This window comes from Phycodurus eques, chromosome 4 (assembly GCF_024500275.1).
Source record: "Phycodurus eques isolate BA_2022a chromosome 4, UOR_Pequ_1.1, whole genome shotgun sequence".
Classification (NCBI taxonomy): domain Eukaryota; kingdom Metazoa; phylum Chordata; class Actinopteri; order Syngnathiformes; family Syngnathidae; genus Phycodurus; species Phycodurus eques.
Genome location: NC_084528.1, coordinates 14,441,153 through 14,513,241, shown reverse-complemented (window position 1 = coordinate 14,513,241; position 72,089 = coordinate 14,441,153). Strand labels below are relative to the sequence as shown.

Below are 72,089 nucleotides of genomic sequence, written 5' to 3'. Positions count from 1 at the left end.
AGCCACTCCTTCGGCATTTCAGCTGTGTGCTTAGAGTCATTGTCGTTGGAAGGTGAACCATCGGCCCAGTCGGAGGTCCTGCACTCTGGAGAAGGTTTTCGTTCAGGATATCCCTGTACGTGGCCGCATTCATCTTTCCTTCAATTGCAACCAGTCGTCCTGCCCCTGCAGCTGAAAAACACCCCCACAGCATGATGCTGCCACCACCATGCTTCACTGATGGGACTGTATTGGACGGGTGATGAGCCGTGCCTGGTTTTCTCCACACATACCGCTTAGAATTAAGGCCAAAAAGTTCTATCTTGGAGGCCAAAAAGTTCTATCTTGGTCACATCAGACCAGAGAAGAGGCTTCCGTCTGTCTAATCTGCCATAAAGCCCAGACTGGTGGAGGGCTGCAGTGATGGTTGACTTTCGAGAACCTTCTCCCATCTCCCGACTGCATCTCGAGCTCTGCCACAGTGATCTTTGGGTTCTTCTTTACCCCTCACACCAAGGCTCTTCTCCCCCGATTGCTCAGTTTGGCCAGCTCTAGGAAGGGGTCTGGTCCTCCCAAACGTCTTCCATTTAAGGATTATGGAGGCCACTGTGCTCTTAGGAACCTTAAGTGCAACAGATTTTTTTTTCTAACTCTGGCCAGATCTGTGCCTTGCCACAATTCTGTCTCTGAGCTCTTCAGGCAGTTCCTTTGACCTCATGATTGACATTTGCTCTGACATGCACTGAGCTGTTAGGTCTTATATAGACAGGTGTGTGGCTTTCCTAATCAAGTCCAATCAGTCTAATCAAACACAGCTGGACTCCAATGAATGAAGAACCATTTTAAGGATGATCAGAAGAAATGTGGCTGTGTGATATTTCTTTCATCCATCCATCCATCCATCCATCCTGAGCCGCTTCTCCTCACAAGGGTCGCGGGCGTGCTGGAGCCTATCCCAGCTATCATTGGGCAGGAGGCGGGCTACACCCTACACCCTGCCAATCGCAGGGCACACATAAACATCCATTCGCACTCACATTCACACCTACGGGCAATTTAGTGTCTTCAATAAACCTACCACACGTTTTTGGGATGTGGGAGAAACCAGAGTGCCCGGAGAAAACCCACGCAGGCACGGGGAGAACATGCAAACTCCACACAGGTGGGGCCGGGGATTGAACCGTGAGGCAGACGCTCTCACCTGTCGGCCCGAATTAACTCGTCAAGTAGAATCAATATATTCCCTACCGTTGACGAGTTTTCAAATACGTTTTTTTCACGGGATTGGCAGCAGGAGAGTGCGATGTAATTCTTCACTTCCTACTGAAAACCACCAGCAGAGGGCAGCGTTGCACCATTTTACATTTGACAACCAACCCTCTCAGCCTTGATCGTGTGCACACAGCAGTGTTTGCGGGCCAAAAATGGCGGCACGTACAGGCTGAAGATGGACAAGCTGAAGCATTTTTTACACTCGAAAACAAAACTATGTATAGTATTCGCAGTGTCTGTATTGTAACAATTGTGTGTTTGTATCAGATATATCAGAATCATCTTTATATATATGTACAATTGAGGTCTTGTATGACAAGGACCAAGTCAACAGCCACGAAACAACATGAAGCGTCATGACTGACGTGCATTCCGGTGAGTTCTCGTCACTCACAGCACATTATATAGCTAAGTACATGATTATCTTGCTATCGAGGTTTCTGTTGCATAAATGCTGCTTTTCACAAAAAGCTAATTAGCTCCATTTTCTCTGAGACATGACCAGTGATGCCGGTAAAGCGTTACTCCAGAAATCCGCCATTTTGAGAAACAAGCGAAGAAACACGTTACTTTCCCCGGGAAAGTCGTCAGACTACAGTTACTTCAAACCATCAGTAGTTACTTTCGCATCGTCAATGTCTCACTAAATATTCATTTGTAGTTTGTTATTTGAACAAAGCTTTCAACTGGGCAGCAGCATTTAACCGACACCGTTCTTTTCTACAAATGGAAGAAAGCGATTGGGAAGCGATTGTTTATTACACAATGCACAGTGCGTGTAGTACCATAAAAGGAAATGAACGATTTCACTGTCGCCACACTATTTTTGTTATTTTGACTAGTATAAACTATTTCATTGTTACTTTATTTACACACTAAGAAATTTTATCTGGTGTTAAATGTGAATACATTGAGGGTTAATTATTCATACCAAGTGTGCGAACATCCATCGGTCATGGAGGGTAAGGACTGACTCACTGAAGAACTTCCAATACTTAGCTTGAATAATATTGACAGTGAAAAGTGAGAAATCTCAACTTCGTCTGTGAGCTGGTTGAACGCGCTGCACGGCTGACGTCACGTAGTAAGAACAAATGTTTTCTCGGTCTTCGCATCAAAATGGGAGCAATGGTCTTCCTCTCACGTTTACGTACACGCACGCACATAGTTGGCTTTAGACCACAATCCGCAGTGTACCGAGAATGGTGTTGTTTTTACGTTTAGTTACTTAACTGTATTCTGTTTTCATGTCTCAAGTCTGCACTAAGTTGCTGATTTATTGTGACTTCAACACTAATATTTAAGTTATTGTATCCTCCTGTAACTTGTCCCATACATTACCAAGTCAGGGTTACGGTTAACGCAATGCTTTTTTTGTACTGTGGATAAGTGATATTCCTGCCACTTGACAGCTGCTGAAAGTCACTAAAAAGTTCTTTTTTCTAACTTAGTTACTTTAGAAATCAAGTAATAAGTAAAGTAACGAAGTTACTTTTAAGCTCAATCAAGCTCAATCAGTAAAGTAACTAAGTGCCTTTTTCAAGGTAGCTGTGGCAACACTGGACATGACCAAAAAATTTTTCACTGGACATGAACTAAAAAATGGAAAAAGGTAGGATCACGCTTGTTTTCCTGGTGAAGAGTCCATTCTTTAATTTGGTATAATTTGGATGTACATAACCATAGATATCCTGTATGCCTGGAAAGATCGGTCAAAAAACCTCAAAAATGGCTGGTACTATGGGGTCGTATTTTCTGAAAATGGCTGTCACTGAAGAGTTAAAATTAGTGACAGCAGTTAAATTTCCTTTTATGTGTGAAAAAGTGGAAGCAGGAACTGAACAATTTTGCTTTTATTTGACTTCTATATCCAAACGTCTGGATGGTAAATGACTCACCTTTCCAGCAGAGAGCAGCTCGACATTACAAATGGGTTTCTTACCCCTGTGGAAGAAAAAGACAAAACACCACTTGGCAGGCAATGTCTGATACCAAACAAAGACCTCTGGTGGACGGATGACGGCATCTCACATGTTACTGGCCCTCGACTCGCTGGTCCGGACCGTGTCAATAATGTTCAAGACCTGCGTGTCCTGACATCTTGCCCTCATGCATTTCCTTTTCCTGTCATGCACAGTCCTTATAGTATCACTATAAGGCGAGGCCTTAAGAGTTTTCCTCATTACATCAAAACAGACTTTCCATTGAACTTCATATTGATTGTATGAAGTAGATGTTATTGTTAGAAATCTATATTGGTCAAGCTCCCACACTTTTTAAAAATAAATTAAGTACAGGCAGACAGGTGCACTTGCTGACAGGGTGGAAATTTGTGGGTAATTTAATGAGCACATGGTGGACCTTCACTTAGCAACATGATTCAGTTAGTAAGCCAACTGCACTGTTTAATATCCATCCATCCATTTTCTGTACCGCTTCTCCTCACGTGGGTCACGGGCGTGCTGGAGCCTATCCCAGCTGACTTGGCGAGAGGCGGTGTACACCCTGAACTGGTCGCCAGCCATTCGCAGGGCTCATAGAAACAAACAACAATTCACTCACATTCACACCGACGGGGAATTTAGAGTCTTCAATTAACTTACCATGCAAATGTTCATTGTAATGTCGCTACCTTTAAGAGGCGGTTACCCCATAGTGTCAGGGTGGACAGCAATTTCAGGGACAGATGTAAAATGTTCAATATAATTGAAAATAGAATATACATGAGCAAATAGACCCATTTTATATATATTTAAAACAAAAAACAGACAATAAATCATGTTATAAAATGTTTGGTTTAGTCTCATTTAGAGGTTCAACAATTAATTAACTATTTTGATAATGGATGAATTGTTTAGCGACATTATACTCAACATAGTCCAAATACTTGGAATTTAAGCCTCACAACAGTAAATATTCTTAGATTTCGGTAGTCCTCAATGAAAGCACACTGCTTATATTTGTGTTTAATTAAAATAAGACATTTGAAAACATCTAACTTTGAGTTTGTTACTGCATTTTCTGCCTGCTCAATTGAAATAATGTCCTGTTTTTTAATAAAGGGATGGAAATTGAAAAAAATATTTTTGTAATCCGATTTATTGAAAAAAATGACGGCTTAATCAGATTATTAAAATACTCATTTGTTGCATCTCCAGTCTCACACTTATTTTACTTATTTTACTGGTATGTGTGCTAGTAGACATTCCAACAGCTTCTTCCCTCTTGCGATCAACTTCTTAAAACACCTAACCTATAATTCCATTACAATTCCATTACAACAAGCTGGCAATTTTTTGACTTGAGTTCGTTGTCACATTTCTGTGGAGCCAATTATGTATTACTCGTGCACTCACTGTAGTTGTCTCGCCATGCTGCACTATTTGCATATACTGGCCACTCATGCCAGAGTAGCATCTGCTCCATTTGCACATTGATTGAGGAGTATCTGTAACATTTGCACAACCAACATTGTCCCAGATGATCGCACTACTCGTCACTTTAAACCGCATACACTCCTTGAAGTCTCACCGCCCTTTCACAATGGTCATTGCACCGGACTATTGCAATATTAGTCGTTCGAACTGCTCTAAGTGCTAGAGGACTCTGCATCTTTTTGCACAATTGTTTTTTGTCAATGTCTTGATGTCCCCAAAGTGTTCTGTAAATTGACTGTCTGTTGTACTAGAGCGGCTCCAACTACCGGAGACAAATTCCTTGTGTGTTTTGGACATACTTGGCAAATAAAGATGATTCTGATTCTGAAATGTTTGAGCATGTTTGTCTGTCTAATAAGACCTCAGTGTTTCATTATTCCGCTGCATTTTATGACTGCTGATGATGATGATGAAGACACTTCATATAGTGATATTGTCCCATTTATGGGTGGGTTAGTTGTCAAGGTTTGAGGAAAGGGCTGGGTTAGGGGTTCAGGTCGCTTGCCTTCTTTCACAGCCGAGGCGAATCCACAGGCCGGTCCACCGGCTGACGGAGGCAAGACAAGCCTTGATGATGGGACGAATTAGTTGAGAAGAAAGCACAGGGCTCCCACTAATTACAACAACTGCATTCATCATCATCATTCAGGGACATCATCATCTTTGTGAAGAGACTGATCATGTTAGTGATTTCTCACCATAATTGTCAAACATGATTTAACAACGAAGTAAACAGGAAACATCAATCTGGAGCACTTTAGGTTCAGGCACGACTCCAGGATTTTTTCTCTCCTGGGGCAAAGGGGGGGCTTGACCGATACGAGGGGGTGCTGTGAAAATAATCTATATTCATGACTTGTTACTTTCGTCTTTTTTTTTTTTTTTTTTAAATAAAATCATCTACGATGCACAGCACGAGCATGTTCAATACATTTTATTTTATAATATATAAAATATTTTTTTACTTAAATAAATGAATAAATATTTGAAAATATAAAATAATCCTGGAGGGGCTTAACTGGGGCTGCACAGCTTTCTGATGGGGCTCTAGCACCCACTAGCCTCGGTTTAGCACCGTCCCAGTTTAGCGTCTATCAAATCTCTGCGTCTTTCCTACACCCCTCAGTGTGGTGGCCTTGGCTGTCAAGTCTTTATTTTCGTCGATAGACTTTTCGGGGCAGTCGATGCAAGTATTAGTATTTACAAATGATCACTTCCTTCATAGGAAATCACAATGTCCCATCACTGGTGAGCTTTTTAGAACAGGCTTTTGAGCTCATGTGCTTCTTGGGGGCTACCTGTTGGTGACTCCTGATTTAGAGGTTAGGATTGTTAGGATTGGTTCAGTTTTGGTTCAGTTTATCGTTGGATCAAGACCAGGTGTTTGGGTTGGGGATAAAAGTTTAGCAAGTAGGATTTGGGTTCGGGAGCCGGCACGGTGACCGACTGGTTAGCACAACTGCCTCACAATTCTGGGGACCGGGGTTCAAATCCCAGCCCCGCCTGTGTGGAGTTTGCATGTTCTCCCCGTGCCTGGGTGGGTTTTCTCCGGGTGTTCCGGTTTCCTCCCACATCCCAAAAACATGCGTGGTAGGTTGATTGAAGACTAAGTTTCCAGCAGGAAATGGATGGATGGATGGATTTGGATGGCGCAATGACAGTCTCGCATGGAGACATCTCTAGGCAGAAAAGGATGATGCGTAATAGCAGTGATCCGTGCATGACTGGATCATTGTCACTGTTCTTAGCCGACCGGACACTCTGTTTGGTAACAGATAATGTACGTGAGTATCCTTATCAAATACAGAAGGAGCTGGTGATAACCGCTGGTGACTTAAATATGTCTGCGGACCTCATTATGTGTGTGCCTGTGCCCTGATCAAATTCACCAAAATCGTGTTAGACCAACGGTCTAAATTTTGCCAAGATTTAGCCGTGTTCTGAGCAGGCGTGTTTAGCCTGACTTTCTGCCACCAAATTGTCACTCCACCAGGCACATCTCAAAGGACACACCCGCGCTCCACCGGAACACCAAGGTCGGCGCAGATTGGTTCGCCAAATTTACAAAGATGTGCAGCTTGTCATGGGCTTGCACAAAAATCTGAATCCACCGGCATTTGCACTGTGCTGCAGATGTGCTGTCTATGACAATAGAGTCTTTAGTGTTGTCACTTTCAAAAACTGTTACACTTACCTGTAGATGAACACAACAAGTGCCACGAACAAGAGCACACAAACAGGAGGGATGATGTAGTTCAGCAACCGTTCTGTGGGGTCAACAGACAGAACATTAGGTATTGTAGTATCTTAGGAGTTAGTGGAGTCAGACGCTGTCCCTTGGTCAGTTTTTTGCTTTGCGTCGCAAACCAGAATTTGAGTTACAATTGCGCTTCAGAAACACTTGAGTGAAAGAAAGGAGAGCAACAATCACTTATGCACTTTCAGCCGTTTATTGAAGGGTGCTAACAGTCACACACAAATGCAAAATGAGAACGTTTGCAAGGAGTAACTCCAGCTACTCACGTTACTCACTTGGGCCCACCCCCTTAAGTTACCTGTCAAACACATGAATACTATACACAATCTGTTTATTTCTTTACATCTATATTATGTTTTATTATGCTTTTATGTAATAGAGTGAACTCTCGCATATTCACTGTTCGGCATGTGCAAATTTGGCAAATCGCAGATTTTCTTTGGGTGGGTGTGCCTGTGCCCCGATCAAATGCTCCGTTATTTGTCGAAAAACGACCATATTCGCTGGTTTTGTGCTTTTCCCAAGGAACTACATGTGCATCTCAGTAAAATAGCATATAGGAGGATTGTTCATTGTAATTCCAAAGGTGAAACTTATGAATTATACAGATACATTCAACACAAGAAAATAATTTTCAGAAAGCCAAATTCAACCTCCTTTCCACATTAAAATCTTTTTGAATGTTTCTTTTGTAACATTCTAACTAGCTCTGAGCTAAAATCAATAATCATCATCATAATAAAAATCATAAAATTGTACCGGCTCTATATATGAGTTTTGGAATGAACTAAAGAAATACATTTTTACAGTTTTCTAATTCTAATTTACGGAGTAGTTTTAAAGCAACACATTTTTACATTTAGGTGACTATTTTTGTGAAGAAAAACTACTTTTACCGTAACATTGCACTACATTGTCCTCGCTGCTTTTATTTGAATCTATTATTGATTACACGATTTATTTGGTTGTTTTACCAATCCAACGTAACCACTAGCGACAACTGAATCTGTTTTTCACCAATCAAGTGGAGTCGGCAGTTACATGACCACACAAAAGTCTTCCCAGCCGCACACAGATGCAGTTTTCAAAATGATTAATTTATGTGAAGCATGGGAGAAACAACGGCGTGTATTCTTATTTTATACTTTTGTCTATTTGACCTTCATTCGCTAATAATAATAATTATTCGGAAATTACCAGTTATTCAAGACTATTCGTTTTTGTTCACTGAAGTAATTATTTGGAGGACTACTTTTTGCTTTTACTCGTCATATTAATACAAAGTAACATTAGTCTCGAGTACTTCAAGAATTCTGGCTACTCTACCCACCTTTGGTGTCCTGGTTACCTCTGACTATGGGAGCATCTAAAGAAGTCAATAAATGAATAATACATTTTTAATCATAATCATCCAACCATCCATCCATTTTCTCAGCCGCTTCTCCTCACAAGGGTTGTGGGCGTGCTAGAGCCTATCCCAGCTATCATCGGGCAGGAGGCGAGAACATGCAAACTCCACACAGGAGGGGCCGGGGATTGAACCCCGGTCCTCAGAACTGTGAGACAGACGCTCTAACCAGTAGCTCACTGTGGCACCTAATGATAATCAAATAATAATAATAAATGTTACTTAATTTAAAGCAAACCAATTACGAATTATTAATTTATATTATCTGATAATTGTATATACTTTTAGTATACTAGTAAAATGTTGACTGAGCGGAAGAGATTTTTAAATAAAATTTTTATAATTTAACTCAATTTTAAACAAGTAAAATGAAAAAGAGTAAATGTATTAATTGGGAAGGTAATTTAATATACATTTATATGTATATCCATGAGTCACTGATGGTGTAGTGGTACACTCGCCTGACTTTGGTACAGGCAGCGTGGGTTCAGTTCCCACTCAGTGACGGTGTGAATGTGAGTGTGAATGGTTGTCTGTGTCTATATGTGCCCTGTGACTGACTGGCGACCAGTTCAGGGTGTAGTCCGCCTTTCGCCCGAAGTCAGCTGGGATAGGCTCCAGCGTCCCACAACCCTAACCAGGATAAGCGGTGTTGAAAATGGATGTATATCCATCCATCCATCCATTTTCTGTGCCGCTTCTCCTCACTAGGGTCGTGGACATGCGGGAGCCTATCCCAGCTATCATCGGGCAGGAGGCGGGGTACACCCCGAACTGGTTGCCTGCCAATCGCAGGGCACATACAAACAAACAACCATTTGCACTCACAGTCACACCTACGGGCAATTTAGAGTCTCCAATTAATGCATGTTTTTGGGATGTGGGAGGAAACCGGAGTGCCCGGAGAAAACCCACACAGGCACGGGGAGAACATGCAAACTCCACACAGGTGGAGCCGGGGATTTAACCCGGGTCCTCAGAACTGTGAGGCTGACTGCTCTAACCAGTCGGCACCGTGCCGCCTTATATTATATTATATAAATAGCCCTCGACCCTAGTGAGAATAAAGCGGTGCAGAAAATGGATGGATATAATATAAATAAATAATAAAAACATATAATTATGATACATACTGTATTATAAAAATTCTGAAAATAGATTTGTTTAAATGTAATAATACAAAGGCAACTATTGAATATGTCGAACACCATTTCATTTTCAGACATTTTCAATATATTTGTATTAATAAATTGTATTTAATTTTCAAATATCTTTTCAAATTGAATATAAATGCATCTATAAGCACATGTTTACCAATCCATGTAATTAGAATAATTCATTATTTTTTGCATTTTCTTCCTAAAAATCTCAACATTGTACTCACTCTGAACCTTGACCTCCACTTTGGCTGACCTCGCCGAGCCCACTTCATTGGTGACCGTGCAGCCATAGAAGCCGGCGTCAGCGACCGTGAGGGACGTGATGGTTAAGGTTCGGCTCTCTGCCAAGTTGTCGCTCGTGGAGTCAGTCGCTTTCCACCACATCACCGACTTGATGGACGGGTTCGAGTCGGCGACGCACTCCAGCTTCAACGGCGTGTTTTCGGTCACCTCCAGAGACGGGTGAGCTTTTACCACCACATCTTTGGGAGCATCTGACGAAGAAGTAGCCATAAATATGTCATGGAAAAAAATGGCTGGTAGCGCCTTAAATAATTGCCTCCCCTCAAATCGATTCCATGCCTCCATTAATCATAATGAACGGAAGAACAAATGTTTTCTTCGCAACGTTTCTCAGACAGAAAAGTCAATTTCTTAAAACTATATTTCCTCAAATACTGAGCTCCTCCCAAATTTATGCCGTAATTCAATTAATCACAACTGCCTCCTTTTTAAAGGATGACAAAATCACATTTTCAGAGCACTAAGTGATCACACTGCCACTCATAAAAGAATAAACATTTTGTCACCACTACCTCAAATACAGGCCTCCACTCTAATTGACGCCGTGCCTTAATGTTAATTGTTAAATGGTTTAATTATGTATTTATACTGTACATCGCTAATTAAAGACTCCCCGATTGCTCAGTTTGGCCGGGTGCCAGCTCTAGGAAGGGTTCTGGTCATCCCAAACGTCTTCCATTACTTATGGAGGACACTGTGCTCTTAGGAACCTTAAGTGCAGCAGAATTTTGTTGTTGTTGTAAGCTTGGCCAGATCTGTGCCTTGTCACAATTCTGTCTCTGAGCTCTTCAGGCAGTTCCTTTGACCATGATTCTCATTTGCTCTGACATCCACTGTGAGCTTAGATCAAGGATGATCAGAAGAAATGGACAGCACCCGGGTTATTATATGAGTGTCACAGAAAAGGGTCTGAATACTATATGGCTGTGTGATATTTCAGTTTCTTTTGTCATATAAATGCAAAAATGGGGTGCTGTGTGTACATTAGTGGGGAAAAAAATAACTTAATTCATTTTTGCAAATGGCTGAAATATAACGAAGAGTGAAAAATTTAAGGGGGTCTGAATACTTTCCGTACCCAATGTGTGTGTGTGTTATATATATTAAAGATATACATTATATATATTATATATAAAATGTATATCTTTATGAGGCTAAGCGGAAGGGAAGATGAATGAATGAATGTATATATTTTAATATATTTTAAAATACCATATTCATTTCTGAAAACAAATTTGATAAGTGCATGGGACCTTTATAAGAAATCTAGGGGGCTGATCAATTAGTTTTTGCCCTTTCAATACTGATAGTACATTTTCAGTTATTCTCTGAAAATGCTATGCTATTATAGTTTTTCTCTCTTTATGAAGTTACATTAAACAGACCGGTCACAAATGAGACCCAGTAGTGCTACAATTATTAATCGAGTATCCTACTGACAATTATATTGAATAATCAAGTAATATATAAAATATATTTTTGTTTGGTTAAAGAGCTATTATGAATACGCAAAATAAAATGATAAAAGCTCACTTAATAATGACTGATCAATTGGGTTCCTCAGATAATCAACAGCATTTTTCTTGAATTCACATTGTGCATAGAGCAGCAAACTGACTGCATTTTCTTTTCCACAAACATTGGTAGTGAGGCAATTTCAAACACAAATACAAATAAACAAAACACAAATATAAATAAGATTTCAGTTGAAATGTATCATTTCTTTTGAGTATCAAAAACAGGCATTAAGGAATAAAAAAAAAAGAGTAACACATGTTTGTATCTTGTGATAAAGGCACAATTTTATCTAACTGTGGTATCTCAGTTGGAACACTAAGGGGCACTATGTAAAAATATTACATCACAAAGAGGCAAAGAACAAAGCTTCATGTGTAGAAGCTTCGAACAGATGCTAGCTGTATGCTGATTGGTAAATATAACTATTTGCGTGATCGCTCACAAAGCTAGCTGCTAAAGCAAGCGAAAACGTGCATATGTGACGTCAAGCCGCGCGATTCCCACAATGCAATGTGGATTTAATTTTGGCAATAATTAAGTCCTCATTGTTACATTGTCGTCGTTTTTGTGGATGTTAACAGTACTTCATGGAATGTGTACTTGATGTAATTGCCACATTCGTTGTTGATTTATGTTGCACTGTATTTTAGTTTCCATTTTCAAATAAAATAGGTACTGTCTGAAAGAGTGACTTCCTGGTCAATTCCACTACTTAAATATGCCCAACATGGCATTAACTGGGGAAGATTTTTTATTTTATTTTAAGCTGTACTTTAGCTTTAGTATGGCGAGATATTTCCACTTGGGTGATATCCATAGAGTTCATCAACTAAATTGTTACATTATTCTGAAAATCCTGCAATAAATTGAAAATTGGGATGTTGAGCTATTGAGAGCTGCAGTGTTTCAAATCAATGGGCTCGAGTCCGAGTAAAGTCTCGAGTAAAGTCTAAGTCACTGCTGTTCAAGTCCAAGTCGAGTTGAAAGTCTTGTGACATTGATCAAGTCTAGACTAAACTCATCAAATTCATGACACTACATCTCTGCTGTACACACTAAACTGCTCAGAAAAGACAAACTTAATCATCACCGTCTCAAATCGCCTTCACTCAAACTGATGCCGTCGCTCAATTAACTCCATTTCCATGCACTGGGATGTTTTACGAGTAAACAATTATTTTTTGACACTTACATCTGACATCCAAAGTCTTTTGCGTGCTCTGTCTTCCTTGGCTGTTGATGGCCTCGCAGGTGTAAACGCCCCCGTTTGCGCAGGTGGCTTTGAAGCTGTGGAACAGCGTGTTGTTGTCATTGGACCTAGTGACCACCCGCATGGACTGGTCGCTGGAAGTCCAGGTCAAGTTGAGGGCGGAGGGTGGGACGCTTTCCACCGAGCAGAGCATGGAGACCAGCTCACCTTCAGTGACCTCGGTGGTCATTGAAAGTACCAGGTTTGTCGGACCATCTTGGATGAAATAAAGACAAAGCTATGATTATACAAACCCCAATTCCAATGTAGTTGTAGTTGGCACGTTGTGTAAAAGGAGAATAACTACAATGATTTGCAAATCCTATGTTCATACTGATTAACCTTTATTTTAAATGCAAATATTTGCTCATTTTGAGCACGTTCCATAAAAGCTGTGACAGGGTCATGTTCACCACTGTTACATCATCTTTCCTTTTAACAACACTCAATATGCGTTTTGGAACTGAGGACAATAATTGTTGAAGCTTTATAGGTGGAATTCTTTCCCATTCTTTCTTATACAACTCAGTCTGGGGTCTCCATTGTCGTATTTTGCGCTTCATAATGCACCTGCACATTTTCAATGGAAGACAGGTCTGGACTGCTGGAAGTCCAGTCTAGTAGCTCACACTCTGGTAGAAGAACATGACCTGGCATTGTGTTGCTGATATAAGCAGGGAGGTCGCTGAAAAAGACATTGCTTGGATGGCAGCATATGTTGCTCCAAAACCTGTATGTACCTTTCAGCCTCAATGCCGCCTTCGCAGATGTGCAAGTTACCCAAACCATGGGCACGAAAACACTCCATACCATCACAGATGTTGGCTTTTGAACTTTGCAGTTATAACAATCCAGATGGTTCTTTTTCCTCTTTGTCCCAGCTGGACACGACGTCCCTGATTTCCAAAAACAATTTAAAATATGGACTTGCAACACCACACTTTTTCCATCCTTGTGTCAGTCCATCTCTGATGTCCTTGGCCAAAGAGAATCCTTGGGCAAAGAGAACCCCGTGGCGTTTTCTGGGGGCTGTTGATCTTTCACTTTGCATGGTAAGAGTTTTTTAACTTGCATTTGTAGCTGTAGCAACGAACTGTTTTAACTGACAATTGTTTTCTGAAGTGTTCCTGAGTTCCTTTCGGGGATGCTCCTTTTATACACAATTATAACATCTGTTTCCAATTCATTATTTCCAATTCATTCCTCAACTTTCCCTGTACTAGATTTTTTTTAACATGTTGCAGGCATAAAATTAAAAAATGACTGAACATTCGCAAAAAAAACAAACTATAAGAGTCATCATTTTAAACATTATATCTTGTCTTAGTAGTGTATTCAGTTAATTTCAAATCACTGTATTCTATGTTTTACACGTCCCAACTTTGTACCTCCCGTGTTCGTCACTTTCACATTAATTCATCCGTATGAATTGTCTGCCTGCGTTCCTAATGTTATGTCCCATGTAGTGACTTACCCAGGACTTGGATGCACAGCGGTTCACTGTTTTCGCCAGCATCCACTTTGTTGGTGGCGTTGCACGTGTAGCAGACATGGTTGCCTGGCTGAACGTCATTCACCAACAGGCGGTCACCAATGTTCTCAGACAGACACGCCGACGATTGGTTGCACTCGTCTGCCAACCAGGCATACTTGTCGGGCACGGGGTTGGCGTCTGTGATGCACTGCAACGTAATGGACGCGCCCGCTTCGACCAAGGGGCTACCGGAACCCACGATAGAAACGGTGGTATTCCTCGGCCGGTCTGGAAAGTGTTTCACACGTGAGGTGTAACGAACAGACTAGCAAACGGCCTCAAAGACGCCTGGACTCACATTCCACTTCAATCAGAAGGTCCGACGCTCCATTGCCCGCATCGTTGTAGGCCACGCACTTGTACCAACCCATGTGCTCGGGCTGCACCGACAAGACCGTGAACACTTGATTGGATGCCACATGTTTGTCGTCTTTGTACCAAATGAAGTCACTGGGCTCGGGGTTGCTACTCATCACATTGCACGTCAGCGTCATGACCTCTCCCTGCCTGAATGTGGACCGGGAATGCTCGACTTCAACCGTCGGAGGGTCTGAAAAGACCCAATGGGTATAGACAGATGAACAGACACGTTTGAATTGTGTGACGTGCGCCTTGTGTACTATCAGTGAACTTACATTTGACGTCAATGTCGAGTGTGGACTCTGAAGTACCGTAGTAGTTTGTCGCAACACATTTGTACTTCCCGTTCTGCTCGGTGGTGACGGAAGGGATTGTCCACTCGGGTCCCACTACTGGTAGCACTTTGTCATTTTTGAACCATGTGAACGTGGGGGTGGGATTTCCTTGGGTGGCGCAGATTAGAGTCATGTTTTTTCCTTCTATGACGGAAGTGGTGTTTGATAACATTAAACTTGTATTTCTGGTACTGTCTGAAATGGAGAAAAAAATATTTTGGTTTCAACAAACCCCATCGAGTCATAACTCAAATTGAAGCCCCCGGTGAGGGCTTTCCAGATCTTCCATTATTTTGTATTTTTCACAATACAGTGCACCCCCTCTATATGGCGGTTCACCTACTGGCACGACTATATGGCAGATTTTTGTGGAATGTATATACTTGTCTGTCGCGGAAATCCCTGTTTTATCATAGAAATCTTCAGGTTTTTAGCAACCGTTTTTAGCAACCGTTTTTAGCAACCGTTTTTATGGGTTTTTACAGCTTTCTACATTAATGTAAATAGTGTACAGTATTTTAAATATTACTTATTTAATATTGATTGAAATTCTGTGAACGTATATATATATATATATATATATATATATATATATATATACTTATATATTTTTTTTTAAATGTGTACTTTATCACTGATGTTAAGCTGATTCACAATTGCCAATAAATGAACCCAAACCCATGGTTTAGACAACAATAAGCGCAGTGGCGTGCTGCTGCTACACAACGCTAGGGGATAAATCATCAGCGGGTGGGTGAAGGGCGGTGGGCTGACGATAAGTTTTCCCTCTCGTTAACGGGGGTGGCGCAGTGGGGTGGGGGGGTTGTTGCTGATGGAAGTCTTTCCCGATAATTAATGCATTTGTCAACGGGGGAGGGGATGGTTCTAATGCCCACCCAAACCTGTTTGGGTGCCTCAATTGGATAAAATGTTGCCGTTAAAAGGCCATATAAACATGCTTTCACACAAAACCATGCAATTTATTATTATTTTTTTGACAAAAGGGTGCTTTGGGCATCAAAGGGAAAAGGGGCAGGTGCCAGACCATACATTTGCACTTTTTGTTAGCGTAGTACCATAATTGCTATTATGCTATTTATTAGCGTAGTACCATAATTGCTATTATGCTATTTATTGCTATTTATAGTTTCTTAACAATAGAAGCAGCTTTATGCAAAAAAAAATTCTATTTTTGCTTTCTCGATTCTTGGTAGTCCAGGTCAAGGTAATCCGCAAAGGTTGAATTGCGCCAACTGGACCATTATATAAGTCATAACGCTATTAGGCTAACGTTTTACTTCAGTAAAGGAGTTGAATGAGTACTAGAATCTTTTTTTATGAAACTATACTATTACTAAGTAAAGAGTACTTTTGCCACCTCTGGGGGAGTAGGGAATGACTGAATGATTTCGAACGCAGCCATGGTTTCTCTACACATGCAGATTTTTAGCGTTTTTGAACGTATCTCGACGGTGTTCTTACATTTTATATCGAAAGTGTAGCCTTTCCTCAGATACTTGTCAGTGTTGTTGAGCACTTGGCAAAAGATCTGCTTGCCGTCATACTGCCACTTGGCCATAAAATTGACGAAGAGAGCCTTCCTGTACACCTGAATCGCCCCCATTGGGAACGGAAGATCATCCAAAAATTGTGGGTATGTGGGACATGTTGTATAAGTCGTGCAGGACAGGAGCACGTGCCTATCGTCCATCAAGTTTTCTGGAACCGTTGATATATAAATGGGGCAGGGATTGTCTGCAAAATGAAGGGAGAGGTATTTAAAAATATTTGTAATGGATATAAAATCAATATTTAGAAATTATTGCATTAAAACACATTCCAAGCAACATTAACATTAAAAATGTATACATTATGTTATGTTTGTATTTTTATATCTCCTAGAATTAGACTATTAATTGTTTAAATCAATTATTCAATCTAATCTTTTATGCATTCACATCCAACACTTCAATTAAGTTAAAAACTGCTGTAAAATTTGGTTTTATTATATAGACATTGCTTAAATTGACATTTATTCAGATTTTAAGCACTAATCACATAGAACACACAAGCTTTGTATTAATTTCAAATATACTGTATGTGTGTGTGTGTGTATATATATATATATATATATATATATGTATAAACATTTGTTTTATATTTGCATTAATTTCAAATATATGTATATAATTATATGTAAAAATAATTTTTATATTTATTAATTCCCCTTTTTCTCCGGGTACTCCGGTTTCCTCCCACATCCCAAAAACATGCATGAATTGGAGACTCTAAATTGCCCGTAGGCGTGACTGTGAGTGCGAATGGTTGTTTGTTCCTATGTGCCCTGCGATTGGCTGGCAACCAGTTCAGGGTGTATCCCGCCTTCTGCCCGATGACAGCTGGGATAGGCTCCAGCACGCCCACGACCCTAGTGAGGAGAAGCGGCTCAGAAAATGGATGAATGGATGGATTTATTAATTTCAAATATATGTACAGTATATAAATATATGCATAAATAATTATGCTTTGTAAAATTATGTAATTTGTTAAATTGTCTCTAAATTATGTGTAGATTATTTCCAGTGACTATTAATTCAAAATACACAGTATAAAAATATATGATATATATTTGTTTTTACTGGATAAATGTGCATATTTTAAATGTTCTCTTTGTACCTTTAAATTTAATTGATGGCATTTAATCACATTTTCAGGTGCATTTACTACTGTAGAACACGAGATTTATATTTAAAAACAATGGTATTTTAAAAAATAAATATTTGATACATAAATTGTTTTTCAAATACTCACTGACATTTAATCACGTTTTTAGAGAAAACTAAACTAGTTTAATAATGTGATTTTAAAAAATGTGTATTTTAAATCCTTGCAAATAATTTAATTCAAACGTTTTGATGACTTCATAATGTTCCCATTTTTGTTCTCAAAATAACAAAATTGTTAAGTGAATACATACAACGGTGTTTTGTCATGGAAAACATGAAATTGTCTGGGTACCCTCAACTTTTGAACGGCAGTGTAGATGTTATATTTTTGTGTGCCATTTGACCACTTGCCTTCCACTGTGACATTAGTAGAAACCTCTGCCAATTCTAAGTCCTCTCCCACAGTGAACCCAAATGCAAACTTGTATTTGCCACTGTCACTTTTCTTGACGTCGCACATCAAGATGGTCATTGACGTTCCGGCAGTGCGCCACTGTAAAGGCGGCGGGCCCGCAGATTTCACACGGCCCTCAAAGTCCGGGTGGACGGGCCGGAGTTGCGTGGCGGAACTAAGAATGATATCGGCGTCTTTCATCCAAAACCAGTAGAAAGGCTGCACAGGGAGCTCACGTGTAGACCTGACGGTCAGTTCCACGCAGGATCCCTCTTGAATGGACGGGCGGAGGATTCGTCAGCTCAAAGGCTCCGTTTAAACACTGAAAAGCTGCGGCAGAAAACTCACATTTGAGTACCAGCATAAGCCATAAAAAGACAAAAACAAAACATTTTAGGTCTGCTGACAGACACAGATAATACCGATACTATCACTTCGACTGATATTGATAGTTACTGATTCATATTAATATTGCTGAACTGATACTGATAATCATACACTAATATTGATATTAAATATCAATGACAGGCCCACGAATCATGAAACCGTGACCAAACCCGGAAGTTAGCCGACTGTGTATGCCAGGATAGTTACCATAACTACAGCTTGATGACATGATGGTTTGAACCCAAGTGTTCTAAAATGATTTCTTTATTGATGGTGTCGTCAGACAAAAGTGAAATATGTGTATATTATTTATTTATACACATATATGTAAACACAAACTAATTCTAAACACCAGATGTTGTCATCTTTGAAGACGTGTAAAATAAAAGATATTGTAGACATTTCAAGTTCCTATGGGAGCTACTGCTATCGGGCTTTGCCATTTCTCCGAGCCAGAGGGAAGTGCTTCAACCTGTTTTGCCAAATGCACAAGTTGGTTGCCCAATACTGACACTAATTCTGATAGAGCAATCTCGTTTTAACAGCGGGTGTCGGAAGCAAGACTGGCGCCGAGAGCGAGATGCGCCAGAATGCCTGCAAATCGCCGCTGCCTTGCTGCGCTCTTGAAAACGACACGCCTGGATTGAAATCCCGGCTGGAGGAGGTAAATTGGGATTCATTTAAAAACCTTTCAAGCATTTTCAACCTTTTTCATATTTATAGTAATTTTGTACCATATTGTCTGTTTTAGGCCATGAAAAATTTTAAAATAATTTTTTTACTGAATGCCATGAAAAAAAGTGCTTCAGTTTCACAAAATTTGTCTGTAACCCCCCCCCATGAAAAAAAATTAATACCCAATCAGAATTTTTGCTTTCGAACGAAAAAGTACCTAAGTACATATTTCATTCTGACAATCACTGCAATACTTTTGTTTACTTCCGCCGCCATTTTAAAGGCAATTACGCATTGTAGCTTCACCGAGAGTTCCATCAAGTTTGTTTTAACGAGCTCTCAACTGAAGGAAGCTTGCATTGAGCTTTCCAAATTATTATCATTGGTAATAATGGATCCGAGTTAGTATCAGCGATAATGGTATCAGAATTATGACTGATATTAATTCCAATACTGGTCCTAATTCTGATACTAATACTAATACTCCCGTGTGATACTTCTACTAACATTGACGAATAGCGATTGTCAAGTTCTTTGCTGATTTTAGCCTGCCTGAACTGAACATTGATACTGATAGTTACGAATATTGAAACCATCATCACCGATACTGATTCTGCGAATACAATGACTATCACTGATACTGATGAAACATGCTCACAAACCTGTCAGCAAAAGTCAAATATACATTAAAAATGTCAACACAGTCTACCTGTCATTAGACACACAAACAGCAAGAAGATCAAAGTGTGATGCTTCATTCTTCCACTTTTATCTGAAACACACATGCAAAGATTTACTGTTTTATGTAAATGTTATCATTCTTTCATGGAAAGCCTTTAACCCTTTTTTTTTTTTTTTTAAATGTTACTTCAATGGGCTTTCAGTTAAAGATAATTTGCCTCAACGGCACTGTCGCCTAAAAATTATCAAGCAAACAGAACATTTTCTTACCGCGGAATTTGTCCTGTGACCTCTGGCTGGTGCTACTGAGTTTCTATAGGGCCCAATGCGTGTGTTGTTGGTTTTTGGGCACTTAAAAATTGAAACGGTGGCAGGCGTGTATGAACTCCCAATATTATTCATTTTCATTTCATTTGACGTTTGTGCTGATTTAAAAAAAATTCAATGAAATGATCCGAAGTTAGCAGTTCCTCTTCAGTTGAATTTTTTTTTTCCCACTGAGTACATTCTTGCTTTTAGTCAAGTAAATATTTGGATGACTACTTTTTACTTGAGTCATATTATTCTAGATTAACAGTAATATTTGGCTACTTTACCCACCTCAGGTTGTTGGGCAACGCTGATCACCAGCTGCCTGACTCATTTTCTATCGATTGCCTTCCAGACATGTGTTCGCACATAAGCACAGTATTTGGATTAAATTCCTTTTTTTTAAAAAAACAACAACTATTTGCTTAATAGAGAAAACAAAACCATATGCTCCTTCAAAGTAGCCTGTTAGATGAGCGGTGCTCACATCTCACTGGCGACGTAACTTCCCTCTACGGGGGTTAATTTCACATTGTAAGGTGTGACATACTTTCCAAACAGATTTTTATGGAAAGGGAAATACGACTTTCCAGGAGTTGGAGCCTCTCACAGACTGAGTCACGCCTCATTGGTGTTTGCACACATATTCGACAAACAGGAGAAGATGTAATATATGTCCTCTGTATGTAATACATACCATTATCACTGATACTACTATTATCACCAATACCAATAGTGATGCGTATACATTTTGTTCTTTAAAATAAAAAATGTTAAATACACAAAATGAAAATAATAAAATACTATTAACGACAATTGGAATTGATTAATAATGATTGTCAAGTTATTTGGTGATTTTAGCCTGGCATAACTCTTAACTTCGCATTAAAGTTGCGAAGTTGTTATATTCAATATAAAAGCTACCAGGGGAACATTGTATGGGACAACGAGTCAAATAATACGCAGTCATCTAACTATAATATAGCTTGCAGTAAAAAAAAATCAATAAATTAATGGTTGTCACATACCAGCAAGGTCTGCAAACTTTATTTAAGCTCCAAGCTCCAACCTCAAACCTCAGCAGTCTTCAGTCTTTGTAACTGATGACTTACATGTCTTCAAGATAAGGACAACATAGCACTTTTATCCTTTACGTGTCTCCAAAGCTTTGTGACATCTACATCATGTATGACCATTTCAAGCAAAACTAGTGATGGCCAGTTGAAAGCGAGAGGCTTTTCATCCAATGGACCTTATGCACAGCAACACATTAAGCATTTCCACTAGAAAGGTTAGGTTAGGTGGCTTATCAGTTTCCACTGTTCGTACGTTTCAAGGTAAACGGACGACATCTGACGAAAATAATTCGTTAAATGTGTGATACATGGGGTTGTGTAATAGGTACATTCAATAGCTCGGCGCTGGTACTTTTCCAGCTTGAAAATTCATCACAAAGGTTTTTATTTTTTTAAAGATGAAGGGACATCCCTTCCAGCTAACACTGCCTGGTATGTTCAGTGATTTTTATTTTAACACGATTAACAGTGACCCGGTACTACAAAGGAGATGGAAAGTTAAAAAGTTACATTTCACCATTACAACTAATACAAGAGTTGGCAGCGGTCAAAGGTCCATCTCCAATCTGCTTTTGACTGAGTTTTGAGAGAAGGATATTGGTGTGTGTGTTTCAAATGTAAGTGAACTGTCAAGCCAGATTCAGTCACTGCCACGGACGGCTGTTGAATTCAAATATTCACGTTAATATGGAGGACTGGCAGTGAATGAGTGAATAATCACGCAAATAAAACATTAGAATTAGAATTAGAATTAGCTCGTTTGTGGTTCATTTGATTAATCTGTTCATGATTAAGGTGTGGGTAATATGGTATGAAAGAAATAAATTCAATACGAAGTGATATTTATGTTAAAACTATACCATAATACTGTAGGCCACAGGTGTCAAACTGGTGGCCCGGGAGCCAGATCGGGCCCGTCGCCTCATTTTATGTGGCCCGCGAAAGCAAATCCAAAACGCTAATTGTATTCTGGTGTAATACCGTTGAGATATTTGCAAGCATTTTTTTTTTTGTTACCAATCCCCCTTTGAAAAGAAATGTAATAGTTGAAAAACATGTATTTATAGGCTTCTGATTTCAAAACTGTGTTGTGTATACTGTAATTACAGTATATGAGGTAATCTTTCATTTATATGGGTCCACAGTCGTAGCGGCCCGCCGAGGGAAGTCAGGACTGCGATGTGGCCCGTGACAAAAAATGAGTTTGACACCCCTGCTGTAGACCAGAAGGATAGCTGAATAACAAGCTGGGCCTGTGGGAAGAACTAATGATGACCTGTGGTCACAGCCATGTTTTCTTAGTTAAACTTATTTTAGCTTGGCTACTTGATCGATCCCGCAGGATAGTAGTGGTGTGATGCAACATGCTAAAGGACCAGTGAGTGATGTAAGGGTGGTTTAAAAACAAGGGCGACCTCAGGGGGCAGCTAATGATGAGCCGGTGGTCACGGTCTCTCTTGGGAGAAACGGGTCTGACAAACAAGACAACAACTGTGATCATTGGGTCATCATTAGTCGTTCCCTCAGGCCCAGCTTGTTATTCATCGTTTGTTTTTCATGTCTTAAATACAAAAATACGTCATACAAAAATATAGATGTTGCACACATTGAACAACAACAAAAAAAAACACTTCTGTCAACATGAAGACTCTTCTGTCTTCTGTCAGAAGAGTTTTCAGTAGCTGTATTAAGACAGAACAGACGCAGAGGTCACGTTTAAAACGATTGGATGAATATTAACATTTCATTTTTAATATGACATGGCGAATAACCATACCGGCATGCAGCTAGTACTCAACAGGTTACATCAGCACGCAATTGTTGATGAGCTGCGCATCAATGCTGCCAAGACTAAGGTCATTTCGGCCCTAGTAATGCCAACCCCAACGATCTGCAAGCCAACTTCACGGCGTGATGGTTTATGACGAGCACCTTGGCTCTTCATTCGTGGAGACCGGACAAGATGCCATAGAAGTCGACAATCGCATCAACCCCGTCTGTGGTCCTGCCATCAGATCTCCCTGAGCACGAAGGGAAGGCTCTCCTAAGTGGTGGTCAGCACCATCCTGATCTGCAGGTGTGAGACATGGCTGATGAGGAAAGATGATGAAGTATCTGCTTGATACCACGACACTACCCATAAAACCATCAGGTACACTGATACGAAAATGGTCAGAATCGTGCTTCCCCAGGATGTAGCAATAATTAGATGCACTTGCAAGGGAGATTTGTCCAGCACAAAACACTTTCACATGCTTTTAGCATTTAGATAAAAAGAAGCCAATGAGTCGCTGTCAGGTATGTAGAAGGGAGCAAGGGTTCACCATTTCACCAGCGCTGTTTGCGGCGTATCCTCCACGTCACCTCGAAAGCCGAGAGGACTAACATCAGTGTACTGACTGAAGCCAAAACAAGCAGTGTCGAAGCCCTTGTTATCAAAAGTCAACTATGTTCGGCAGGTCATCTTGTTCGAATGAATGACGATCGACTTCCAAAACAAATTAAAGAATGGAAAAAGATCACAAGGTGGGAAAAGAAAACCTTTCAAAGACACCATGTAACAGAACATGAATATATATACCATTAACTGGACAGAATGAGAGCTTTTATTTCTCGTGTAATAATAAGTTTATTTTTTAAAATAAAAATAAATTCATATATTAATGTTATTTTTATTGATGCATGATGTAATATTGCTGTAACATTAGTGTAAGCCACTGTAACATGCAGTTTCAACATTAGCACTGTACTTAAATATAGTCCAATGAAAAACTGTACTTCAATAATAATTCAATTAAAGCGTATTGCACAAAAAACAGGCGGCACCATGGCCGACTAGTAGCACAACTGCCTCACAGTTCTGAGGACAGGGGTTCAATCCCCGGCCCCGACTGTGTGGAGTTTGCATGTTCTCCCCGTGCCTGCGTGGGTCTTCTTCGGCCACTCCGGTTTCCTCGCACATCCCCAAAACGTGCATGGAAGGTCGACTGAAGACTCTCAATTGCCCGTAGGTGTGAATGTGAGTGCGACTGGTTGTTTGGCAATTCAATTAACCTATCATGCATGTGGGAGGAAACTTGAGTAGCCGGAGATAACCCACGCAGGCACGGGGAGCACGTACAACTCCACACAGGGGAGGCCAGATTTGAACCTGGATCCTCAGAACTGTGAGACAGGCGTGCTAACCAGTCGCCCACAGTGCCGCCACTCTAGAAATGCTTGCAATGTAAATATTTTTCTTCCTCCTTGGCTTGTTTGTGGAAAATGATTCTGACCTATTTGAAGGGGTTTTGAATGCATCAGACACCCCCACCCAGTTGGACAGTGCTCTGACGTTCGAGGCTTCGTTCGTAGTGATCACGTGATTCCACGCATGTTTGAACCATGTGTCGAAACACAGCTTCGCCACTCCTCAGCTACATTTGGTCGAATCAGATTTAGGGTGTAAAGTTGGTTTCTGTGTCATCATCAGTTCTCAGGTGTAAGGTTGGTTTTAGGATTTTAGGGTATAGTAGTCTTGTTGCATGTAATTTTGTCTTCTTCATCACCAAACACATATTTTGTGTTTGGTCTTTTGAGGATTTGAAGGCAACAGAGGGAGGAAACAGAACGCCTCCTCAACCCCATGACCAATCGCAGGCTGTCATCATCCTGATCATCATCTTGATCATCAGGTGGATGTCTTCTTTCTCCTCGTCGACTGCTCACGAACACTTCATCAGCAGCAAGGTGAACACTTGTATGATCTATTTTGCATACGTGTCATATTTGTCTGGTGTGCTCTGTCACGATGGATTGGAATGGAACACTGGCGCTAAGTCTCGGTGGCTATGTAGATGTGGACAAGTACAGATATGTTTATTTGATGTTTTTCTTGGCACTGTATGTTCTCATTCTTTACTCAAACTGCATCATAATTTGTGTCATCTGGATGCACAGGAACCTTCATGAGCCCATGTACGTTTTCATTGCTGCTTTGTCTCTCAACTCGCTTTTTTTCAGCACTGCTATCTACCCCAAACTGATTGTGGACGTCTTGTCTCACCGGCAGAGCATTTCTTATTCCGGCTGTTTGGTCCAGGCTTTTCTTTTCTACAGTTTATCTGGTTCTGACTTAATGGTGCTGTCAGCCATGGCTTATGACAGGTATGTGTCCATCTGCAGGCCTCTGCAATATGCAACTACCATGGGCACGACCACTGTCAGCGTCTTCTTGGCTTTGGCCTGGTTTTTTCCAGCCTCTCAAATATTGGTGTCAATTGTCATTCAGTCCAAACAAAAAATCTGCAATTTTACTTTGGGTGGAATTTATTGCAATATTACATTAGTTACGACTCACTGTACTACACTAAAGTCTCTCACTGTGTGGACTTCAATTAGTCTAATAAATATAGGGCTCGTCCCTGTGCTATTCATCGTCTTCACGTACGTAAAGATATTCATTGTCGCCTACCGTAGCCACGGAGAAGTCCGGAAAAAAACGGTTGGTACGTGTTTACCTCATCTGATTGTTTTAATCGGCTTCACCTGTTTGATTTTCTTTGATATCATCACAGGGCTACTGGAGTCGGTGCTTCCAAGAAGTGCGCGACTGATTATGAGTCTACAAATAGTGGTGTTCAATCCTCTGTTCAATCCAATGATATACGGCTTGAAGATGAAAGAAATCTGGAAACACATCAAGAGATTGTTGTTGTTGTTTTGCTAACATGAAAGAATCCAAAATTAGGTGGAATGAAAATATATGACTTTAATGTGTGCGTGTGTGTGTGTGTGTGTGTGTGTGTGTGTCTTTGTGCACAAGTGTGCGAGTGTACGAAGTGTACGTGTGAGCCTGTGTGTGTGCATGTGTGAACATTCGACAAAAGAAAAAGAGCCCAAAAAGCATGTTGTGCGCTCAAAGCACTGTAACGTAAGAGGAAGCTGGAAGGAAATAGTTACTAAGAGTGATGTTTTTATTGTTAATGTTAGATGTTAATTATACCCTAGTAGTAGTAGTAGAAGAAGACATCGTATGGTCATCCACATCTTTTATTTTTTTACTGTTCACTCACCGTCATTAAGTGTCATGTTATCACTTAGTCGTACAAATTCTTGGCCAGACACCAACATTACTACTTCCAAATGAGGCACTTTTTCACAACATGTTACTTAAAATGGGGCTTAATGTGTTCATACTTGTGGCACAAATTTGCCATATTTAACTGAATATTTATGCAGCCTTACATGGAGACACTGGGGTCATTATGAATCTGGGGGGGAGGGGGGAATGTACCATCTGCGTCCATGATCTAATCAGATTTGTTGGAAAATGTTACTTTAGAAATCAAATGATGATATTCAATTATAATTATAATGCTGAATTATTATATTTTAATCCGTTTTTTTCAACAACCATAATATTATTGGAATATTTTTAAATGGTCAAAAACAATTTACCGTGGTCATTAATATATTATTACATATACAATAATTCATTTTTTCCATATTTTTTTTAGAACCTTTATTTGCATTTTAAATTATTTTCCTCATATTTTTTTAAAATAAATTTTGTATGGCCCTCTGAGAACTGAAAGAAAGATCTACAGTTTATAGGTTTGTACATATGCTGGACTTAAAATGTTATAAACCTTTAAGATGTACAGAATGAAAAATAAAAAAATTGATAAAAATGCTTAAAATTTAGTTTTAAGTGTATTTGGTCACTATTTTCCTCACTAAAGCCTTCATTACACATCAATACTGTCAATCAAAACATCTTTAGTTCCTGTGAGTGGTTTCTATTGGGGCTTTGTACTCCAGTTGAAAACTTGTGAATTAAAGCAGAGGGTGACCATTCATTGCATCCTACACATTTGAATACAAGACCTCCTCTTCCTCCTCTTTCTTATCATTGTTGCATTGTGTGCTGTCCTCCACCTTAATTTCCTCCTCTTCTATATCGTCGTTCCGCTGCAGCGATCGCTCACCATCCCCCTTTGTCTTGATCTCGGCGTACTCTGTCCCCTGGTGATTAGTCGCCACCTCCCTGGTGTTGTTTCTCCTCAACGCGGAGAAGTTGATGCTGGCGTACTCCACGTCCGCTTTGGACCCTTCCTCGCCGCAATCTTTGAGGCCATATTCCTGACGAGAGAGGATGTCGACCTTAAAATTAGCGCGAGTCGCTACTTACTTAGCCGCTAACTGGCTAGATGATACGTAAATGTTCCAGCTGAATATTTCAAGAGTTAGCAGCTAGCATTAGCATGGACTTCACTCCCAGCTCATGCTAGCAGGTAATACTCGCCTAGCGATGATAGCCACTATTTCGCTCACTGATATACTCATTGTCACTTATTATCAAAAGGTAGACCAATTTCATCTAATTTTTTGGGTGATGATTGATTGATTGGTAGCATCCCTCATGGGCGCTCAATGCAGCAAGCATTACGGTATCAACTGTAAGTTTTGCTTGTTATTTGGCTTTTTTGGCAGCACTTATTCCAAACAAAAGGCACATTAAAAGAAGAGGGTTCCAGAGTATTTCAAGACGGTGAGGTCCAGGCAGCGGGGGTCGACCACTAGCTAACTAGCTAGCCAGCAACTGGTTAACCCTATCTGTCAAACTGAGGCCCGGGGGCCAAATCTGGCCTGCAATGAAAATTCTATTCGGTCCACAAGACCATATTAAATGTGTATTAGAGCAGGCCAGCCGGTATATTGCGCATCCACCGCTAATACTACAAATCCTCGAATGCTAGTGTGCTGGCGCGTCAGTCGAGACCGGGAAGCGCCCCCTCCATTTCTGTTGCAGTCATTAGCAATCATGCTACAAGTCTCCTCGGGCAAATTTATACCTCCCCTTCCAAAAAAAATCACCAAAGAAAATATGGAAAACAAGATCTTTCAAGACAGGTGGGAGGCACAATATCTGTCCAAAAGAGGAAAGAACAGACCTGTTTGTCTTGTGTGCAGAGCCAACGTGGCTGTAACGAAAAACTATTAACATAGCTTGAATGAATGTTTTCTTTATGCACTTTTTCAACTCCTATGCGGACACTTTTAATAGGTTAAAGGTTTTTTTAAAAAAAATATTATTAAAGAACATTCATATTTGGGGGAGGGTTGTTGTTCTTTTAAAAAAGATTTCTATTGAAAAGAAACAAAAGGCTACAGATAGAGAGAAACTAATTTATATGCTCTATTTAACTAAAGAAATATCACTGATGTGTCTTTTATCGCAAATATGATTTCTCATGTGTTTATAATATTAAAGTGCTTATTCCAGATTCAGTGTTTAAGCAAAACATAAGTTTGCTTTTATATGATACGGTTTTAGAAGAAAAAGGGCAAATATGCAGAATCGCAGTCAATTTCCAATAAATACTGAGTTTGGCCCGCCACTTTGTCCCAATTTTTAATTTTGCCCACTGTGAATATGACTTTGACACCCCTGGGTTAACCAATTCGTTTTGTCTATTGTTTTGTAAATATTGGTTATTAATTAATTAATTTATTTATTTTTACACTTGTCTGATAGTTGTGAATGGTTTTCTGATAACAACAGTTTGACCTTAGTAGAGCTGATTTCCCTCGGGAAAATGTGTTTTGATAAGCAGAGGCCGACCGCTGTCAACCGCTAACCTTAGATGCTACTGATAGCTAACGAGCTAGCCACCGATTGGCTAGCTGCGTCACTTATTTTATAAATATTGATGGATTCAGCAATGTTTTTTTGTTTTTTGTTTTTTTTACATGTGTGAAAGTTATGAATGCTATAAATATATTTTTTTTCTATTAGGTCCAATGTTAAATGTATACCTGTGGGTCCTCTTGTGGGGCCATCAGCTCCAGATCCAGACCCCCGGAGCTTTTCTTTGCTCTTCTGGAAAGAAACAGGGACACGTACCATCTCTATTTTCCAATAAAAGCAGGAAAAGAAGACGATGGCGTACCTGCAACAGGTCTTGGACAGCCAACACAAGATGACGGACAGAAGTGCTCCACTCAAAAATGCGATGAAGACACCTAGACGAAGCATGATCTTTTTCAAACCTTGTTCTGAATAAAAAATGGGGGGGGGGGCTTAGTGTTGTTCATGTTGGTTAGAATAAAGAAATGGTCAGTAGCTACAGATGCTCAATTAGTTGCGTGCTAACAGCTGACTGTCATGAAATAAAAAAAAATCTGATCATTTTAGAGGTTTAAACTTTATACACACATTGAAAAGAAATATAATATTACAAGACTATTTTGAAATTTTGTGAGAATAAGTCAAGTTGAAATATTACAAGAAAAAGTCTTATTGGTCTTATTTTATGAAAATAGGTCAAAAGTTCAAATATTACAAGAATAAATCTTCATTTTAAGTATGAGTAAGAAAGTCTTAATTTTACAAAATGTGGAAAGTTAAAATATTGAGTGAGTTGTGATTTTACAAGAATAAGTTGTACATTTTACTAGAACAAGTCCCAATTTTACAAACATTAGTCCAAAGTGGCAATATTATGACTGTTGAAATTTTCCCAGAACAAGTTGTCATTTTCCGAGAATGCGTTTTAATTCTACAAGAAGTCATCATTTTAAAATGAATCCAAATTTTCGGATAATAAATCGTAATTCTACAAGAGGTCATATTTTAAAATGATTCATAATTTTCTGAGAATAAAATGATGTTACGTGAATATATTGAGAGTTCAAATATTATGAGAACAATGAATGGTCCAAGAACAAGTTGTAATTTCATGAGAACTAGTCATAATTTTACGAGAATATGTTATAATTTTCCCATTAACGAGTTGTGATTTTCCCAGAATAGGTAGAAATTAAGAGAATAAATCATAATTTTATGAGAACAAGTCGGGACTTTACGAGAATACAACAAGAGTTGAAATATTACGAGAACAAGTTTTAATTCTCCAAGAAAAATACATTTATAACAAGTCAGAATTTTAAGAGGAAAATATAACGAGAAAGAGTTGCAATTTGACGAGAAATAATTCGTAATTTAACAAGAACAAGAATACTTTATTTTTTACGTGGTCATCATTTTCCAAGAATAAATTGTGCTTTAAAAATATAAGCCCAAATTTTACGAGGTCGGAATTATCCAAGAATTTTTTTTTTCATTTTCCCAGAAAGAGTTGCAATTTTCCAGTATCAAGTCATATTTCTAAAATAAGTGAAATAATTTTGTCAGAACACAACAAACAGTCGATGCCAATATCTGCTATTACGATGAAATTAGTTATCAACTCTTACCTTCCCATTCTATTGTTATTTGAACGTGAAGTGTTTTCCTGTCCTCGCCATTTTTATGCATGCTGACACACTCCACAGCAGAGACGGCGAGATCGTCGACAAGTAGCGCAAAACTTGTGTTTACGCTGTCGTCGGAAACAGCGGTGACGGCGCTGCAGACTGTTCTGTTCTCCAGCAACGGCCACGTGACGACGGGTAGCGGGACGCCGCCGCTGACGCACACGCAGGTCAACAACGGCCCCCGCAGTGAACATCCAGACCCGTCGAGGATGCCTGTAAACCCTGCAGAAGTGCACATTCAGCATGAAAGTATGGCAGAGGATAGGGACCGAACCCTGCCGTGGATAGAGAAAACGATATTTAGAATTGCCTGTATTCATCATTTCAACTGTAAATATACCACAAACTACGATCCCGAAACACTTTCTGAAAATCAGAGAACCGCCAACAGCTGAGCAGAGGTTGGTTCCACTCGGGCTGAGAGAGGATCACCATTCATTTGATCATTAAAAAAACATTTCAAATGAAGCATGTAACAGTCTGGTAAAGTCAGTGGGTTGCAGGCTTGATGCAGTTATTGCAAGTAAGGGTTATGCCACCAAATAGCAAATGAAGTTAATTTTATAATGTCAGTTCCAATACTTTTGCTCACTTGAAAAGTGGGTGGCTTCAAACAAAAGGTGCTTTGTCCTAACACATCTAGACGTAAATACCGTCAACTAAAAGCCTGAATTTTGAACGTTTGTCTCATATTCATCTTCTGATCCGAAACCCAAATGTCTTCAGTGTACAACAAGAACAAAGGAATTGACCTTGCCGTTCCAGTGCTTTGGGAGGCGGACTGTCATTCTGGAGTTTACCACAAAATGGCCTACTGGCGCTTTGAATGTAACTGTGCTCCTGAGTGATGGCAGAGAACCCAGAAGGCAGACAGGACGGGACAAGTTGTTGTTGGCTGCTGCTCAATGTTGAGTAAAAGACGTGCATCGAACAGAGCATATTCCTGCCACGGTACAACACGTCCGATCTTGATTATCATCACAATTTTGAATCTTGTTTTAAATAGCCAGTTTGAATGAATCTGTACTGAAAATTAAGTTCAACATGTAGGCTACGCACATGTAACGAGATGTCCATCCCAAATAGCGATTGTAAATATGGACGCCCTGAACAGTGAGCCTGTATTGGCGTTTGATGCTGTATATGCAATATATTCCGCTTGATCGCATTGATTTTCATTGATAGGCACATTATACATGATGAATATAGTTTAGCATTGATGTTAAACAACATTTGATGCTTCACGTTATATTTATGTGGCTTGAGCCGAGGCAACTCGGCGCCACGGCGGGCAAACCCAGGAATGTATTTTCCCCGTAGGGGAAAGCTTCTGCGCACTTTGATTGAATGGAAACGGCGACGTGAAGACGCCGTGCAACGGAGATTCTAATTTGGAATCGCGTCAAAACTAGTGGCCAACCGATCGGCCGCTCGAGGAAGCAGTTGCCAAGCCGAGCACATTGCGCCATAGTTCAGTCGGGTTCGGCGGCGGTGCGCGGTGTGCGCCAGCCTTAACCACCATTAGCCTAACCTTAACTCGTCCTAAACTGCCTTAACCCCAACCCTAGTCCTAAACCTAAACGTAATAAACTTCTGAGTTTTTAAAAAAATTATATATGGGATGGGCATCTCGTTTCAAGTGCGTGGCCTACCCTTCCCGCGATGCAGGAGCCAATCATGTTGAAGCGGGGCGGGTCTTGCCGAGAAGGGGCGTGGGATTTCTAAGACTGTCTGTGAAATGGGACGTTCCCTTGCCAGGTGTTTCGTCTTTTGTCATTTGTTTCCGCTTTTGTTAATGTGTTTTCTGAAATGTAAAAGTGTTTCGTTTTTTGTTCATTTGTTTTCTGAAATGTAAAAACAGTTTCAGCTTTTGTTCATGTGTTTTCTGAAATGTAAAAGTGTTTCACAATTCCTTATATTGTTTTGCACTTCCACGCCACCGTATAGCGGTACAAGATACAAACTGAAACGATAATGAAGACACCTTGGATTGTAAACATTCTCATTCTTCAGCTTTGATGCTATATCCCCTGTTAACATTATTGCTACTTTCAAATGTCCATCATAAGAACAATACAGATGAACTAGTTTTGCCATTTACAAAACACCTGAATAATGATGACATGATTGATTCCACCCAAAAATGCAAATAGGTACATTTGTGAATAGTGAACTGAAAATAGGTTTACTCACATGTCACCATCACGTCCACGTGTGCTGTATGGTGGGTAACCGCGCACTCGTAGCGTCCGGAGTGGGCCGCCGTCACGTTGGGGATAACGAGAGAGGCGCTAGCGATGGTCGTATTCAGATGTGGTCCACGTCGCACGTTTGTCGCGTTGAAATTGGGAAAGTTCCATGTGACACGAGAGGGTGGGAAACTGTCCACGATGCAGAAAAGAGTCAGGGTGTCGCCTGCCTTCAGCGTCGTCTGCCCCAAGATGGATGGCGGCTTCACATCTGGGAGGAAAAACAGACATGCATCCATTCAGGCGACATGAGCCTTTTGGGGCACAGAACATTCAATAATCCAGAAATGGGAAAATTAAACCTTCAAGTTACATGCACTCAGGAAAAAGAACGACCTAGGGAAAATAATGACCTTTTATATTTATTTATTTATTAGTGTTGAGAATTCAACACATTAATTGCAAAATTGACTTTTGATACCACCGAACCCTCCGACATGGTCCAACTTTTCAGAAGCCATTTCAAGGAAATACTGTTCTAAAAAAAAAAAAAAACTGTCCTAAAATGGGACTTTAACTTGAGGTCTATCTATTTAATTTGTGCCAGGGATATTTGTTTTCCTCCTGTTTTGTATTGAAATGCTACTAAATGCATTTTTCCAGAGTTGACAATATTTCTGTCTGTGTGAATTATTGGATTCAGTTGTTCACTAAAATCCATTTCAATTAAACCATGTTGTTTTTTTAGGACACATATTGTTATATGATTAAAATGCAATTCATCAAGATTAATGTATTACAACTCTAAGTAGATTTTTCTAAAATTGTGGGTGTAAATATATATAGCGCTGGAGCAGCGTATGGAATGGACTGCTTTTATAAGAGTGGTAAAATCGGACATTTTAGATCTAGTCCATCCCATACTCTTATTTTTTTTATATCGACATCGGACCGATTTCCGATCTCAAAGATCGGATCGAGATATATGGTATAAATGTATATGCATGTATATATACTTTTTTCTTGATATAAGAGGTTGCCGCGGCACGGTAGCCGACTGGTTGGAGCGTCAGCCTCACAGTTCTTAGGACCCGGGTTCAATCCCCGGCCCCGCCTGTGTGGAGTTTGCATGTTCTCCCCGTGCCTGCGTGGGTTTTGTCCGGGCACGCCGGTTTCCTCGCACATCCCAAAAGCATGCATTAATCGGTGACTCTAAATTGCCCGTAGGCGTGACTGTGAGTGCGAATGGTTGTTTGTTTGTATGTGCCCTGCGATTGGCTGGCAACCAGTTCAGGGTGTACCCCGCCTCCTGCCCGGTGACAGCTGGGATAGGCTCCAGCACGCCCGCGACCCTAGTGAGGAGAAGCGGCTCAGAAAATGGATGGATAAGAAGTTGCCATTTTCAGAGAATGTAATTTCACATGAATGAGTCCGAAGTTGAAATGCTAAGCGAATAAATTATAAATTTACAAGAACAAGTCATGATTTTATGAAAACTAGTCGAAAGTTGAAATATAAAATAAGTACTGATATATCGAAGATTTTTCATGTTGAAAGAAGGTCTGAATTTTCAGAGAACAAGTAATATTATGAAAATAGGATGGAAATTTACGAGAACAAGTCGAAAGTTGAAATATGAGAATAAGTTATAATTGTATTGGAAAAAAATCATAATTTTAGAATAAGTCATAATTTTATGAATAAATGAAAAGTTGAAAATTCAAAAGAACAATTAAAAAAATAAGTCAGAGGTGGAAGTATCTGCGATTGGCTGGCGACCAGTTCAGGGTGTACCCCGCCTCTCGCCCGAAGATAGATGGGATAGACTCCAGCACGCCCGCGAACCTTGTGAGGAGAAGCGGTACAGAAAATGGATGGGTGGAAGTGGAAATATGAGAATAAGTCATAATATAAAAACAAATCATAATTTCACAACAATAGCTTGGAAAATATTTGTATTCATTTGATTTGATCTTATTTTTCCCTAAACCCTTCTAAACGGTCAAAGGCGATAATCCTGTTTTCCTCCTGTTTCTGTTTGGACAGCAGCCCGTTTAGGAAGCCAACTAGTTGCAGTCGCTGCAAAGTCGTGAAACCGACACCATCTTTTCTTCAAGACCACATAATGTCGGCTCAATCACATGCCACATGTTCAATTGGATTCAATTTAACAGACAACACAGACAAGTCCCACAATGCACTGCACACACTATAAAATCGTCAGTGGGTGCTACTCACAGGTTACATTCAGCGTCACCGTCTTCTCCGTGGTCACGTTGCTTCCCCAGTAGGAGACTTTGCACATGATATCACGGCCGTGGTGTTTGGCGGTAGCATTGAAGGTTAAAGAAGATTTGTATTTCAGAGCCAACGGCGCTGTAAACATTTCCCTGCGGAAAGCCGTCAGGTTAGCGACGACAGCGAGAGAGTTGTCCTCTCCTGCTGGCCTCCATGTCCAACTTAGGGTGGGGACGAAGCCAGAGCAGAGGCCCGGAGCCACGCAAGTGAGCGTGGCCGCTTGACCGGCGGCCAACGTGGGGATCCACACGGTGGGCTTCTGCCTGAGAGCTGACAAGAGAACACCACATTTAAAAAGAAAAAAAAAATTCTGCAAAAACACAAATGAAGAACCAGATTTTGGGGGGCTAAGTGAGGTCGAGTGCCCCTGCCGTGGAACCTCCTGGGGCCGCAACAATCTGAGAAGGCCTTGGCACTTTGCTCTGAAGCGGGACAGACCCAATTATGTTATTTGTTGAATTATTTTGCCATTTTTTTCCCCCAATTTGGTTAAGTGCATTAACTGATTGTATTTACAGTATGTTTTATTCACTTATCTAATTCAATAATTGTACATTTATTTTCTGTAAATACAATAATATTACTTAAACTACTGTATATTACTTAACATGTATTTTATTAAATATTTGGTTAATTTATTTATGAAGTAATTAACATCTATCAGTCTGGAAAGGGGTACAAAGTCATTTCCTCAGCTTTTTGGGACTCCAGCGAACCACGGTGAGAATAATTAGCCACAAATGGAGAAAACATGGACCAGTGGTGAACCTTCTCAAAAGTAGCCGGCCTACATAAATTACGCCAAGAGCACAGCGATGACTCCTCCAAAAGGTCAAAAAGGAACCCAGGGAAATATCTAAAGAATTGCAGGCCTCCCTTGGCTCAGTTAAGGTCAGGGTTCATGACTCAGCAATTAGGAAGAGACCGGGCAAAAATAGCATCCATGGGAGAGTTCCCCGGCAAAAACCACTGCTGACCAAAATTAACATAAAGGCTTATCTTATTTTTGCCCAAAACAAACAACACCAACAACAAAAACATCTGAATGATTTCCGAGATTTTTGGGAGAATATTCTATGAATTGACGAGATATCAATGGAACTTTTTGTAAGGAGTGTGTTTCTAGCTACAGCTGGTGTACTGTAAATGTAACACGGCATTTCAGAAAAAGAACATCATACCAACAGTCAAACATGGTGGTGGTAGTGTGATAGTCTTGGGCTGCCCTGCTCCCTCAGGACCTGGACGACTTGCGGTGATTGATGGAACCATGAATTCTACTGTTTACCAGAAAATCCTGAATATTCGGCCATCGGTTTGTGACCTCAAGCTGAAACGCAAAATTGCTTGATTTCAGTTGTTGCTGCTGAGAGTGGGCCAACAAGTTGGTAGGTTTAGGGGGCAATTACTTTTTCACGCCCGGCCAGGTAGTTTTGCAATCGCCCCCCCAGCCCCCGTCCCCCCTTGATAAATAAAATCAACATTTAAAAACTGTATTTTATGTTTACTCGGGTTACCTTTGTCTTATACTGTTTTTACATTTGTTTGATGATCTTAAACGGAGTGGGGAAACAATTAAAAAAAAAAACTTGGGAAGGGGGCCAATACCTTTGCACAGCGCTGTATATTGGAAAATATATATTATTATTATATTATATGGTTAGGAATCACCGGCGTAAAAGCGTTACAACACTGCGACATACTATTTGCTAGACCATCTATGGCATGTTGTATTGTGTATTAGCATGAAGCTAACGTACTTTCCTAAGGCAAAGTGACGTGGTTGTTTTATATACACAATGCGTAATCTTGGCAATAAACAGCTAGAAGCCTCAAGAATTGTTCACCATCTGCCAACTGCCGCTTGTTGTGAAGTGGGCTGAGTTGCAACCATCTAGCGCTCGTATCTCAGAAATTAGCTTGCAATTCAAAGCAAAGAGACGGCCAAGCGACGACTCGTATCTCAAAAAAATGCATGTGTTGGGTCACTCTTAAGTCAAGGTACCACTGTATATCCATGCAGCTTACCTGTTACGGTGACCAAGACTCGATTTTTGAACGTAAATCCATCCTCCCTCTTGTTCAACAGCAGGCCGTTTACTCGCAGCTGATAGGCTCCAGAGTCTGAGGGCGTGAGGTCGTTGACGATGATGCTGCAGTCCCTGCGACTCACGTCGGCCTCCAGCATCCGAACGCGATCTCGGAAGTCGTTCGGGACTTTGCCTCTGTTCCTGGAGTGGAAGATGATCTCCGAGTCGTCGCATTTCCTTTTGCTTTGGGAGCACTTGAACCACACGACGCTCTGAGGCGTGAACCCCGTAGTTGAAAAGGAGCACGGGATGTAGGCGCAGAGTCCCACCTCAGACACGATCTCTGTTTTGTTGAGACTGATGCAGAAGCCCAACGTGCAGATGTTGTTGCCATGTGATGTGCCTGCTTTGGAACAGCACCACAAAATACTACAACTAATATACAAATCTCAAACACCATAGTGTCTGATGTGCAACTTTGATATCAAGACTAACTCTCTGTGCACTTTGAATAGCTGGAGCGAAAAAGAACCAGACATTGGGGAGGGGGGCCTCCCTTGGGCGGGAAACAATTTGAGGAGGCTTTTTACTTTTACATGAGTATTTATGTTGAGAAGAAAGCTGTAGTGTGGTTTCATGTTTTTGGTATGCATTAACATATGAGTTAAATACACTCTCGCCCACCGTAGTGACTGTTAGTTGTCATACCTGTATAGACGCTCCCATGGAAGAGCATAGTGGCCCAGGCAAGAAGGAACATCCTAAAGGGAGACTTTGAGGCCACCAGTGGAGCCAATATGGGGGAAGTTTTGCTGTTTAAAAGGAAACCTTTCACACACACGCACACACGCACACACACACATGTTCATATGGGATGTTAACTTTAATCTCACACTTTTCAAATCAATAAAACTTCCATTTAATTTTCATTTGATGAGAAATATGACAAACCATTATGAGAATAAAGTCCTATTTGAAGAAAAATATATATTTTTACAAGAATAAATTTGTAATGTTTGTTAAAAAAAACTAAAAACATTTTTTATTTTTACAAATATTACCTGGTGGCTGCATAATTGTTTGTGTAGGAATTGCATTTTGTATTTTTTTTTAATTCGTTTTTTCCTCAGAATTTTAAATTCATATATATATATATATATATATATATATATATATATATATTAGCAGAATAATAATAATGAATAATGTTGGAATATTTCAAGAAAAAGTAATTTTGAAGAGAAAAAGTACTTATGCTATGCTACTCTTTGTTATGACCATTTTCCCATAATTTCAATTTGGTTAGAAAAATTTGAATAAAGTCAAAATATTTCAAGAAAAAAAGCCACAATACATGGTACATACACATTTTATTTGAAAAAAAAATCTATATAAATGTTTGACTTCACTTTTTAAAATTAGCACTAAAGGCTCAAATTATAAATCGGCTCTATGAAGGTCGTATATGCTTTCGTGTAAAAGCTGAATATTACATCAAAGTGCGTTGATGCTATTCGGAAGTAACTTAAGGAAAGAAAGATATGTTAAAAATGATGTTGACCATACCTCGGTATGTGTATGCGACCAGTTGTCTTCTTCTTGCAGTCATTCTTCCCCTCCCCACTATCTATTTTTATTACCAATTTGTGCAATAGCAAAAGTTTTCAGGAAGTGCCAACCCGATACTAAGAGGTTTTCTCCTCCTTACAATGCAGCCTTTTTAAAAAAAAAAACAACCAAAAAAACTTGTATTTATATTTATTAAAAAACGAATCAATCAGAAACAGTTTTTATTCCCCTGTATTTTTATACATATCCCCACAATGGTAAAATTAAAATGTATTTTTTTCAAATTAAAAATATGAATTCTGTTATATGACTCTGTTTTGTAAAGAGTCAGTGTTGTGTAATTGTATTGAATGTTTGTTTTTTTACACCGTTCCCTCATTTTAACAGCATGCATTCTCAGTAGTGGTCACTTCTGCATTTTTATTTTTATATTTTTTACCACTTCGTCACACACTCAAATCCAGAAGTAGTGTCACTTTTTTTTTTTTTTTTTAATGTAGCTTAAAACAGGAATGTCAAACTCATTTGAGTTCAGGGACCACATTCACCCAAATCTGATCTCAAGTGGGCCAGATCAGTATATTCGTGGCCTAATGAGGTATAAATAACAATTTTAGCATTTAACAACAAATGCATTATTCAGTTAATTGGATAAAAAGCACAGGACTAACTTTTTGCAACATAGCTAATAAGGGCACTTGTGTGTAAACAAATTCAAACAGATGTATTGGTATATTGTTCAAAAAAATGAAAAAGATGACATTTGGGTCAAATTTGGGTCGTAAAGGTAAAAAAATACACGCTGTGCACGTAGCGATCCAACATGCTAACACTAATCTGTCGCATTATAACAAGTTAGATTTAAAGGAAAACTCATCGTTTTAAGTCAGTTGGCGACATTTAGCACTCATACTTAACTCAACTGCAGCAAAGGTTGCTAATGTTAGCATGCTACTAGCTTGACAGGAATTAGGTTGCTTTCAATTTTAACCAAGTAACAAATTAACTTGTATGAAACTACTGTGGGTGTGTAAAAAGAAAAGAACGTGTAATTTATGTTTTTTTTAATCTTAGGCGAGTAAACTAATATCTGTTTCAAAATTGTTTTCCAAAGAAGTTACGTTACATGAAAAATTTCCCCTTTGGGATCAATACTGAATTACAGTATTCAGAATTATCTGAAAATATACAGTATTCCCTTAACTTTGTGATCTGTTCTTGTAATAGTGTGTGAATAAAGTCATTTTGTTTAAAGAAAAAAGGTCTTAATATTGTGAGGGAAAAACAACTTTTTTTTTTTTTTTTTTTAAACGAGAATTATGTGTTCATAGGCGGCACGGTGGACGACTGGTTAGAGCGTCAGCCTCACAGTTCTGAGGACCGGGGTTCAATCCCCGGCCCCGCCTGTGTGGAGTTTGCATGTTCTCCCCGTGCCTGCGTGGGTTTTCTCCGGGCACTGCGGTTTCCCCCCACATCCCAAAAACATGCATGCTAGGTTGATTGACAACTCTAAATTGCCCGTAGGTGTGAATGTGAGTGCGAATGGTTGTTTGTTTTTATGTGCCCTGCGATTGGCTGGCGACCGGTTCTGGGTGTACCCCGCCTTCCGCCCAAAGATATTTTGTGATATTTCTTATTATATTGATGCCTCACTGTATTAGGCATAAAATAAAACATAAAAATGTAGTGTTTTTTTTTTTTTTTTGTGCTTGAATGGAAGAAAAGTAATAAATGACTAATGGGGTATTCCTTTAATGGTTGACAGACCAGAAATACACAACATGTATTATGTTTGAAATGATCCAAAACATCACCACCAACAGTAATGTTGAACTTTTGGTGCAATTTTTGGAACTTCCTTGTATTGTTTGTTCTAGCATCCCTCTTTTCATCAATATACATATGCATTAATATGTTATTGACATCATGGTTATTAAATTAGACTATTAGCTTAGCAACGATACAGTGTATTATTTCAAACATCTGATGCAACGTTGTGAGAACATCCCCACGAAAGAGCCACAAATGCTCCCGAAAAAGCAACCGTGAAATGTCCCAGCACAATTTGAACACACATACAAGCACAGGCATACGTACACACACAGTCAAAACGAGATAACGTTCTCCAAGTGTGTTTTGTTGTGTTTTTTTCCAATCAATCAGAGAGCTGTGCATTAGAGATAGTGTGGTGGAATACAAAAACAAATGCAACCCCCAAACCCATCAAATACTGAGTTTGTTACATTTCTAAATGTTTTTAATGACTCTTAAAGGAGACGGCAACCATTTTGATTACTGTACACGTTAAATACGATATAAAATACTGACATAAGGTTCCGTCTATCTCTAATCGGACAAAAAAGGACAGAGAATTTACGGAAGTCCGAAAAGGAAATTCACCTTGTTTTCCCTGTGAAAGTGAAATATAAAGTGTGACCATTTTGAACTTCCGTAGGGGAGAAATTCCTCTCATTTGCCATAAAGGACAACCACCACAACAAAAAGCACAGTTTTACCCTTTCCCTCATGCTTTGACTGGCAGCAGACACAGTGACAAGGACGCAAAAATGGACACACAAAAAATGTTGACTCAAGTGGTGCGACAACTGAAGAGACGAGGGGTGTAACGGTACGGGATTTTTTTCGGTACGGAACATAATGAGCAAGGTCCAGGAAGTCCAACTTTCTCACATTTTAGCCACAAGTCGACTCGGTAAACAAACACAGTGCAGCTCAGCCTCGGGCCCCTTGACAAATATTTTGTACATTACAACTTGAAAATAATGACTTTATTCTTTTAACTTTAAGACTTCCGATCAGTTTTTACTGGATGAGGAAAAATATTAAAATGGAAAATACTAAAAGAATCAAATCAGAAAATAAATCTATATTTTTAAAAAGCATAGTTTTATGAGAAAAGTTTTACTTTTCCAAGAACAAATTGGTAACATTTGTTAAAAACATTTTTTTTATTCTTTTCATATTATTTACACTATTGACAGCTCTCGTAAGATGATGACTTCAAAAATACAACTTTCTTCTCTGACCTTAACGACTTTTCGGCAGTTTTTAATCGGATGAGAAAAATGTCATAATACTACGAAAATCAAATTTGAATGTTCAAGTTATAAAGCTATAGTTTGGTGAAAAAAAACCTTAAATTTTACAAGAACAAATTTGTAATATTTGTTAAAAATCAACATTAAAAAAATAATAATCATTCTTAGGACGTTTACATTACTATTGACAACTCTCGTAAGATTGTGACTTGAAAAATACAACTTTTGGTCTCATGAAATTCAGACTATTCCATATGTATGCGACTTCTCGTCATTTCTATTGGAATAGAAAAAGGTTGTAATACTACGAGAATAAAATTTGAATAAAGAAAAAAGTGCATCATTTTGTGGGAAATATAACAAATTTGTAATGTTTGAAGAAAAAAAAAATCGATGTTTAACAAATATTTTATATTTACAGTACATTACAATTGACAACGCTTGGAAGATTGTGATTTGAAAATATGACCTTATTGTAAAATTGCAAATTCGATCCGTCAACTTTCCTACTTCTTGTCATTTTCATTGGATGAGAAAAAAGTCCTAATACAAAGGCTATAATGTTTGAGAGGGGAAAAAATACATTTCCTTAGCATATCTGCCTTGTGTTCTAGCCAAACGTTGAGTCAGTGTTCAAACACAGTGCAGCTCAGCCTCTGGCTAGTGGGCATCACAGCTGGTACATCAAACTTCAGTCACCCAGCCTCACTGATTTCCCAGTAGGTCAGGATCTGCTGAGAGCAGACGATAAGTGCTCTGCTGAGCTACTAGTGCTCAACTCCATAACGTCCAATAAAACTACACCTAGTACAAGTATCATGATAGCTAAACAAGGTCGAGGAGTAGCTGAACATGCGACAAGAGTAACGAAGAGTGAAAGAAAACAGAAGCTATGCTAACTGCTAAGGAATACCTGAAAAAAAAAACAGAAAATGAGTGTTTAAGTGAATAGGTTGTCTTACATTGCCATGTAAGACAACCTATTCATGTTTTATTTTCCTAAAAAGAAAAGATTTCCTTTTTAAAAAAATAAAAATAATAAAATAATATTAAATATGTATTTTATTACACACAGTATCTGAGGATTTACTTGAGAATGTACAGCCAGCTCATTGACATTATTATTATTGTCAAAATCTGTTCTTGTTCACTCAAAAGAAGAAGGAATCAGTTTTCTGTCTGCATTTTGTTCACTTACTGTATCCAATGCGATCCAAACCACAACCTTAAAACCAAGGTACGCACCCAAACGTGATTTTTGGCGTACTGTTACACTCCTAGTTCAAACTGTCACTGTTGCAGTTTCCAAAGAAGAAAATAATTAATCTAAGTTATAAATGATGTTCTTTTATACATGATTATTTTTTTTCTTTCATTTATAAGTGAATTTACCACTAGCATTAAAAAAATCATTAAATGTGTTTATACAAAAGAATAAATCAGTTATGTTTTATTCCCTTACTGTACCCCAACGTGAACCGAACCGTCAAGGGGGTCCTTGGATTTATGATCGAGGTCTGTTCTTCCAGCGGCGATGTAATCCAAATTTGAACGTAAAATGGAACGCACTGTAGTCTATCACTAACCTACACGAATGCAGTAAGAAAGTCATAAAGTATATTTTGTATGAAAAAAACACTTGTAGGCCATAAATATAAAACGATCAACAGAAAATCAGTCATTCCTGCACTAATTTAAAGTGTGTAACCTCAAAAACTTGTATGTTGGGACCGTTGTAAACCGAGGACCCCCTGTATTGTGATTTTTGGCATACCGTTACACCCTAGTAGAGACAAAAACGTGGGTAAAAACAACTAGCAATGAATCCCAATACATTTTTCCAGTGGGTCTTGCTCCGTGGAGAAATGTTTAGCACTCACGCGTGAAAATCTGACCAAAAGAAAAAGAAAAAAAAAGAAGGGGGAGGGGAGGGGGGGGGGGGGTGCAACTGCGTCTCGCACGGCCGAGGCATCAGGGAAGGATTGCGATTCATTTGGCCTTGATTTCGGCGTAGCTGCTGCCATCGTCCCCCCTCCCTGAGAGCCCCTCCCTGGGCCCACTCAACTCCAGGGCGGCGTAGTTCAGCTCTTGCCTCTCCATGCCTGCCAGAGAGCCTGCAGGTTGGAAATCCCCGTCTTCTCCCTGAGCCACAAAAAGGATTGGGTTGCGTTTGAGTGGGTATTTTGACAACTTGTTTCTTCTGAAATGATGACTTTATTCTTGTGACCTTGCGACTTCGTGTCAGATAAGAAAACTATGGTACTGCAATAATCAAATCTGAATATTTAAAGGGGAAAAAAAGCATTCATTTTGCAAGGAAAAATTATATTTCACTGTGTGTTTGTCTCTATCTAAAATGACAACCTTTTTCTCATAACTTTATAATTATTCTTATAATTTCAATTTGATGAGAAAAATGTAATCTTCAGATTTTTATTCTTGTAGTATTTAAAGAAAACTCGCCGCTTCGGGAGGGGGGGGGGAAAATTTATTTTCAAGATCACATTTTTGTAATTGTTAAAAATCATCATCCAATCTTTTATGAACCAGCGACCCTCCGGTTGCAAGACGTAATCTTAGCCTCAGCACCACACCGCCCACAAATATTTGTTTTATTGGATTACAAAAATGGTGTACTGCCACGATGATAATTTTTTTTTGGGGTGATGACAAAAAATTTAACACTGCGAGACTAAAATCGGAATATTTAAAGAAAAAAGCTATATTTCTGCTGGGGAAAAAAATGTACAGTAATTTTCCAAGAACAAATGTGTAATATTTGTTTACAATAATTCATTTTAACAAACATTTTAATTATACTTTTGATACTATTGATAACTACTTATAAAATCGTGAGTCAAAAAATGTAATTTTATTCTCATAAAACAATGACTTTGTTCTTGTAACTTGACGATTCATCATTTTTGTTGGATGAGAAAACATTTCTAATACCACGAGAACAAAATCTGTATATTTCAAGAAAAAAAAAAACAGTTTAGTGGGGACATTTTAAAATTACATTTTCCAAGAACAAATTTGTATTATTTATATAAAAATGTTCGAACAAATATTTTTGACAACTCTCGTAAACTGGTGTGACATGAAAAATACGACTTCTCGTAAAAATTACTACTTTATTCTCCTAACTTAAAGACCTCATAATTGTTATTTATTTTTTACTACAAGGATAAAATCAAAACATTTTAAGGGGGGGGGGGATCATTTTCCCCAAAAAAATTATTTGTAATTATCCTAACATTTTATCATTTTAATTGGTTGATAAAAATGTTTTAATACTATGAGAATAAAATCTGAAATTTAAAGACAAAAATCCAGTTTCACAATAAAGTATTTCATTTCAGTAAAACAAATGTATAAAATTTGTTACAAAATCTATATTAAACAAAATATTTTTATTTTTGTGTTTTGTGTGTGTGTCTACCACATGACTACTGTGTATTCCTACTGAGTCACCTAAATAGCGTGTAACATACACACCAAAAAAGTTAGTGGTTACTGGTGGGACAAGGAGATTTGTGACGTGTTAGGTGGGCAAGTGTGGAGGTTAGCGATGAGGCAGCCATGCAGACGACACTTTGGCATAGACAAAAATAAATAAATAAGTGGCGTACAGAATACAGAAGCGGATATGCCAGGGTGAGCGGGTCGCTGAGTCTAAGGAACCTTACCGTGCTCTCCTCTAGTATGGAGTTAAACTTTGAGCCCAACAGCTCTGTCTTAAGCTGTGCAGGAGTTAAGGGAGAGAAGAAACAGACAGAAGAAGGGGGGAAAAAAAACACGCAGAGAAGCGATGAAAGCAAGAGAAAAACAGTGTGTTTCCAAAGGTTTCATGGTTGGGGTGAGGTCTCGTCACGTGTCAAGGGTTGGGGACGACGACGACGACTAATTTGACTTAACATCTTACTTAGCGTCATCGTGACAGTCATCGGCATGTCTCACCACTTTCTTCCTCAGATTTTGTTTGTCCTTCTTGACTGCGCTGTAGTACAAAGCGGGGTTCTCCAGGACCACGTCCTGCCTAGGAAAGCCATTCTCTCTGGGAGGGAGGGGGATGAGGGTGGGAGGCGGAGTCACATGATCAGACTCTGACCTCGACGCTAAAACGCAGGGCGACACGCAAAGCTTGGCCATCCATTTTAAAACGACAAGCGCCGTCTGGCTATGCTGCGTGATTGTTCGGTGACGTGGTTATGCCATGAGTTTAGTTGCAGAGGGGAAGCTCTCAGGGGTGATTTGTAAACTTGTAAGCTTGGCCGTCTAAAGGAAGCAACTTAGTGTATTAAGCAATGAGTGAGTAAAGGATATAAAAGCAATGCGAGAGCAGGGAATCATGCCTGCAGAACACTTTATAGTGTAGGGGTGTAACAGTACACACAAAAAAAAAAATCACGGTTCGGTACATACCTTAGTTTTAAGGTCACAGTTCGGTTCACATTGGGTATGGCACCAAACGCAAAACTGCTTTTCTTTTCGTATGAACAGGGACAGATTTAATGATGTTTAAAGTGAAACAAAAACAACAAAATTAAAGATTTTCTTTTTACGAAATTGCAACATAAATAATTTGTCCTTTTTCTTTTTTTTTAGGAAACTAAAGATGTTTTTTCCTGCTGCACTGATGTCACTGTTTACAAGATGTCATTTCAAACACTACCTAATGGACATGCAAATCTTCCTAATCTAATCTTTCCAAAACTACAAACAAACTCCTTCCTCTTCAGTTCCAGTTTGTGAAATGCCAAGGTGTCCCCATAATTTTGTCCATATGTTGTACAGTATAAGGGCTTTAACAGTACGCCAAAAATCACGGGTGAGTACGTTTTCAGCTCAAGATTTGGTGAGCATTGGGTACAGCAAGAGAACGAAATACAAAGCTGATCTGCAAAGGTTGCGAGGCAACTGGACTCTCGTTTGTTGAAGACGTTTCACCTTTAATCCCGAATGCTTTTGGCAGTTCAACATTTGTGCGGCGTCCCCCTATTTATGTCTCTGGTGGGTGCGTACCCGGGGGTGGTCATAACAGGGTCGTTGTTGTTGCCATGTGAACAACCATCTTGTCTACCTACCGGTTGTTCACCTGCCAGGTGGCAAAACAGCTCATCAGTGGTCATTCTTCCAGTGGAATGAGACAATCTTTGTGGGTGAGATTTTAGGACATTGTTGTAACCTGACGATACGTGATGGCGCAAACCAGAAGGTCATTCGAATTTGACTTAGATGGCTTCTTTCACGCCGGCACGGTGATGACTGGTTTGCACATCTGCCCACAGTTCTGGGGACCGGGGTTCAAATCCCGGCCCCGCCTGTGTGGACTTTGCATGTTCTCCCCGTGCCTGGGTGGGTTTTCACCGGGCACTCCGGTTTCCTCCCACATCTCAAAAACATGCATGGTAGGTTGACTGGAGACTCTAAATTGCCCGCAGGTGTGAATGCGAGTGCGACTGGTTGTTTGTTTTTATGTGCCCTGCGATTGGCTGGCGACCGCTTCTGGGTGTACCCCGCCTTCCGCCCGAAGATAGCTGGGATAGGCTCCGGCAGCCCGCTACCCTAGTGAGGAGAAGCGTTAAAGAAAATGGATGATGGATGGATGGATGGATGGCTTCTTTCACACCTCTTTCAATCCAGCAGTTCTCCCATACTTTGGGCATTGTTTTCCTCAAAGTAACGTCCCTTCTTTTTGAGATTTAAATGAACTATTGAGTCTGGACCCGAAGAAACTGCTCTCATGTTGTGCCATGCATTTGTGTAATTGTAGCTGGGTCCCTCCAATGTAGAACTCTTTGCAATTCCTCAATACACTGCACTTCATAAACAACATTGCTGAGTTTGATTCTCAGGAGTTTGTCCTTGGGGTGAAACAGCTTATGTCTGAGGGTGTTGGTGATTTTGACATGCGTCGGTATGTTATGTTTGGAGAAAATCCTTCTCAGTTTCCCGGACAAACTAGCTACAAAAAGGACCATCACTCCTCCTCTTTCACTACTCAAACTCAGCAGTGGTGGTCTTTCTTCCCATGGCAGATTTGACAAAGGCCCAGTTAGGATACCCACAGTTAGTAAGAGCCTTCCTGATATGCGTCTGCTACTTCTGTCTTCTGTTGTCGGTGGTAGGGATCTTGGCTGCTCTGTCATTGAGAATTTAGAACTGAAGAAGCCTTTTGGATTACAAGTGAAACGTCTTCAACACACAAGAGATTCCAGTTGCCTCGATTCAACCTTTGCGGATTTACATGACCTGGATGGCTGAGAATCTACACAGACAAAATGCAAAACTGCTTTTCGTTAGTGTAACGATGGACCGATTTAAACTAATTTAGAATTAAACATAAAACGCTGGAAACTGCTACCAGTAACTTCTCCAATAAATGAAAGATTCTCAAATAAACAAAATAATGTATACAGTGAAAATTATTATTATTTTATTTTAAATAATCAATTGTTGGTCTTACATGGAAACTTTTCAAGTATTTTCTGGGAGTTGTAGTGTTTGTTTTTACTATGTAGTTGCTAATTCACAGATGGTAGCTGGATACTTTCTGCTGTAACATTCCAGTCTAGTTTCCAGATAGACTACTGTTAAAGTGTACTTTTTGTGTTGATTCACAACTTTACTAGCTTTAGCGCTTACCATGCCTTCTCTGTCCTCCTGACCAGATGCTTGTAATAAATGTCATTTATCTGTTGTTGAAGACTAGGATCACTAGCTTGGAACCGCGCCTCTACACCTTAGAAGGAAAGACTTTAGTTGTCGTAGCTAGCCGTAGCTGGTACGTAACAAGTTAGCTTAGCACTTCCTGAGCTACTGGGAGACAATGGAGGCTGACTGATGCGTTATTAGGACTTCCACATAGTTTCTAGCCAGGACACGCCTTGCTCCAATATTACTGGCTCAAGGATATGCGCCGCTGCACTATGATTGGCTGTTGTACTGCCAAAACCACACCGCTAGCCGGAGACTGAGCTGCCTTCTGTTTTCAGAGTAGCCATGTGGCTGTTACACTTCCTGCCCTTTATCTACTACAGTATGTACATGTACCGTTACACCCCTATGTATAGAGTTAGTCCAGCTTGTGCAACTTCTACACCAGGAAGCAGACATACAAGGATTAGATACTCACGCCCATACCAATGCTGCTTTCACTCAAGATGAGTCAGTGTGTTTTTGAATGGATGACGAGGCTTAAGTGTTTCCTCGGATATTATGGAGGAAAAAAAAAAAAAAGGCGACCTCCACATCGCATCTGCAGTCATTTGTCCTCTGGTACTCACTTCTTGTTGTTGTGGCCCACGTATCTCACTGCCGCGATGATGAAGGCAATGACCGCCACACCACCGATTGTTCCCACGATGACTGCCATCAGGTACTTCTCTGAAACGTAAGGCAGCATTACAGCAAGGGCAGGATTTAACAATCCGTCAGTGAGAAGTAACATCATTACAATTGAACGTGTATGTGTGTTTTATTGAAGGGCGCTGTCATACAGGTGTTGCTGTCGGCTCCAACTCACACCCAGTCACGCCACACTAGATTGACTAACTTGATCTGAAATGTTCCTTTTATCTTTGGAGATGTCACAGACAGAGCTATCACCCTCCGTTGTCAAAATGACTGTACTGCAACAGTGACTTAGCAGATTTTTCAGGTATCTGTACTTGAGCATTTGTTTTGCCTTACGTGTCATGACTCGTTACTTTTACTCTCCACATGCAAGAATTCCTCATCCATGGCCTTATTTATGAGAATTGTTGGGCATTGTTGGCTCCAAGAATGATTTGTTACGAATGCGTTGCATCTTGTGCCAGCCTAAAAACCACTCGCTTCTGGCATTCAAAAATTCTCCATGTAATCTGAACAAAAACATGCCTGCACTGTAACAAGTATTTTTTTCTGTCACTATTATTAGTGGTGGTCCGATCGATCGGCCAATTTCCGTGGAAAACACTTGATCGCCGCTCGTCTATCAATGCCTTTAATTGCCAATCACAAAAACCAATTAACCGCGGCTCATACGTTGCAGCCTGTGGAGAATGTGTGCAATGTAGCACAAGGCTGGGTAATTCATCCAAATGTGAGCGTGCATTAAGTTGGAAGTTTGCTATAAAACTAAACATAAATAATAACCCTCATTTTATGTTAAAATAGAAGACATCGTTGTAGAAATCACCAGTTTATGCTAACAGTTAATGGAAAATCCTATTGACAGGCTAGCTAATATTAACATTCAATCACAGGACGCGTTTACCTTCAAATGTTGAATATTCACACACAAACGCTTGAGTAACACATACAGACAGTTAATATAACCGTACTCACGATCATATGTTCTTCCTAATCTGTGAAAAAAGAGTTTATTTCAATTAAAACGCGACGTTCTTATTCTACTCTTTTTAGCTTACAGAAAACAAGTAGCTCCATGCCTGCACCGCACCACACTGCCCCTAAGAGGCCAAGGCGCACACAGCAGGAACAGCAGATACAGTCATTGACTGTATAAAAAGACACGCTATTTTTTTCTCTGACTGTGACATGATATCAGACTCAACTTTTCCTGTTTTAGGTCAAATATTTCTATTTGTTAAATATATGACAGTCATGGGTAAAATCATTGGCACATTTTTAGCGGTGTCTATTTATCTCTTTTCCTTTTTTTTAAGTCTATTATTTTAATATACTATTATTTTACCTGTTACTAAGTCATTTCTGGTTGTTCTTTTAAGTAATATTTAAAGTTTAGTTGTCTAGTTGAATAACTACAAAGTTTTAAAATAAACGAATAATCATGCTTGTTAATCGTGATTTCAATATCAATTAAAATAATCGTGATGATTCTTTTTTTCCGCATAATCACCCAGCCCGAGTGTAGCATCCCCTCCCCCCTTCACAGCAAACCCAAACAAACATGTCGGATCATATAGCAAATACCACTCAACATAAATAAAATGAAAAATTTACAGCTCATGCATATGAACGGTATTCGGCAGATCTCCCTCGTGGATGATCGGTATCCGAATCAGCAGCATAAAACCCTGATCGGAGCACCTGTAGTTATTATAGCTAATTCAGTCATTTTGTTCATCGGTTCAGACCGTTAGAAGCAAAGCTACGGAACACGTTTTGATGACATAAAAACCTGAGCCGTTGCTAACTAGACTCAGGACTGGCACTTTGCAAGTGAAAAATAATTTCTACTTTTGTGCTTTTAAGTAAATTTCAAACAATTTTTAAAATTTTATAGTGGTCCCTTGACTTACACACGTTTAATTGCCTCCTTGACAAAGCTTGTAATTCAATGTACTCGTATATCAAATCAAATTTCCCCATGAAATGAATTCAAATGCCATTAATCCGTTCCAGACTCTAAAAAAACGCCACCATTTTTGTTGTTTTTAATAACGAAAAATTGTACCATATTGCATAAAACCATAAAAAAGAGAATGTAAAGAAAAAAGGTTTTATAAAGTGACATTACTGTATGTACTATAAAGGAGTTGAATAAATACTTCTCTTTTTAGAAGTCTTTTTTTTTTTGTAACATCTGTACTTCTACTTTTTTTTTAGTACTTTTGGGTGGGGTTCTACTACTCACTCTCCTGCTGCAGCTCCAGGAGGACGCTTTCTCTCCCGTATACGTTGGAGATGCTGCAGTGGACGTTGACTGCCGGACCGTCGTTGCTGGCCCGCTCACCCTTCTCCCGCAGTTTGATCATACCCGTGGACGTCTGTCCATCCGTGTGTGTGTAGAAGTTGAAGCGGCCCTCCGTCTCGTTGATGGTGACGTTCAAGTCGGGCAGGTAAAACTCGATGGTGGGCTCGGGGTTTCCCGTAGCTATGCAGACGCACTGGACGCCCTCCCGCACCACCGTGCATTTGGACTCGTCCAGAAGGACGGGAGCATCTAGCAGAAACAACAGGGAAACAGACTTTTAGGAAAAATGCTTATGGTATGACTTCCCACACTAAACATAATGTGAGTTCTGATTTTTTTTTTTTTTTTTTTTTTTTTTAAATCACACACACAAATGTGTTCGATTATCGAACCAATTTTAATTTCTCACAAAGACAAGCAAAAAAAATTATCCAAACCTATCTGGCGCTATGTGAAAAAGTATTTTTTTCAGAATGGTTACAGCAGCATACCTAATTTCAATACAGAACATATTGGGTAAGGGACAGGACATGTAACTGACTCAGGCTCTGGTCCGCATCTAGTTTCAAGACCCCGACTGGACCGTCCTCCAACATCCCCCGGACTCACGGCTGTGGTGACCTTGAGCGAGACACTGATACCCCGAACTGCTCCCCGGGCTTCCCTTCAGCTGCCCCCTGCTCCAGTGTGTTCCACTAACATGTGTATGTGTTCACTGTGATGGGTTAAATGCAGAGAACAAACTTCGTGAGCATGCATGCATGTTCATGACAATAAAGGTGATTCTTCTTCTTCTTCTTCTACATAGGGCTGTACATCAGCTGGTGTGCACACTGCAAAGAGTACCAGATTCCAGTGTGGTGCACATAGTGCATGCACAAAAACATTTTCCAGTATATGAGCTAGAGCCACTATCGTCTGGACATTTTGCACCTGGCCTGGCCTGCACAGAGAGAATGAATAAACCTCTAAAAACAATTAGCACAGTGGGACCCGTAAGTGCCCCAGCGTGTGAATGCAGGGCGACCTGTGGTCCATTTGAGAGTTTGTCGGCAAAAGAAAACTCCATCCATCCATTTTCTGTACCACTTCTCCTCGCTCGGGTTGCGGGCGTGCTGGAGCCTATCCCAGCTATCTTCAGGCGGGAGGCGAAGTACACCCTGAACTGGTCGCCAGCCAATCGCAGGGCACATATAAACAAACAACCATTCGCACTCACATTCACAACTACGGGCAATTTAGAGTCTTCAATCAACCTACCACACATGTTTTTGCGATGTGGGAAGAAACCAGAGTACCTGGAGAAAACCCGCGCAGGCACAAGAAGAACATGCAAAGTCCATAGAGGCGGGGCCGGGATTTGAACCCCGGTCCTCAGAAAAGTGAGGCAGATGTGCTAACCATTCTCCACCATGCTGCCTGTTTTGTATTAATTCAATTATTAAGTAAGTAAGTAAATGGTTAAAATCACCAAAATATGACTAGTTTGATGTGCAGGTATATATGGTTGAGGATTAAGGAAGAGAAAAATGAAATTTAATGAGGACTTGTCGGACTTCTAAAACTTCCTAGAATGAACAAATGAATCTCACTCACAGCCTTTCAACCGTACACTCCAAAAAAGCTTTTATTTTTGGACAGCAGAACTTGAAAAATCCTCTTTGTTTTCTCCCTCCAGTATCATGACAGACCAGGGTCACCAACCTTTTTGTAGTAGTGATGATAGAAGAGTATACATCACTTAAATAATTAGGACTGCGCGATTAGGGCAAAAATAATAATCACTATTATTTTTGATTGATATTCAAATCAAGATGAATAGAAATGGTTATTCATTGATTTCAAAACTTCAGTATTTATTATTGCACTACAGTACCAAAACTCAACCTAACTAGGTAAGTATAACTTACAAGAACAACCAGAAATAAATTAGTAACAGTATAAAATGTAACTAATAATAATAATAATGAATTAACTATACACCTGGGCCGCACCAATATTAGGCTATTGAGCCACAAGTCACACGCTTGCTAACCCTGCTAGACATGTTGGAACAGGAAGGGTCCATCCCCAAACTGTTCCCACAGTTGGAAATATCCAAAATGTCACCCCCTGAGCTCCAGTGAAAGGAACTCTGAATGAAAGAGATTTTGGACAGTCAGAAAGTTTGGAGATTACACCTTCCTGTTCCAACATGTCTGTGCACGAGTGCACAAAGCAAGGTCCATAAAGAATTTGGTATGGATGAACTTGACTGGCCTGCACAGAGTCCTGCCCTCAACCCGATAGAACACCTTTGGGCAGATTTCGAGTGGACAGGGAGCCAGGCCTTCTCGTCCAACATCAGTGTGTGACCTCACCCAAAACACCTGTTTCCAAATGTGCACCTGGAAGAATGGGCAAAAATACCCATGAACTCATTCCTCAACCTTGTTGACAGCCTTCCCACAAGAGTTGAAGCTGTTACAGCTGCAAAGGGCAGCATCATATTAAGAAAAGAAAGACAATCTTTAAGCTGTTTAATATACAGTATTTTACATGATTTTGTATTCTATTTTATGTATTTTTTGTTCATTTCAGAATCTTTCATTTATTCAAAGATTTTCTGGAATAGCATTTTTTTTTCATATTGGACTTTGCAAACAAAACATTTAGGTGAATTATGATGTTTTATTTTATTGTCTACATAATTTCTTAATCATTTTTCATCCATTGTACAATTTGCTTGAAGGAAAAGATTGAATCGTGAAGATTTTTGTTTCATTTTAAATGTCATTGAATCTGTTCCGGACACAAAATAAGCAGTGTACACCTTACTGTACGGCATGTCCTCTTAAAAAATGGCTTTTTTCCCCCCAATAATTTTTATTTGTATACCACTTTTCAAACTTCAAAACAACTACACAAAGTACTTCCCAGAACAGGTAATAGGGGGGAAAAAACATCATTGGGTTGTCCTACTCACACTCCACGGTGATGTTCAGGGAGCTGCTGGCCCGGCCGTGCTCGTTCTCGGCCAGGCAGCGGTACTGGCCGTCGCCCTGCGGCGTGATGCTCTCAATCTCCAGCACGGACAGCTCATCAGCAGTGATTGCGCCCACCAGTTCGCCGTCCTTCAGCCAGGTGAGGGTGGGCGGCGGGCTGCCCTGAGTGCTGCAGTGCAGCATCAGCGAGGCGCCCTCGAGCACGGTCAGGGTGTCGTTGACGACGGGCTCGCGGGGAGGGTCTGAAACATAAGGTTGAACCCTCACGTAAGGTTGTGGTCAATTTGAGTCTAGTAAAACAAAACAAGTTTATCAGTCAGTGGTTCAATTGTACCGTGCCATGAAAAAGTATTGGCCGCCTTTTCAAATTCTAATATTTTTGCATATTTTCCCCACTTTATTGTTTGAGATCATCAAACAAATGTAAATATCAGACAACTTTAACCCGAGTGAACTTAAAATGCTGTTTTTAAATGCTAATTTCATTTATCAAGGGAAAATAAATATTCAGTCCTGTGTGAAAAGTCCCCCCTGTTAAATCACGGATTAATGGTGGCTAATCACAATTTTTGGTTAATTTTCACTAATCACGCCCAAGCCTGATTACCTCTAGACCTGTTCAATCCAGAAATCACTGAAACAGAACCTGTCTGACAAAATCAAGTCGGACAAAACATCTAAATAAACATCCAAAGAACTGCAGCCCTGCCTTGTCTCAGTTAAGGTCAGTGTTCATGACACAACAATAAGGAAGAGACTGGGCAAAAATGGCATCCATGGCAGAGTTCCAAGGCCACAACCACTGCTGACCAAAAAGAACATCAAGTTGAATAGTTTTTTCCTTTAATAAATGAAATCCCCATTTAAAAACAGCATTTTAAGTTCACTTGGGTTACATTTGTCTGATATTTAAATTAGTTTGATGATTTAAGGAGGGGGCGAATACGTTTTTACGGCACTGTAAATTTATCAATATCACTCAAAAAACAAACATTTATAAACATGTTTTAAAAAAAATATGTGTCAGGTTAAACTATTTAGTCTTTCCAATGCACATTGAAAAATTATTATGCAACATGCATAGCCCTCTGTGAACGGTAATGCACCAAATATTGATTGAACTTGTTCTTTTAGATCATTCAACAAGCCTTTGGTCAAAATGACCCAAGTTGAAAAAAAAAAGGGTGTTTTTTTTTTTGGGTCAGTGGGTCAATGTAACCCAGAATAGAGGAGGTGTCTTGTGGTAATTTATCAACATTATTATTATTCATTATTATTATTTTTTTTTTTAAATCAATGTTAGGTACAGTCAAACTGTTAGTACGTCTTTCCAATGTACAATTTAAAATAATGATTTAAACAGTCCTTGACAGCGTTAATAATAAGATAGAAATTCACTTTCTGACATTTTGGAGGTCATTAAAAAGAAGAATCAGGTCAAATTTGGCTCAGGTTTTTTGTGTGTGTGTGTGTGTGTGTGTGTCATTCAGTGGGTCAATGTGACCTAAAATAAGAAAGGTGTCTCATGTTAACTTAGCATCATCACAAAAATGTTTTAATGTAAAATAAATAAAAAATATCTATTTAATCTCAAATAACTAAAAATAACTCAAATCTATTTAATAAGAAACTATTATGTTTGTCTTGTATTGTGTCTTTCATAAAGCAAACAAGCCACAGGTCAAATTGACCTAAGTAAAAAATAAAAAAATAGAAGTGTAAAAGCTACCGGTAAATCAAAAATACATTTTTGTGTTTTTTTTGTTGTTGTTGTTTTTTTTTACTCTATTCTTTTTCAAAATGGACATCAAGAATAACGAACAAAAAACTTTTAACATTGTTTTAACTTGGGTCAATTAGACCCCCGGCTTGTTGTACAATGATAAAAATGGGTCAAAGGGGCGTCCAGGAGACATCATAAACTGCATCTCATATGTAGTACACTACCTCCCACAGATCATGCTTCAATGAGGATTTATAAGTCCCCGAGGTGAGTATCAGTGGACGCATGCAAGTGAATTGACACAGTCTCGCATGCACAATAACCTTCAAAATGGACCTATAATTGCTGCGCCAGCACCGTGGGGGTTGCTGAGAGGCAGAGTCGGGCCCAGCAGCCCACCCGAGAGCGGCCGAGTGGACGGGACACCATCCACGCCGATGGGACCCAGGGCGGTCCACCGGCCCCACTGAGGCGCCCCAAAACCAGCCACCCGGAGGAAGTCGCAGGGGCCCAAAGAAACCCCCTCAGAGACTTACACTTGACGGCCAAGTAGAGCGACGTATTCATGGTGCCGTAGCCGTTATCGCCGACGCAGGTGTACACGCCCTCCTCCGCCGGCGTCACGTCGTCCACGGTGAGCGACAGGTTGGACGCGGTGTCCCACAGCAGCTCCTGGGTTCCGAACCTCCAGGAGATCCTGGGAGGGGGGTTGCTGTCCACCTCGCAGTGCAGCGTCACAGAGCTGCCCTCCATCACCTCCGAGGAGACGTTCACCCACACTGAACGGGGAGCATCTAGTAGGATACGAAGATGGGAGGACTTGATTTTTGCTTTTACCGAGAATTAGGTAGTAGGTCTATCCAGGTCATGACTAATCAACACACACCCCTAAAAATATGTTACACTTGCCTGTACAGTTGCTACCTTGACTTACGAGTGCCACAACATAACTCGTTTTTCGAGTTATGACCCGTCCCGTGGTGGATTTGGTTTTTTTTGCTTTGTGTTGTGAGCCAAATTTTGACTCACAGCTTCAGATATGCTGCCACTTAAGTGCGTGGGGGGGGGGGGGAAATTACCATTTCTACCATTTTCCATTCTTCAGTAATCAGCATTAAACGTGTTGGCTTGACCCAAAACACCAGTTTCTAATCGAACCGTAGAGAAACCAACATTTTTGTGAAAAGAAACATCAAGCAAAACAGTGACTGCGCCGCAAAAATTGTTTGCTTTTGTGACACCTCAAACAGTTTTTGGGTAACTTGCTTCGAGCTCGGGGGTGGAACAATTAATCGATTAATCAAAAACTAATCGATTATTATTAGTATTATTAAATTCATCAAAAACTACTTTGATAATCGATTAATCATTTAGAGAACTTAAAATTGTCCGAATCCTCAGATTTGAGCTTCTCTATTCTCAGATTTCTGAAGTTTCGCCACGAAAGCAGACTGATTATTTCAGTCTTTCAGCAAAATGAGACATTTGCATATATGTGCCTTTACTTCATCATCAACATCATCAACATTTTTGCCTTTGTTTCTGATTTGAAATAATAATGTTCAAATCAATTTGAATTTTTCAATTTGAAATAATGTTCCGTTTTGGGAAGAGGGAATGGAAATTGAAAAATATTGTTTTCTCTCAGTTCATTGAAATAAAGTCTTCAGATTTATCAGTAGCTAAAATAATCGTTAGTTGCAGCCCAACTGCCAGCATATTTCCCTTGAAAATCATTAAGGCGGATAACTTGATATTGAGATTTGATTACTGGTTATGAGTATGTTTTGCTTAAAATAAGATATACCATAATTCTATATGTGGCTGCAGTAAAAATATAATCGTTTTTAAATACTGCCGGGGAATTTGATGCTGTTTCCTTGCTTTACGAAATGTTGCCAAGTCATATTATACTGCTCTATTGACAGATAATTCGGCTTAAATCAAGTGAATCATGAATATGGAGGGGATCACTGGAGGAGGCAGTTTTACACTTACACTTAATGTCCAGAGAGACAAGCCTCTCATAGACCAGCGTGGTGTTCGGGTAGTAAATCCGGCAGCCCAGCAGCTGGCCGTTGTGCACCGGCCTGGGGGTGAACACCAGGGTGCGGGAGAGCACGACCGTGTTGCCCTCCTCCTGGTAGTCGGAGCTGAACTCGGGGTCAGGCAGGTAGTCCGTGTACATCCACTCGATCTCGGGGCTCATGTCTGGGCAGTTGTCGGGAGCGTAGCACGTCAACGTCAGGCTCTCGTCGCTCACGATCTCCTCCGGGACGTCGATGTCGGGTCGTTCTAATGAAAGAACTTCATTAGTCGGGGACTTTGACGCTGCAAAGATACCTTGTGTCGTCAAATGTCTTGGACTGCACCATTTTATCACAGCGGTAATCAATCATGGGTGGGACTAGACCCTTCCTTCCATTTCCCCTATATAATATTGATAGGTTGTGTGCATGTCTTACCCAGAACCTTAAGCTCAGCAAAGTCCGGAAAGGTGTATATATTGGCCCCACCAAGGTCGGCGCGAAAGTAATATCTCCCCGAGTGCTCTGGGCCAAGGCTGTTGATGAGCAGCGTGCAGTTCCTCTGCTGCAGGTCGCCCAGCATCTTGGTGCGACCCTTGTAGCTCTCGTGCACCACATCCGTGCGAGTTTTGAACACCACCGGCGGGAAGAGCTGCGGGTAGGGCTGGCCGTAGTACCAGATGCCGTGGACGCCGCGGTACGGCCTGATGCCCGACGGGTACATGAAGGTGCACGGGATGACCACGCAGGTGTCGGTCATGGCCGAGATGTCCCGCGGTACCCAAACGTTCCACTGGGAGCTGACGTCTAAAACAAGACGTACGGCACAATAAGAACCAGATCAGCGAGTCTCGAGCCCTGAAATTGGCGACTTAAATGGACAATATGAAATTTCCATACTGCGAGCAATATTTGAATGTAGCCTCATTTCAGTCTCCAGCCCCACCCCCGACCCCTTACAACTCTGCCCAAAGAAAGCTCGCGAAACCTGGACAACAAAAAAGAAAGAGAAAGTGATTGCATCGTCACGCTCGCCTGGCACTACATCTCGGTCGGACGCGCAGCTCATCAACGGCCCGCTGAAATTGGCCTGGAGGAAATGACCGTTGCATCCCGGTGCCTGCGGCTGCCTCAGACTGCTCCTTGGGGTCGGCCGCGGGCGCGCAACGTTACACAAAAGGTTACTGGTTAGATGTTGTTTTTGGGGCATGTACAATCCAATTAGGAATATCGGAGAGTTGATCAACTTATCCGACCACTCGGTGAGAACTGGGAAGTGGTATACGCCACGGTTTTTCAAGCTCAGGCATGCAGCCGTCGACATACAGGACACACAGCACTGTTATACATCCTTAACCTTGATTTGAAGGAGCGAGCTGTCTGATTCCTCTTTTTAACTTTTGTTGTTAACCAGAGGGCGGCACGGTGGTCGACTGGTTAGAGCGTCAGCCTCACAGTTCTGAGGTGCGGGGTTCAATCCCCGTCCCCGCCTGTGTGGAGTTTGCATGTTCTCCCCGTGCCTGCGTGGGTTTTCTCCGGGCACTCCGGTTTCCTCCCACATCCCAAAAACATGCATTCATTGGAGACTCTAAATTGCCCGTAGGTGTGACTTTGACTGTGAGTGCGAATGGTTGTTTGTTCCTATGTGCCCTGCGATTGGCTGGCAACCAGTTCAGGGTGTACCCCGCCTCCTGCCCGATGACAGCTGGGATAGGCTCCAGCGCGCCCGCGACCCTTTTGACGTGAGTCAAGTCATGTGACCTCTGATAAGTACATGACTGTATGCTTGACAGTTTTAACTTTGCAAGAGTTTCTTACCATTGACGATGAGCAGTAACGGTAAGAGCAGCTTCAAACACCACATGGTCTCCACTCCACGCCTCTGGAACACACAACATCCTGTTACTGCTAATACATGCATCATCACTATCTGAAAAATACATCGCAAATGTTGACGGCATGAGTCACTTCCGCCGTCTCGCGCTCGAGTTTCTGAAGCTTTGAGATTAAATGATTTTGATGATACTTCACGACTCAGTACCTAATGTAATACCTTAGAACGCTGACGATTCAAAGCAAACTGGATGTTTCGCAGGAAAAGCGGCTCCACTGGCGGGTGGTTGCTCACACCCAGACGGCTTGACAATCTTCTTCTCTGCAAAAATAGAGAAAATAATATTATACAACTGTGGAATAACAAAACAAAAAAAAACAGGGGGATCCTCGGTTCATTACAATACCGACATACGACTTAATTTTTTTTATATTCATGGTTTTTCATAAAAACACAGAATTTACTCTCATTATGACTTTACTATTGCGTCAGCGTATGTTCGTAATGGACCATGACAGATTCTGAAATAACATAACGGAAAATAATATTTTCACAGGGGTGAGTGAAACACTTGGGGTGTAATGGTGGAGGTATTTGTTCATGTAACTTACAGCATTAGATAAGGGACGACACTAAAAAGAAAAGATCAATGCCAAGATAGAAGTGAAATTTGGTGGCCATATTTGGGGCCATTGTGGTATTTCATTTTACTCTGTTCATTTGTGTAAATCCTTTATTCATGTTTATCCTCTGTTTCTGAATAAAGTGCTTTGAAAAGTACTTTGAACTTGCACACTACTACATACTTGTAAGCATAGCGTACTTAGCGTACTTATGTTTAATAATATGACATAGAGCGGACCTGCACTATTTGTAGGGGAGCGAGACAGGGCCCAACCGCGAATAATGAAAAATCAGCGAACAATTGATGGCTTTATTATTTATTATAATTGCCATCAAAACATTGCCCCCCTCAAAAAAATAATAAATGTGAATAAGTGCGCGATTGGGTCAAATTAAAAAATAAATACAATAAAATGAAAAAAAATTAAGTAAGTGTAGCCTCGGGAAAAAATAAACCTGGGGTTTCCGCCAATAATGGGGGATAGGTTCCCCCCTCCAAAAACCATGCGTAAACTGCAGGTGGATCCGTCAATGCAGAACTGCAAATATGCGGGGGTCCACTGTATATGTTAGAACAACACATTTTCTTTATTGTTCTTAACTTCTACAGAAGTTGGTCGTGACTTTACAACAATAGGGAAATGTGGCTCCCAGGGTGAAAGCATTTGAGACTCACCACTGTGCTCTAAGTGATCATCAAACTTTGACGACTTTGCACCGACTACATTTCATGGTGAGGGCAAAATTAATTTCTTTATTTAGCATCACTGCTTTGTCTAGGATACAGTACCTGCTTCCGATTGTGGGCCATTTGTGCAAATTCCCAAGTAGGAGCCATAGAATTTTCAACTTCAGGGATGGGTCGTTGAGACTTTTTCATGTGTCCTGTTATGGTAAACGTTTCCACCCAATTCCTTGTCAGTCTGTCAAATTACAATCAGGGGCTCATTATTTTTTTACTTTCTGGGACTTCTTCGAAATGATCCTCAAACTTTGACGCCATGCTTTGCCAGCATTAGAAAGGATACGCAAGAAATAATAATAATAATAAAAGCTTCACAATGTTAGCATCACCCGCCAGTATAGGGTACCTGCTTCTGGTTGGGGTTCATTTGAACAAATTCCTTATTTAGAGTCCATCGAAGTATGATCCCTGTAAGTGGGTGACTTTATGTTCAATTTTGGGTGTGGGTGCTTGAAACTTTGTTGTGCATCCTGATAGAAAATGTCCACCAAATTCTGTGTTAATCGATGAAACTCGTGTAAGGGGGGGCCGACGCACACAACATGACACTATCCTCGGTGGTGATAGTGAGGTAGTTTGTAATGCCTAAGAGTGAAAAATCCCAGCATCAGTGGAGTCACTCATCGTCATGGCGTAAGCTCGTCCAATGAAAGCCTCTCACTGTTGATGTATCACATTAGCTTTGTGTGGATTACTGATGCTGTCTGTGCTCCACGGACAGTGGACCGGTGACGCACTATACAACAAATGTTACTCCATTTTTGTGGGAAATATAGTCCCGTATTCTAAATATTGAGTTGAGCCAGCAAGGAAGGAGGATTTATGTGTCATGCCACGGCAGCCGGTGTGTGCAGATGGCAAGCCTGAGAGCGGATTTTGCGATGTTGAGCTCCGTGTTGAACGCAACTCAACATGGCCCAGACCATATTAGCTGTTGCTCGAAACAAAATGACGACAGGAATGTGCTGTGACGCGCTTTTCCACGCGTACTGTAGTTCGAGAGTAGGGAATGAGTGAATGATTCCGAACGCGAATCAGGCACTAAGGAATCCTTCAAAAAGTGTTTTTTAATGTCTATGTATGTAACTTTTGCATAACAACAAAAGAACATAGTTGTCACTTCAATAGGCAATATTCAGTAGGCAATGCATGTTATGCCCCCAACATTTTTACTATGTTTTGAAGGACACGCATCATTTCGGTGCCCTCATTTGCAGTGCGCCACCAACCGGGCCAGCGCGGGAAATGAATAGGGCATTCACTAAATATAAGAAATAAGTTACTGACAAATAACTTGGATCAGCATTGTCTCATCTCCTCGAGTAGTGGCTTGGGTGAAAAGGACTTTTAAAAAATAAATAAATACATAAAAAAAACAGTTGTGGATTATATCTTTAAATGTCTTTAATCCAGGTGAAAGGGGAAAAATACTTTTTGGAAAGAAAAAAAAAAAAAAAAAAAAAAGTGTTTTTTTTTTCACCTCAAAAAGTCCTGGCCTACACAATACCAATGTTGCGTCAAGCGCCGCCATCTGCACCGGGACAAAAGGCAGAGAGCCGGCCGAGTGAGTCCAGGCCGAGAGGCGGTGACACCCCCACCGCCGCCACCGCCACCATCATCATCAGCCTTCACAATGGCCTTATTGACGGGGCAGACAAATGAGAGCATACGCTTTCTTCGTACAAATCACTTGCCTCATACCAGCCTCAGCACCAGGCTCCTGCTCCCTCGCTCCCCGGCCTCTTGTTTGGCTTCCTCGTCCAGGCTCGACCACTCAGAGATATTTGAATTCTGGAGGGCAGAAGAACAATTGTCAGTGAGAGCCCAGGTGGGCAGTTTTGGACGTGGGCTGTGTTCAGAAAATAATAATTTCAATGCTTTTAAAATACAAGCCCCTAGCAAATAATTCTGATGTCACTTGGTGATATTAAAAATAAAAAAAATTAAATTAAAAAAAAAAAAAAAAACACATGCTCTACCAAATAGTGGAGCAGGCATCTATGGCCCTTAGAATGGATTCTTTGCTTTCTGAATGTGCTGTACTGATTGGTTGAGTGGATAGTTAAAGGATTAATATAAGTAGATCAACATAACACAACATGGAATGTACATAAAGTGCTTTGTTTTGTATTAATTTTGTCCAATACACTCATGTTGTTACAATTGATTCCTTCATTCGAAATTTATTACAGAATGTAGACCAGCTGATGTTGAGCCAGTGCATTGCAATTATGCGGCAGCAATGACGTAATTAACGGGGGCTGACTCGTGTTCCAAAACTAGTTTTCCTTTGACTGATGACAATCCATAGAACTGTATACTGTAGTCCACTGTTATTAAAAAAAAATAATTCCTGCATAGTGAATAGGGAATGTGTGAATGATTCCGACGTAGTCATTGCATTCGAAATCATTCACTCATTCCCCACTACTTAATCACTATACAGTATGTGGATTTTAAGTGGCTTTTTGAGCGAACTAAAGTATCTAGTTCACTATATAAAAATCGCAGGCAATAGTCACTCAAGCTTATGATGACTCAGTCTTACTGACATCACAGGACACATATGAAGCGTAGGTGGAATGCAGAGCTTTTTTTTTTTTTTTTTTTTTTGCAAATATGGTCATTTAGATTGCTGCATTTTAGCCTCAGCTTGGTCGCTGTAACGTCACCCTTTGGCATGAAAAGACCCAATAAAGCACAAGTATTGATCTTTGATGCAGATCTATGCTGAAGAATGTTTGGAGGCGGGACACGGTCAAAGTTTCTGCCCAGTATGAATATGATGAAACAAAGGACACTTGTCTTATCTAAATAGTAACATTGAAATATTAAACAAAATAGAGGCAGAATATTCCCATTAACGAAGGTTTGAAGTAATACGATACAATGGTTTTACCTTATTAATATTATAGCAGGTCTCATAACATGACAGAGAGTGTATGTTCAAAAATTTAATCATTTTTAATACTATAATCAATGTATATTTTAAATAACACACATTTGCAACAAATTTGGTGAGTAAACCTCATTGATTTTAAGTTTTTTTCCCCCACTTCTTTTTATGATTATTGTAAATTAACTTTGTACACAAATGAAACAACTTAATTGAGCCACTGAAAACTAGAGTGGGCCAACTCAATTTTTGTCAATTTTAAATTACAGTAAGTACAGATGAACATCGATCTAATGTAAGTTAGTTAGTTCCAATTTTGATAAATAGGTGGCAGTGCATTACTGCACTCAACACTTTTCCTGATTCAACAGTGCAACACAGGCCTCACTCCCCATTTTCAAAATGGCCACACACATGAAAACAGGGTTCACCTGGCAAAAACATCCCAGCAAATGAGGTTTAAAGACTCGGAAAGTAAGTAGTACTTGCCTTCATGAAATATTGATAGATTTGACGGATGTCTGGACTTAGTTCACTATTGCACTAAACTTTTTCTCTCATCATTTTTTTTTTTTTTTTCTTTCAGACAACCGAGATGATACTGACAGGGATCCAAACAATGACAGTTAAGATCATGACAGCACCTCAGTTGTGAATAGAAGTGTGAGCAATATAAACCAAGGCCAAAATGCCAAAATTTAAACCACAATTTCTATAAAAACGAGTATCCAGAAGAAGTAATAATTTCCATATAAATAACTGAGATATACATTTTACTGCAACCATAAAACTCAACTAACTTTCCCGAAAAATTTCAAAAATGGAGTAAGCCCACTCTAGTTCTCAGTAGCTTAATTTAAAAATATATAAATATATTTTAAGAAATATTCTGTTTCATATCTTTTAATGGGCTTCTTGAACTACATTTTAATACTTAAAAATAATATATTTTCTCTTTTCAGCATGGACCTAAAACCCATCCCTATAATCTGAATAACCACAAGATGCAGCGTCATATCATGAAGTGATGTCATGGGCATGGATACGAGAGAGCTTGAGCACGACATCATGACATTCGACATACGAGCTAGTGTGAGTGCGCTTTACTTTCATTACAAATGACACGCGTGCTATTTGGTTTTTTTCCTGAACTGGTCGCCAGCCAATCACAGGGCACATATCAACAAACAACCATCCGCACTCACGTTCACACCTATGGACAATGGAGTCTTCAATTCACCTACAATACATGTTTTTGGGATGTGGGAGGAAACCGGAGTACCAGGAGAAAACGCATGCAGGCACGGGGGGAACATGCAAAGTCCACACAGGCGAGGCTGCATTTGAACCTCCTCAGACTGTGAGGCAGATGTGCTAACCAGTCGAAATTTGTTCAATGACAATAAAGAAGTAACAAAACCATTTTCTCCATGCACTGTCATGTCTGTTTTTTTGTTTTTTTTTGCGTACAAATTATTAAATGTTGGTGCACGTTTTAGTGCTTAGACAATGGTAATGAAAATTTTAAAAAATATATATTTGTGGAACTACAACAAAGTGTAAATGACTAACCAAGCCCCTTGAAAGGTTTGCGTTCAAGAAATATTGGCCTGTATTTGACGAAACTGCAGCAATGCGTACAGGACAGAAGCTGAAAGTAAAATATTGAGATCACACTGACTGATATCAATACAAAAGTTGGTATCAATATGATCAATATTTGGATCAGTATGCTTACTTTTACTAACTGGATCTGAAAACCTTGAGCGAGTGTTTCATAAATCCGCCATATTACGTCCGGAAAAGTACCAAAAACAGGAATGCTGAGAGTCTGGTTTATTACCATTCGGCATGCCGCATCCCGCCCGCACTACACGCATGTTAGCGTAAGACGCGCTGACACGCTCCGCGGCGTGGGTTGCACAGCTATGTGACCTTCCTCTTCATCTTCCTCTGTGGCTTTTGTACTCGCCATAGTCCAGATTGCTTGACACAATGGAGCCAGTACAACTCAATGGGGAAAATCCGCTTTAAAAAAAATGACTGGTGCCTTTCACACAGAACCCGTTGAAGTGGAATATTACCACAAATGTGTGTGCTTTCACAGAGCTACATATCCATTCTGAAATGTCCAAGGAGACCGGAAACACTTAAACTACTGGTTGGACAGCAACCATTGCTTTTGCTACAACAGGGCAGCATAAGTGAGTGTCCCTGTCCCAGCATTACGGAGTCCCGCCTCTGTTTTAACACTGATAATACCGCCAGAAAATTGCTGGATGGACTTTGCGAATACACACTAAGTTGCACCAGTATCGTACCGATTTCATTGGGTTTTGTGTAAAAACTCTTCGGTTCCAGCTCTGAAGCGCCTGTTTTTGCAGTATCTCGGTGTGACAGAGGTTTCAGAATCAGAATCATCTTTATTTGCCAAGTATGTCCAAAAAACACACAAGGAATTTGTCTCCGGTAATTGGAGCCGCTCTAGTACGCCAACAGACGGTCAATGTATGGACAAAGTATACCCAGTAATTTCCTACTTCCTGAGGTAATATTAAAAGGCGGGACAGTGTCTGTGTGTAAGCGAATTCCACAACGCTAGTACAGGGGTGTAAGTGAACACTTGACTAGGGCTGCAACTATAGAATCTTTTTATTGTCAGTTATTCTACAGATTATCCCATCAATTAATTGGATAAAAATAGATTTTGCCTTGATTTGGGGGTCACCATTCTCACGTTTCACACGATATCATCAGTGACTTTGAGAGCGTGTGGCTTTAAAAGGCGAGGATTAGCTCGGTGAGTGACGTGGGAGTCGGCGAATGAGAGTGTAGAGATGGCTGTTGTGAGCTCAGGTTAGCAGCTGGCTGTTAACTCGCCAGGTAATTGTTAGCTAGTCTGTGTGTTGAGTCCTTGCACGTCACTGGTCGCCGTAGCAGCTCCTGTATGAATGTGCTTATTTTGTAAGTTTGTTCAATAAAGCGATTGAAAGTGCACCCACGGCTGTGTCTATCCATCAGTTCTTGTGGGGACATTACAATATGTTTTAACTAGCAGTGGCAGGCTCAACTAAATAACGTAAAGGCATTTACACAGTAACATTCAGTAACATTCTGCAAAGCTTCGAGGCAGAGATTTTGCTTAGAATTTGTTTGTAAATCGAATTATTCAATTTATTCGATTCATTGTATCGGCCCTAGACCTGACACACACGTCTCCCATCCAGTTGGGAGAAAAGTAGCTCTCATTACTGTTTAAATGGCAAAGGTGAAGAAAACTGGATCTTTTCCTACCGCTCTGTTATGGCAATTTTTCAGGGTTTCTGCGTAAAATTGGCAAAAACAAAGTACATTTTAATGTGGATTTGTTCTTGTTCCAAGAAGAACAATTTCATTGTGACTACCTCCTCCCAGTGTACTTGAAAGGGCTTTGCAGAGGGTGCGAGAGAATGAAGACCTTGTGGGCACGCACACTGGCCTGCCATTGTGTGCCAAGGGATAACTGGAGGAATTTTTTTTTTCCCGCAACAGGCCCGCTCACACCGTGCGCTTTGCTCCCGGGCCGCGACGCAAGCTAAGAGCCTCTCGCAACCCCCCACCCCGACGGAAAAAAAAAAAAAAAAAACACAGAGCAGCAGATGGTCTTTAAGCATGACGACTCCCCCACACACACATGGTATAAAAATTAAGTCGTGCCAGTAGCCAATCACTCAAGGTACCGCAGTAGATGCTGCTACCCTATTACAATATGTAGATAGGAGAAGGTGAGAAAATTTTCTTTGTGGTTTTATCGACCTATTTTATTATATATATATATATATATATATATATATATACACACACACATTATTTGTTCCACCCTTTCCATGTAAAACTGACATTTTGACTCAGTAACCGGTGTTTTGCAACATTGATTAGATAGATCGATAGATAGACAGGCACACACGCACGCACACACGCACACGCACGCACACACACACACACACACACAATGGGGACAGAAAGTATTCAGACCCCCTTAAATTTTTCACCATTTGCTAAAATCTTTAAGGTTTTTGCCTCATTTTTGCTCACACAGAGCACCCCATATTGACAGAAAAGAACATAATTGTTGACATTTTTGCAGAGTTATTAAAAATGAAAAAAATGAAATATCACAGCCATAAGCATTCAGACCCTTTGCTCAGTATTTAGTAGAAGCACCCTTTTGAGCTAATACAGCCATGAGTCTTTTTGGGAATGATGCAACAAGTTTGTCACACCTGGATTTGGGGATCCTCTGGCATTCCTCCTTGCAGATCCTCTCCAGTTCTGTCAGGTTGGATGGTGAACGTTGGCGGGCAGCCATTTTCAGGTCTCTCCAGAGATGCTCAATTGGGTTTAAGTCAGGGCTCTGGCTGGCCCATTCAAGAACAGTCACGGAGCCACTCCTTTGTTATTTTAGCTGTGTGCTCAGGGTCATTGTCTTGTTGGAAGGTGAACCTTCGACCCAGTCTGAGGTCCTGAGCAGTCTGGAGAAGGTTTTCTTCCATGATATCCCTGTACTTGGTCGTATTCGTCTACACACCCACAGCCACCACCATGCTTCACTGTTGGGATTGTATTGGACAGGTGATGAGCAGTTCCTTTGACCTCATGATGCTCATTTGCTCTGACATGCGCTGTGAGCTGTAAGGTCTTATATAGACAGGGGTGTGGCTTTCCTAATCAAGTCCAATCAGTGTAATCAAACACAGCTGCACTCCAAAGAAGGTGGAGAACCATCTCAAGGATGATCAGAGGAAAGAAAGTTAAAAATGAGTGTCACAGCAAGGGTCTGATGGCTCAATATGGGGTGCTGTGTGTACCTTAATGAGGAGGGGGGGAAATGAAAAATGATTTTAGAAATATGGCTGCAATATAACAGAGTGAAAATTTTAAGGGGGTCTGAATACTTTCCATACCCACTGTGTGTATATATACACACAGTGGGTATATATATATATATATATATATATATATATATATATATGTATATATATATATATATATATATATATGTATATATATATATATATATATATATATATATATATATGAGTGTGAAGTGAAATGGTGAAAAACTAACACTATATCTCCACCACTGAGTACTACACAGTTATCAGTCTTTGCACGTTTTCAGCAATTATCTTCAAACATGTACAGTATAATGTATTTAGAAACAAATATGAATTCACTTTTCAAGGTCCTTCAGGACAGTGTTGATGTTAAAACTGTGCATATATTAAAGTGGATTACATTAATATCAAATATACTTTTTAGGAATAAAACCTCTAGTTATTTTCTGAACACTTGGGCCTACTAAACTACTCCATTTTAATGTTAAGCATGATGGTGGTAGGCGGCACGGTGGCCGACTGGTTAGAGCGTCAGCCTCACAGTTCTGAGGACCCGGGTTCAATCCCCGGCCCCGCCTGTGTGGAGTTTGTATGTTCGCTGCGTGGGTTTCTCCGGGCACTCCGGTTTCCTCCCACATCCCAAAAACATGCATGAATTGGAGACTCTAAGTTGCCCGTAGGCATGACTGTGAGTGCGAATGGTTGTTTGTTCCTATGTGCCCTGCGATTGGCTGGCAACCAGTTCAGGGTGTACCCCGCCTCCTGCCCGATGACAGCTGGGATTGGCTCCAGCACGCCCGCGACCCTAGTGAGGAGAAGCGGCTCAGAAAATGAATGAATGATGGTGGTACTTGGGGAATTATTATTATTATTGTTGTTTTTGAAGGTACTTGGTATAAATAGTTTGAGAATGACTGATACAGTAAATAGGGAGTGATTTCGAAGACAGCCCCAGTGTGTTTCAGCAAAGAGTGATCATAAACGGCATCAGAGCTTCATTTGGCAGAGGAGCAGATAACAAGGATCGAGTTGCCAGTGGGCAGATGGCGATCCACAGGCCTGCGCGGCCGTTTGGGAGCGCTGCCTTCCTTCCGCTCGGAACCAAAGGGGGGCACCGAAATGGAACCGCTTCGACACACACAAGTAAATACAAACAAATATGGCGCCAAGCGAGCAGACGTCCCAGGAACAAAGAGGAAAGAATTTTGAACAGAACATGCAGCCGCTTTTAAGACCAACACCCATCAAGTGCTACAATTGGGACTTTGACTTCAAAGATCCAACAGTCTATATTTATCACACAAGACTTCAGCACAGCAGTTTTGCTTTTTCTTTTCCTTAAAAAAAAATTCTACGTACTGAATAACCTATTAGCCGTTCACTACTCACAAATTCATCTGTTTGCAGTTTTCTTTTTTTTTTAATTATGTTCCATATCCTGTTATTTGCTGAAAAGATTACCTATTTGCGTATGATTTGGCTCTAAGTTGGAGCAAAATCCCTGGCTAGTAGGAAAGTATTCATTGGTGTCAAAGAAGTATTTTTGAAGTGATACATATATCTACTGTATATCGGGAAGGCGCTGTTTAACCTGTGTTGTGATCAGAAATGACAATCTTTGCTGCACGTGTATATGATTTAGTTTAATTATTTCAGTTCAGTGTTGCGAAAAATGCGGACAACTTATTTTTACTTGTACAGTGGTGCCGTGGGATACGGGTTTAAGTTGTTCCGTGACTACACTCAGAACACTAGTATCTCAGCCCCCCCCCCCCAAAAAAAAAAGAATGTTTCTTTTTTTTTTTTCATTTGACAGTCAATGTCAACTGAGAGTGGCAATAAACCGCATGAAGCCTTGGTTTTGAAGACATGTTCACGATCTGCCAAACGGCTGCTTATTGTGAAGTGAGTTGAGTTTCCTGCCCATACAGCGCTCGTATTTCAAATTCTTGCTCACAAATCAAAGCAAAAATCGGCCAAAATTTGTAAGTCGGGTCACTTGTATGTCAAGGCACCAGTGTATTTTTGTGAATGCTTAAAAAGTGTGATGCGTGAGTCATTGTATATTGTATTACAAAATAGCAGAGAACTTTCTTTTAACACTTGTATGACCAACCAGAATGTTTAAAGAGCATGATGTATGTGTAAATTTACTTTTAGTTGTATTTCATATGACAAACAAATAAAATGAATAACTAAAAAATAACTTTTTTTAGACAGGTATGACTGTTGAGTCTCTTAAGAAAAAAACAGATGCACAAGTAATATTACTTTATTTTAGTAGTATTTTCTCTTACAAAAGAGCAGCACTTACTACACTTGCATGCCAATTAAGCATATTAAAATGTTACTAAAACCATGGCCTGGAATTAGCTCCAGATTATTGGAAATTGTTTTTAAGTAGGAACAAATTCAACCAGTGTCACCACTTGTTAATATGTAAAATTAATGTTAAGATTGTGACGCTATTTTCTGTATTGCTATGATAAAGACTGTAAAGGTTTTCCAGTTCTAGTTTGATCCTTGCAAGGAAGGAGAAATTCTACAGTGCAGACACAAAATTCAGTATACATCTGACTAGCACAGCAGTTGCCATCACACTTGTACCAAACAATTGTTTACAGTTGCTTGGACCATAGCATACACAGACAGTGAGCCACATGCTGCTACACCAAATGAACACGCGCACACACAGATATGAAGGGTAGATAGATACCTGTGCAGGCGAGCTGCCAGCTGCCTTCCCCGTCACCCTGGCACGCAAAGAAGTCAGTCGCCACTCTCTGTACCAAGCCCCAAGGGTAGCCCGCTGCAGCCCCCCGCCCACAAATGCCATCCACACCCCCACCACCGAGACCCCCGCCCCAGTCCCCCAACTGTGTGACAATCACTCCTTCAGTGTGGCAGCATTGTTCGCCCTGAGCCTCTGACATTCACCACAAAGGGCCACGCTGTTTGCCTCCCTTCGCCTATCGTGTGATAACGCAACACCACGTTGCTTCTTCTTCTTAATACCTCCACCAAGGCACTTCAGCGTTTTTATGATGATATCCGAGATGTGGTGGAAGGAGCCAAGAAAACATTTGAATGGAGTCGTGAAAAACGTCTCAACTTTTTCCTGACATTTCATGAATACGCAAGTATTATTAATTAATTAAGATTAAATAGAAATCCAAGTTAATGATGAATTTTACTTTACAAATGTAC

At 40.2% G+C, this 72,089-nt stretch overlaps 3 protein-coding genes across 26 annotated transcripts in view; all 3 read right to left on the bottom strand.

The window, feature by feature from the left end:
* LOC133401306 (B-cell receptor CD22-like) overlaps nt 1–21,102 on the bottom strand; it is a 53,456-nt gene extending 32,354 nt beyond the window's left edge. For 5 of the 15 annotated variants that reach the window (XM_061674134.1, XM_061674122.1, XM_061674125.1 and 2 more), the window contains exons 1-13: nt 21,013–21,102; nt 19,704–19,766; nt 17,890–18,262; nt 16,295–16,567; nt 14,753–15,007; nt 14,416–14,667; nt 14,058–14,345; nt 12,527–12,799; nt 9,738–10,007; nt 8,276–8,311; nt 6,883–6,955; nt 3,283–3,402; nt 3,150–3,195 (exon numbers count right to left, since the gene is read on the bottom strand). In XM_061674134.1, the coding sequence (XP_061530118.1) occupies nt 3,150–3,195; nt 3,283–3,402; nt 6,883–6,955; nt 8,276–8,311; nt 9,738–10,007; nt 12,527–12,799; nt 14,058–14,345; nt 14,416–14,667; nt 14,753–15,007; nt 16,295–16,567; nt 17,890–18,133 (2,130 nt within the window). In that variant the 5' untranslated portion in view covers nt 18,134–18,262; nt 19,704–19,766; nt 21,013–21,102. Of the gene's footprint in view, nt 3,196–3,282; nt 3,403–6,882; nt 6,956–8,275; nt 8,312–9,737; nt 10,008–12,526; nt 12,800–14,057; nt 14,346–14,415; nt 14,668–14,752; nt 15,008–16,294; nt 16,568–17,889; nt 18,263–19,703; nt 19,767–21,012 lie in introns of all 15 variants that reach the window. The other 10 variants (XM_061674136.1, XM_061674127.1, XM_061674129.1 and 7 more) reach the window with 6 other exon arrangements.
* A 1,726-nt stretch (nt 21,103–22,828) lies between these two features.
* On the bottom strand, nt 22,829–38,513 carry LOC133401305 (sialic acid-binding Ig-like lectin 5). 7 transcript variants are annotated; one of them, XR_009768401.1, is made up of 11 exons: nt 38,444–38,513; nt 37,586–37,705; nt 36,876–37,283; nt 34,788–35,117; nt 32,554–32,820; nt 30,301–30,582; nt 28,995–29,100; nt 28,861–28,924; nt 27,030–27,183; nt 25,560–25,728; nt 23,087–23,131 (listed from the first exon to the last, which is right to left on the bottom strand). XR_009768401.1 is itself a non-coding variant. In XM_061674115.1 (10 exons), exons 1-10 carry the CDS (start codon nt 38,484–38,486, stop codon nt 22,980–22,982), a joined length of 1,926 nt encoding a protein of 641 aa, XP_061530099.1. In that variant the 5' UTR covers nt 38,487–38,513; the 3' UTR covers nt 22,829–22,979. The 7 variants fall into 7 exon arrangements, 5 of the variants coding, with proteins under 5 accessions (XP_061530099.1, XP_061530101.1, XP_061530102.1 ...); XR_009768400.1 differs by having other exon boundaries at nt 23,100–23,131; nt 25,514–25,728; XM_061674115.1 differs by lacking the exon at nt 25,560–25,728 and having other exon boundaries at nt 22,829–23,131.
* A 1,696-nt stretch (nt 38,514–40,209) lies between these two features.
* Nucleotides 40,210–60,057, bottom strand: mag (myelin associated glycoprotein). 4 transcript variants are annotated; one of them, XM_061674111.1, is made up of 11 exons: nt 59,960–60,057; nt 59,725–59,788; nt 58,345–58,713; nt 57,878–58,174; nt 56,416–56,673; nt 54,138–54,398; nt 51,113–51,421; nt 48,795–48,894; nt 45,466–45,562; nt 45,195–45,248; nt 40,210–43,647 (listed from the first exon to the last, which is right to left on the bottom strand). In XM_061674111.1, exons 2-11 carry the CDS (start codon nt 59,768–59,770, stop codon nt 43,495–43,497), a joined length of 1,944 nt encoding a protein of 647 aa, XP_061530095.1. In that variant the 5' UTR covers nt 59,771–59,788; nt 59,960–60,057; the 3' UTR covers nt 40,210–43,494. The 4 variants fall into 4 exon arrangements, with proteins under 4 accessions (XP_061530095.1, XP_061530096.1, XP_061530097.1 ...); XM_061674112.1 differs by lacking the exon at nt 45,195–45,248; XM_061674113.1 differs by lacking the exon at nt 45,195–45,248 and having other exon boundaries at nt 43,502–43,647; nt 45,431–45,562.
* Nucleotides 60,058–72,089: the final 12,032 nt, after the last annotated feature.

Bases quoted from the DNA above. Each gene is read 5' to 3' on its own strand.
- LOC133401305 (XM_061674115.1), bottom strand. From the start codon at position 38,486: ATGACTGCAAGAAGAAGACAACTGGTCGCATACACATACCGAG. The intron at 37,706-38,443 runs GTATGGTCAACA...TGTGTGTGAAAG, and splicing joins GGTCGCATACACATACCGAG to GTTTCCTTTTAAACAGCAAA. The intron at 32,821-34,787 runs GTGAGTAGCACC...TTTTCCTCCCAG, and splicing joins GGTGACGCTGAATGTAACCT to ATGTGAAGCCGCCATCCATC.
- mag (XM_061674111.1), bottom strand. From the start codon at position 59,770: ATGTGGTGTTTGAAGCTGCTCTTACCGTTACTGCTCATCGTCAATG. The intron at 56,674-57,877 runs GTAAGTGTAAAA...GTATCCTACTAG, and splicing joins TGTCTCTCTGGACATTAAGT to ATGCTCCCCGTTCAGTGTGG. The intron at 54,399-56,415 runs GTAAGTCTCTGA...CTTATGTTTCAG, and splicing joins GCTCTACTTGGCCGTCAAGT to ACCCTCCCCGCGAGCCCGTC.